General features: G+C 45.5%; 1 protein-coding gene and 1 non-coding gene across 2 annotated transcripts; both read right to left on the reverse strand.

Annotated features, from left to right (window-relative positions):
• Positions 1-13,964: 13,964 nt before the first annotated feature.
• Positions 13,965-57,399, reverse strand: arhgap36 (Rho GTPase activating protein 36). The gene is made up of 11 exons (XM_007894416.2): positions 57,246-57,399; positions 48,299-48,367; positions 41,398-41,654; positions 29,444-29,639; positions 28,127-28,182; positions 25,661-25,811; positions 25,078-25,226; positions 23,621-23,787; positions 15,515-15,612; positions 14,738-14,971; positions 13,965-14,029 (listed from the first exon to the last, which is right to left on the reverse strand). Exons 1-9 carry the CDS (start codon positions 57,379-57,381, stop codon positions 15,570-15,572), a joined length of 1,224 nt encoding a protein of 407 aa, XP_007892607.2. The 5' UTR covers positions 57,382-57,399; the 3' UTR covers positions 13,965-14,029; positions 14,738-14,971; positions 15,515-15,569.
• trnap-ggg lies at positions 51,180-51,251 on the reverse strand. Its single transcript has one exon. It is a non-coding gene; the product is annotated as a tRNA-Pro (tRNA).
• Positions 57,400-68,043: the final 10,644 nt, after the last annotated feature.

Genomic DNA, 68,043 nt, shown 5'->3' on the forward strand with positions numbered 1-68,043 from the left:
CCCCGCACCTCTCCTCCCACCCCTCTCACCCCAGCCCCGCCCCTCTCACCCCCAGCCCCACCCCGCTCCCCCAGTCCCACCTCAGGGAAAAGCAATGGGAGGAATCTTCTCTGCTGGGCGGGAAGAACTTTGCTTAACTTCGGACGCTGCTTAAGCCGGACAAAAACAGCCGTACCCCATGTGTCCGTCTTAAGCGGCTTCCACTTACCATATTTGTGTGAATGCAAAATTCAACTCTTCCCATGCATACACCCCCCCCCGCCCCTGCTCCCCCCCCCCCCCCCCGCCCCTGCTCCCCCCCCGCCCCTGCTCCCCCCCCGCCCCTGCTCCCCCCCCGCCCTGCTCCCCCCGCCCCTGCTCCCCCCCGCCCCTGCTCCCCCCCCCCCCCCTGCTCCCCCCCCCGCGCCCCCCCCGCGCCCCCCCCGCCCCTGCTCCCGCCCCCGCGCCCCCCCGCCCCTGCTCCCCCCCCGGCCCCCCGCCCCTGCTCCCCCCCGCCCCTGCTCCCGCCCCCCGCCCCCGCGCCCCCCCCGCCCCTGCTCCCCCCCCCTTCAGAGTTACACAGTCGATAGACTTGACAAAATGACCTTTCAGAAGCCCTTTACTAAGTTCACACTAAATAAGCTGTTCTTTACACGCTATGAAAATCAACAGTTAACCATTACCTGAATCACAGTAACATTTTTTGTGCAGATTTAATTTTGCAAAAAAAAATCCACCCGACTGCCGAAGGGAAAGCTGCACAATTCTCAGTCTGTCTGTGACTATCCCAGGCTGCAGGAAGGAATATCAGTTTTCCTTAATACAATGGCTTTTCTCCTCAACAATCCTGGCTACAACTTCCGAAGAAATGCATCCATCATCTTTAATAGATGTTCATCTTTCAGTGACGCTCTGGATGTTATAACTCTGTCTGGAGCATTGACAGTGTCTTTAACGTCCACCTGAACAGACAGGAGCTCAGTTTAAGGTCTCATCTGAAAGACGACAGCTCCAACGACAACAAGTTGTATTTACACAGCGCCCCTCACACAGGGTAGCGTCCCAGAGCACTTGACAGTGGTGGAGCACAACACCAAACCGGGGGGAGGGGGAGGTGACTGTAGGCACCGTTGAATCAGGCAAGAACTGAAAATTGGGATGGAGGGCATGAGAGACATGCAGGAGGCCGGGGCCAGTTGATCGGAGGTAGCGGTTGTGGATTGGGGGGTAAGCAAGTCGGAGAGGGAGGGAGATGTCAAGACATGAAGGGATTTGCAAACCAGTGATAGGGATAAGGAGCCGATCCGTTCAGTGCCAGTGGAGCCGTGGCTAGAACTGCTGTGAAGAGTGAACGGAGTTTAGTCCGGGTGAGTTTGCAGGCGGCGGGGTTTTGGATCTGCATGTTGTGCACGGTGGAGCTCGGGAGACCAGCAAAGAGGGCATTTGAGAAGTCGAAGACAATTTTTCTGGTTGGTCAACCAAATAAATTGTCTTGATTGAATATTTTTTCTTTTATAGGCATTGTGGGCATTGCCGCTTGATAGCTAATAATAATAATAATAATCCTTGCATTTGAGATTGCACTTGATCACTTCTTCAAGACTCCAAGTATTTTCTGGGTGAAACGCTATTGGAAATAAAGCATTGATTTGGAACGGACTGGGCTGGCTGGTGGGACACTTCTCGACGGCCTCTTGCACTATTTCCGGCCCTTGGGCCATGGGTTGGCCACCACTTGCCTGGCCTGTGAGCTAAAGTCCTGGATTGGGGCTTGAACCCACAACCTTCTGGCACTGAGCCAGGCTGGCACACAATAGGATAACAGAATGGACCAGGTGGAGCAGGAACACCAAGTGGAGTCCTGTAGCTCAGTAGTTAAAGCACTCGCATCGCAATCGAGAGGACTCGGGTTCGATTCCCGGCAGAGTGAAACGTTGGGCAAGTTTCCTTACTCCACACTCCTCTGTTTACCCAGCAGTAAGTAGGAACCCAGTTGTTAGTCAATTGGCGGGTGACTTGTATCTGGGTCTCTATCACAGCATCGCTACATTTAGTCGGCCTCCCCGTAGACTGTAAAATAAACCCAGATTCCAAATCAAGAATGAATTGAACTGGGGTAATAATCCCTTCAAAAAAATGATAATTTGGGCACTTAATCCACAATTGTTTGTGGGACGCTGCTGTGCGCAGTCACTGGCTGTCATGTTTCACCCACAAAATATACTGTCAATTAACTTTACAGTAAATCCTGTGAAGCGGTTTGAGACATCTCAAATAATAATCCTTCCATTTCATATTGCTCCTTATTACATATAAGGAGCCATATGAAATGGAAGGATTATTATTAAAATTATATTAATACCTACAATGGACTTGGGCTGAATGTGGGATGTTTAGTTTTGGCAACACAGTTTGACTATGAGTAAGTGCGTTGTCTCCAGGGTTTTGCTGGTTGAAGTATGTGGATGTGAAGAGCCTCGCTGAGCTGGGATGAATATTTCACTTGCGGAGTGCGAGATGTACAGAATGCTGATTCCTATCGCTAGCCTGACGGACTTACTGACTGACTGCCTTACAAGTGTCTTATCAATTTACCACAAACAATACACAGGAACACTTGACTTCATCAAACATCAGGATAGAGGGAAGAACTCCCTGGATAGGTCCCTGGAGAAGCCTCTTTATGGCAGTGATTTCACCTGGAATAATGGATGACTGGGAATGAGTGGGTAACTGGGAATGAGAGTGGTTCTGATCAGCTGGGAGTCTGTCACACGCAGGATTACATTAATGCTGGCATCAAAATAATAAAGGGAGTGGTTTAAAAGCCCAAATATGTCAGAGAGCTGAATAGACCAGGATACAGGATCTTTGGGATGGACACAGAGAAACAGAGAAAGGAAGAGCAATTACTAATACAATAACTAAATATTAATAACATTATTAATAAAAGACAGTCACATTGGGATATATTTGAACGGAATCAGTGTGCAATTGGCTGCCGTGCTTCGCCCATCAAATATACATTCAATTCACTTTACAGTATATTTTGTGAAGCGCTTTGAGACATCTAGAATATGTGCTAAGGCGCTATATCAATGCAAGGATTATTATTGTGGACAGGTAAATTACTGGTGGGGGAATTTTGAAATGACTGCTGGGGATTCCTCGGGACTGATGGGGGTTTTCCCCACAAATTTATATGTTAAAAAAAGCCCTGAGGTCAGGGGTCTCCTGGGGCGGATCTGGGAGCCCCACTGCCTGGGAACCAGTGTCAGAAGCTGGACCTTGATTTAACAGCTCAGCTGAAGGGCCCGAAACACTGACTGTCCAGCGTCTTGGGACATCCTCCCGACGTGAAAGGCGTTATACAAATGTAATTTTGTTGTTGTTGACAGCCCTCCCCCAGCACCGCACTGGATCGCCAACTGAGACTGCGAGCTCATGGGCTCATTGTGGAGCTCGAACCCACTACCTCAGAGGTGCGATCACTGTTGATAATTAAGGGTGTGTATAAATGAGGAGGTTACTGTCAGATGTTATTCTGTTTGACTGGCTGTGTTGGAGCCTAATCAGCTAAACACCACATCGAAAGCGCTGGCTGGCAAGCTTCTCCAGCTGCTTGTCCAGCTAGGACCACCCTACCAGTTAGGGCTTTGGCTGCAGGGTTAACAGGAGCTGAATGGGAGGATTCCCCGACCCCAGTGACTGCTCTGCCCTTCCAAGTCCTGCTGATGAGCCAGACTGGGCGGACACACCTGGCTCAGGAACCTAACTAAGGACACATCACTTTGGAGTTAGTTCAGCCCCGAGAGGACCGTGTTTACCTCCCCCCCCCCCCCCACCAGGCTTCCAGTGCTACACGTTCCTAATGAAGATAGAAAGACAGGTTTCTGTGACCGCTGTTTTAATGGGCTTGATGGTAGGCAGAGAGAGGGCGAGAGAGAAAGAGTAATGGAGGAGGGGGTGAAGAGAGGTGAAGGTTTTTGAAGAAGAGCAGCTTTTATGTCCTGAAGTAAAAGATCCTCTCATATGTCAGGGCTGCGGTGAGCCTCACTCAGGCTGATTAGCTGTCTGCCAGGGACGGACATCAAACAGCGCAAACCTCAACACCAGATCCTTGAGAGCAACAGCTCCAGGGATGGTCGAGCACTTAACACACTCTGCTACAACTCGTTCACGCTGAATAATACATGTGAGAACAGCGGCTTTAACACGTCCCACAGCAACTCGCTCGGGACAACCCGTGTTTGAGGAAAAAAAAGACTGGCTGATCAAAATTTAATTAAAGGCTACATCAAGGACCAAGAGAGAGAGAATGTGATGGCCGTGCATGCCCTGGGAGAGCTTCAAATACTCCGAGGCCATTCACTGTGCAGCGGGCACCAGCCAGGCCACAGTCTCAGCTCCGCAGTAATATTAACATACTAAAAATACAGCTTCACAGTAATAATAGTAATAATCTTTACTTTTCACATCGGCAAGGGCTCATAAAGAGCTTCCCGGGATTTATAATAATAATAATCATCCTTGCACTTGATACACATATCACATCATTGAGACGTCTCAAAGCACTTTACAGGGTATACTGTAAAATGGAGTGACTGTGTGTTTTGTAAGCGATACGTGGCAGCCATTGTCCCACAAACAGCTACAGAATTGTATTTGGGGGATTGTTGGTTAGGACACCGAGAGGGAGAGAAAAAGAGAGAGAGAGAGAGAAATTCCCCTTCTCATTTCGAAAGTGTCACGGGATCTTTAACGTCAACCTGAACAGGAAGAGGGGGCCTGAGTTTAATGTCTCATCTGAAAAATTCAGATCACCAGCAGTGAAAATTCAGATACAACACATCAAGTCCTCTTGTCTCTCAGAGCTCTGACTCACTGATTTAATGAGTGGGAAAAATCTCAGGCTCACCACGTTCCACTTAACCCTACAATATCGGGGACTACTGACCGTCTGAGTTCAACTTAGTGACTTGCTGAACATGAAGGGTAGAGGCCTTTAGAGCAGAACAGTGAGTGATTGGGGCTGCGATCAGCAGGAGACTGGCTTCAGACGTAACGTTTGAAAGCTTTAATAGATTCTGCCCCAACGCAGCGCTCAAACTAATGCGCCTCCCACACCAATGCAACACACCGTCCCCAAACACACAACTGTGCAGTAATGCAACCTCTTGTAATAATTGTGACAATCCTGACTCTCAAATGGAAATATTAGCCTGGTTGAACTTGACGGAGTTTAAGTGAGGCTTTTAGCCCAAGTTAGCTCTGGTCTGCTTGACAAACCATGTATAATTCATACATTATTGCACAGATTAATTCAGACAATAATCCAGCTGATTGCCAGTCCATTTCTATGGTGATTTCTCACCGCTGTGTGAACTCGTTTTACCATTCTTGTTCCCATTGTGCTTGTGAGAGCATCAAAAGACGACCAGAACTGGCTTTTTGATTGGGATAAGGTAGAGTAGGTGGGGTTGGAGAAGTGAGGAAGAGGAGGGTGTTGAGGAAGAGGCCAACAATAATAACTTGCATTTATGTAGTACCCTTCAGGTGGTGTAGCATCTTGGAGCTCGCCTGACTATGTTCGACATTAATGGAAAAGAGGAGTTCCATGTATCCCACCCACACATTGAAATCCCAGAGAGAGATTGTTGGAATGGAATGTGCTCTCTCTCTCTCTCTCTCGCTCTCTGGAGGGGCACATCCTATTTACCTAGTTCCGGAATTAGGCGCAGGTTGGCAAGGTTGGCTTGTTGTCCTGACCATCAATCCCCCAGAAAAATCACTTCATAGCGGTTTATGGGTTTATGGGATATTGTTGTGTGCAAATTGGCTGCCGCGTTCACCCACAAAATACACAGTCACTACACTTTGCAGTAAAATTCTGTGAAACGCTTTGAGACCTTTTGACAATGTAATAAAACACTCTATCAAATGCAAGGATTATTTTTGTTTAATCCCAATGCTTAGTCCTTTCACTGAGAACCGCTTTATACTTCTCTGTTTCTTGTTTAAACATCTCTTAGTGCCTCTCACTTCAAAAGGAGTCTCAAAGCGCTTACCACTGCTGACTGGCCCTCAAGCTGGGGGTGGGCACAAAGTGGTTGGGGAGGGAAAGTGTGATTAATGAGGTAGATCTTGAAAATATAGGTATAAATAGTAATAATAGTTCTTGCATTTGGATAGAGTGCCTTATCATATCATTGAGACGTCTCAAAGGAAAATGTAGTGACTTTGTAGGGAGTGACATGACGGGGGAGAGCAGGGAGTAGGATTAGAGTAGAGTGTGGAGGGATCTTTACTGAGTCTGTAACCCTGACCTCGGAGTGTGGACGGGTAGTGTAGAGAGAGCTCGAGTGGGGGAACGAGCACAAGCACCTCCCTGTGTGACATTGTGGCCACTGGATAAGAGTCCTGGAGAATTGGGGGACAGTCTGTCTTGCTCTCTCCCCACTTCTATGTTCGGTTTCTCCCTGTATGTCCCTCATTCTTTCTCTACTGGCCTGTTGACTGTGTCAGTGTTTTATCTCCCTTTATTGCCTATCACACTCTATATCTCTCTACACACAATATCATCTGTATTTACTGTACTCATCAAAACCTCCAGCCAAACCCCGTGAACTGTACTGCGCGACTCAACGGTATTCAGAAAAAACGGTCCCGGAATCGGTGATTAGAACTTGTGGATTGAAAACAAGTCATTGCCTAACTCTGAACATCTCCACTCTCACCCCACAACTCTTCCCCCCACTCCACTCCTTCCTCCTGTCCCCCTACACACACTCTCAGAAATTATCAGTGTGTGAGACTCGAGTAGAGAGCTCAGCAGCGCGAGGAACTGAGTGAAGTGGAATAGAGTGAGAATTCTGTTAAGGAATTTGGTGAGAGTGGGAATTCGGAGCAGAGGGGGAACAAGATGCATAATTATAAATTGTATAATATTTATATTAAAATAACACAAAACATGTCTGGGTCAATGGCAGGGCAGCTGAGACCGGTTGCATGGACAATGTGACCATTGTGGGATGCTTTGTGTGCCCTGGACAGACACGTGTGTAGGAAGTACCTTTGGCTTCTTGAGCTTGAGCTCAGGGTTTCTGAGCTTGAGGAGAGGCTGGTGTCACTTCATAGCATACAGGAGGCTGAAGAGTTCATAGATCAAATGTTTCATGAAGTGGTCACTCCACAACCACAGAGGATTCAGAAGGAGAGTGAGTGGGTGACCACCCGGCCTGGTAGGGAGAGGGGACGGGCAGTGCAGAAATCCCCTGAGATTGTGGTACTCACAAACCATCTGTCTGTACTGAATACCGGTCAGGGTGATGACACCTCTGGGGAGAGCAGTCAAAAGCCAATGGAAACGGGGGGGGGATGTGTGTGGGGGGGACAGGGAAGGATATCAATGCAATTGTCATTGGGGATACAATGGTGAAAGGAGTAGACAGACGTGATTCTTCCATGGTACGTGGCCTCCCCGTGTCAGGGTTAAAGTCATCATGGAACAGATGCAAAACGTTCCACAGGGGGAAGGGGAACATCCAGAAGTTGATGTCCATGTTGGGATCCATGGATTACTCCCAGTGCCTCATGCAAGTGAGTATCAAAACAACAGAATCCAACACATGAATGCATGCCTGGAGAAATGGTGCAAAAAGGAGGGCTTCAGGTTTCTGGATCATTGGGAACAGTTCTGGGGCAGGTGGGACCTGTACAAGGTGGATGGGTTACACCTGAACAGGGCTGGGACCAATGTCCTCACAGGGAGGTTATCTAGTGCTGTGGGGAAGGGTTTAAACTGATTTTGAGGGGGGGAAGGGAATCAGGATGTAGCATCAGAGAGGACAAACAAGTTACATAGAGGCCTGGGAGAGACGAATAGCAATGTAATAAGGATTAATCCAGAAAAAGGAGGGATTAGACAGGGGAGAAATGCAGAACAGACGAAGTCAGTCTTGGAGTGCATGTGTGTAAGTAAATGCATGGAGTGTGACAAATAAGATTGGTGTTGCCACATGGGGTTACGATGTAGTGGCAATAACAGAGACTTGGCTCAAACAAGGGCAGGAATGGGAGCTGAATATTCCTGGCTGCAGTGTATTCAGGAGGGATAGGGAAAGATAAAAAGGAGGTGGGGGGGCAATATTGATTAAAGACATGGTTACGACCTTGGAAACAGACGAAAACAGAATCTATTTTGTTAAAGTTAAGGAGCAGAAAGGGAGCTGTTACTATAGACCACCAAATAGTGAGAAGGAGATAGATGAGCAAATCTTTTAGCAGATTTCACAAAGATGCAAAACCAACAGAGTAGTGATAATGGGGGACTTCAATTATCCTCACATAGACTGGCAAAATAACAGTGTAAAGGGCAAGGAGGGGGAAGGATTCCTGAAATGTCTTCAGGATAACTTTCTGGATCAGTATGTTTCCAGCCCAACGAGGAAGGAAGCAGAGCTGGATCTAGTTCTGGGGAATGAAGTGGAGCAGGTTTCATTTGGAGAACATCAGGACAACAGTGATCACAACATCATTAGGTTTAGAGTACTTATGGAAAGGGACAAGGAGCAATCAACGGTGAAGATACTCAACTGGAAGAGGATTATTTTCAGTGAGTTAAAAAGGGACCCTAGTCAAGGTGGACTGGAAAGAAAGATTGGCAGGTAAAACAGCTAACAAGCAATGGGAAACCTTCAAGGAGGAGATAGGTCAGGGACAGAACAAAATACATTCCCACAAGGGGGAAATGTAGGGCATCCAAATCTCCCTGGATGTATAAGGAAATTGGGATTAAAATAAAACAGAAAAAAGGAGGCGTATGATAAATGTCAGGCCCAAAACACAGAAGATAATCAAATAGAATATAGAAAGTACAAAGGAGAACTGAAAAGGGAAATAAGAGGGGCAAAGAGATTGCATGAGATTAGCAGGTAATATAAAAGGTAACCTTAATATATTTTATAAGCATATAAAGAATAAAAGATTAGTCAGAGTTAGGGTGGGTCCAATTAGAGACCAAAGAGGAAATCTTCTTGTGGAGGCAGAGGGAGTGGCTGACGTACTGAATGAGCGCTTTGCATCTGTCTTCACAAAAGAAGAGGATGCAGCCAATGCCACAGTACCGTAGGAGAGGAGAGAAATTGGATAAGATAAGAATAAACCGAGAGGAGGTACTGAAAAGGTTGTCGGTACTCAAGGTAGATAAGTCACCCGGTCTGGACGGGATGCATCTGAGGTTACTGAGGGAAATAGCGGAGGCTCTGGCCGCAATCTTTCAATCCTTCTTGGACCCCGGGGCGGTGCGAGAGGACTGGAGGGTTGCAAATGTTAATCCCCTGTACAAAAAGGGGCAAAAGGATGAAGCCGGCAACTATAGGCCAGTCAGCCTAACGCCAGTAGTGGGGAAACTTCTAGAGACTATAATCCAGAATAAATTTTCACTAAGAAAAATATTGGTTAATAAAGGACAGCCAACACGGATTTGTTAAAAGCAAATCATGTTGAACAAACCTGACAATTTTTTGATGAAGTAACGGAGAGGGTGGATGAAGGTAATGAGGTTGATGTAGTTAAATGGATTTTCAAAAGGTCATATAACAGACTTGTAAGCAAAATAGAAGCCCACGGTATTAAAGTGACAGTGGCAGTGGATACAGAACTCGTTGGGAGACAGAAAGCAGAGAGTGGTGGTGAACGGTTGTTTTTTCTGACTGGAGGATAGTGTGCAATGTTGACCCCAGGAGTCAGTATTGGAACCACTGCTGTTTTTGATCTATATAAATGACCTGGACTTGGGTACAGAGAGGACAATTTCCAAATTTGCAGATGATACTAAGTTAGGAAAAGTAGTAAACAGTGAGGAGGATAGTAACAGACTGCAAATGGACATAGACAGACTGGTAACATGGGCAGACAGGCGGCAGATGAAGTTTAATGTGGAGAAATGTGAAATGATGCATTTAAGGATGAAGAATGAGGAGAGGCAATATACGCTGATGGTACAATCTTAAAGGGGGTAAAGGAACAGAGAGACCTGGGGGTCATATAAGGAAATCTTTGAAGGTGGTGGACAGGAAAATAAAGCTGTTAAAAAAGCATACGGGATACTGGGCTTTATAAATAGGGGCATAGAATACACAAGTCAGGAAGTTATGAATCTTTATAAAACACTGGTTAGGCCTCAGCGAGAGACTGTGTTCAGTTCTGGGCACCACATTTTAGGAAGGATGTCAAGACATTGGAGAGGGCGCAAAGGAGGTTTACCAGGATGGTACCAGGAATGAGGGAGTTAATAGAAGTTTTCAAAATTATGAGGGGATTTGTTAGGGTGAACAAGGAGAAACTATTTCCTCTGGTGGGTGGGTCGGTAACCCGAGGACACCGATTTAAAATAGTTGTTAAAAGAAACAGAGGGGAGGTGAGGAGAAATTTTGTCACAGAGCGAGTTGTTCAGATCTGGAAGGCATTGCCTGAAAGGCTGGTGGAAGCCGGTTCGATAACAACTTATAAGAGAGTAGATAATTATTTGGGGACAACAGGTTTGGGGAGAGAAAGGGAGTGGGGTTGATTTGGAAGCTCTTTTCAAAGAGCCGGCAACAGACATGATGGGCCGAATGGCCTCCTTCTGTGCTGTATAACTCTATGATGGTCTCTCTCGCTGACCTGGGTGTGGACGGACAGTATAGAGGGAGCTTTACTGTGTCTCTAACCTTGACCTGGGAGTGTGGACACAGAGACACAGTAAAGCTCCCTCTACAGTCTATCTCTGACCTGGGAGTATGGACAGACAGTGTAGAGGAAGCTTTACTGCGTCTCTAAGCCTGACCCTGGAGTGTGGACACACAGTGTGGAGCTTTACTGTGTCTCTAACTCTGACCTGGGAGTGTGGACGGACAGTGTAGAAGGATCTTTACTCTGTCACTAATGTTTGTTGGGCGATGAACACTGAATGCAGAAAGATATATATACATATACATTATTAAAAATGAAAACCCTTTTCTCCTGAGACAGCGGTGAACACAGGTTACATGTGGAATGTGAGTGCAATGCTGCCACTGTGTGGACAAACAGAGAAGTATTTGTGATGAGCTTTATACAATATACACGGTAATTTCAATACAATTTACATTTATACAGCACAGTTTATGTCAGGAGGACGTCTAAAAGAGCTTAATACAGTGCTTGACCCCTGAGCTGGGGGAGTGTAGCTGAAGGGAGGGAAAAGATGACCAAAAACACACAGGAGCTGAGAGTACAAAATTAAAGCCATAATGCTAAGTTACACAAAAACATAGAAAGAGGAGGCCATTCAGCCCCTCAAGTCTGTTCTACCATTTCATTAGATCATGGCTGATCTGTACTTCAACTCCATCCCATAACCATTCTATTTGATCCAGTGCGCATTGTATTCAACGTCTCAACACACAGCACAGAGCTGTTGTTGTTGTTGTGGTTCTGCGTATTTGTAGACAAATATGGCAGCTCATTTGATCTCAGGAATACAATACTGGAATATAGTAAAATAATTTACATGTATATTGCACCTCCCACACCGGTAAGATGTCTCGAGCCCCTTTTCCTATATCACATTTACATTTCTATATCAAATTCTCGTTACAGTATACCCTGTGAAGCACTTTGAGATGTCTCAATCACGCGATAAGGCACTATATCAAATACAAGGATTATTATTATTATCATTATGACCTTCTGATGGACTGATCGCAGTGTCCTAATGCCTTTTCACGGAGCCAGGTATCACACCTCCAGGATTTGCTCTTTACTTAATCCTTGTGCTAACCTCACAAACTGCTGGCGTTTCCAAGTTTAGGAAAGCAAAATAATAATAATATTCCTCGCATTTGATATAGCGCCTGATGATCACATCAGTGAGACGTCTCAAAGGGTTTCACAAAATATACTGTAAAGTGAATCGCCTGTATATTTTGTATGTGAAACACGACAGCCGACTGTGCACAGCAGCATTTCACAAAACAGTCGTGGATTGAGTGACCAAATTCTTTATTTTTTTGGAGGGATTATTATCCCCGGAAATCAATCCGCCAATTGACTAACAACCTATTACTGCTAAGGTATACAGAGGAGGCATGTGGAGTAGGAAACCTGCCTATGGCTTCCCCCTGCCCGGGAATCACCTCTCGCTTGTGAGGTGGGTGCTCTAACCACTGAGCTACAACTGGAAGCGGTGCAAACAGCAATGGCTCAGTGAGAGCCGGTGTGACTGACACACAGCACTGCTGCGAGGAGATTGCAGTCTGTCTGGACTGTCTGATCAAATGCCCTTCAACGGCAACAGATGGCGACGTTGATCAGCAAATGGGGATCTTGACCGAAACATCTCACAACATCACCCCCTGCGGTGGGAATCTTGTGAGGCAGATTTTTCCCAAATCATCACCGCCGATCACCAAATGTGGGTGGAATTAACCTATGTTGCTGTGAGCTCCCACTTCAGGTCAGCGCTGGGGGTGTGCTGCTCTGTCAGAGGTGCCGGCCTACGGATGAGACGTTAAACCGAGGGCTCGTCTCCCGATGGGAAAGGCTACGAATCAAAGAAAAGTTATTATTACAGCTCCGAGGGTTAGTCGATTGGTGGATCGCTTTTCCGGGGGGGTAATAATTCCTTAAAAAAAATGTAGTCACTCAATCCACGACTGCTGTGCGCATTTGGCTGCCCCATTTCGCCCACAAGATGCAGTCGATTCACTTTAAAGTATGTTCTGTGAAGCACTTTGAGACGTCTTGAAGATGTGATAAGGTGCTATATCAAATGCAAGGATTATTATTACTATTGCGTAATTAAAACAAATTAAAACAATTTTTTTTAAAAAAAGGAATTAAATCTAATCAATTGCCTACAAAATACAGGTGGTTTCTCTCTTCTGGTGTTAGCCACACGTCAAATCAGAACATAAGCCTCGAACACTGAAGCATCTCCCAGCTCTGCACGGGGAGTCACTTCAGGTGTCGAGGCTGTAGTGACTGAGTATTTTGTAGGCAAAACTCAGCAGCCATTTTGCGCACAGCAATATCCATCTCCAAAACAGTCATGAGGTCAGCGACCAATTTTATTATTAGGGGGATTGTTGGCCAGGACACCGGGGGTGGTGGGGGGGAGAGAGAGAAATTCCCTTCTTGGTTTAACGTCTCATCCAAAGGACGGCACCTCTGACCATGCAGCCCACCCCGCCCCCCCCCCCCCCAGCCCTGCACTGGAGCATCAGCTTAGACTGTGTGATTTCAAATCCTGTCGTGGGGCTTGAACCCACAACCTTCTGACTCAGAGGCAGGAGTCCTGGACATCACGACATCACAAGGAAGAGAGATATAGTGATGATATAAGCAGATCTCAGTGTAATTACAATAAAATAGTGCATATGATAACAGGATCTCCACATTACTACAACAACAACTTGCATTTATACAGCGCCCCCTCACGTGGGGTAGCGTCCCAAACTCTCAGAGATGCTGGGTCTGAGTGTTGGGGTTTTAACACCATTTACAACCCTCCCTGTGGCTCCGGACTCCGATGAGGAGGGGGTCGTTCAGTCTCTCGGTGAACAGTTGGGTGGTCCCTGATGCTGAGCTGTGGGGTGGGTGGGGGAGGTCTGTTGTCAGTAACATCCCGAAGGTGAGGCGTTGAAAGTCGGGCGAGTGAGTCACACTGGGGTCTCCCGCATCCTGTCGGCCTTCAGGCCAGCGCTCAGGCTGGGGAGACGAGGCTGCTGTCCGTGGGGGCCCAGGGGGCTGCTCTCCCAGTCCCTCCTCAGCCACACACCGGTCTCAGCGCCGTGGCCCCCGGCCCGGGGAGGGTCCACGCTGCGTGCGTGTGGCCACTCAGTCTGGGAGTGTGCGAGCGAGCTGGGGGCCGGGCAGTTGTCTGACCAGACTCTGCGGAGATGGCTGCCCCCGGTGTGGGCGAGGTTCAGCCCCCTGAGCTGGAGGTCCAGGATCGGGGCCGGGGGCCGTGTCCGTCTGCTGCTGCTCAGGTTTTCGTATGAACCCGATATCCTGCCCGTCTCCAGCCCTGAAATACCAACACAGCAAAGTCAGCAGCTAATATAATAATAATAATAATCCTTGTGTTTGACACAGCGCCTCATCACCTCGTTGAGACGTCTCAAAGCGCTTCACACAATAGACTGTGAAGCGCAGCGACTGTGTATTTTGTTCTTCAATTCCTATCAGGTTCCGTGGCTGATGTATGTCTGTCCGCCTGTGTTCAGTGCGGTCATCGTGCTGTGAGCTGGAGGGAGGAGAGTCCCCGTGAGACTTTGACTTTATCTTCTGGATTCAACTTGGGATGAGCGTTCTCTCTCTCTCTCTCTGTCGCTGCCTCTTTCTGCCTTTCTCTGTCTCTCACACACGGTCCCTCCCTTAGTCTTTCTTTCACATTCAGTGTCTCTCTCTCTCGCACACACACACACATACACAGTGTCTCTCGCTCATACACACACACAGTGTCTCGCTCACACACAGACACACACACAGTGCCTCTCTTTCTCACACATACACACACACAGTGTCTCTCGCTCATACACACACACACAGTGTCTCTCGCTCACACACATAAACAGTGTCTCTCTCACACACACATACACAGTGTCTCTCTCACACACACGCACACTCAGTGCCTCTCTCTCTCATGCACACAGTGTTTCTCTCTCTCACATACACACCCCCACAGTGAGGAGTTTCTATGTGCCGATAGTGTAATCGTGGCTAAGGTACTCACTGCTCAGTGTCTGTGGCTGTTGAGGGTGTGTCCGTCCGCAGTGGTGGGGGGCTGGCACAGCAAAGCACAGGCTGGGGTCCTCGAGCTTCTCTTCACTGTCCCTGGGGTGCGGAGAGCGGCACAGGCTCGGGTACAGGTCTGAGGGCTGAGACGTCCACACTCCCAGGATTGGACGCGGTCTTTGGGGAGTGGATTCCCATTATTCCTAAGCTTTCCGCTTCTTCATCCACGGCCCTGTGTGACAGGGGGGGGGAGGGGGGGTTAGTGAGGGTCAACCACAAACAACTAGAGTTGTTTTGCGCCTCTCACATGGAGAGGACATCCCCAGGAGCTGGGACACCCGCAGCCCAGCACTGCACATCTCAAATAATAATAATCCTTGCATTTGATATAGCGCTTTTCACGTCGGGAGGACGTCCCAAAGCGCTTCACAGAACACACTGTAAAGTGAATTGACTGTATATTTGTGGGCGAACGCGGCAGCCAATTGCGCACAGAAATGTCCCACAAACAGTCGTAGATTGAAAATGACCAATTTATTATTGTTTTTGGTTTTGGAGGGATTATTATTAGGCTCTGTGTGGAGTAAGGAAACTTGCCCAAGGTTTCGCCCTCTGCCTGGAATTGAACTCAGGTCTCTCACTTGCAAAGCTACAGGACTCAACTCAGTGTACATACTGTCCTGGTGTATTGCTGTCTCCCTGCGTGTCCCCCCCCACCTCCACCACCCCTGAGCTGTGTGCCCCCCCCACTCTCCCGGGCCTCCCCTTTACTCACGTCTGGCCCTGCCGTCTCCTGCGCAGCAAATAGTGGACCACGTCTGCATCCGTCTTCAGCAGCCTGGAGAGCACCTCATGCTGCAGCTCCTGAGACACCTATAGGACAACCAGACGCTCAGTCTGACCACATGGTCAACCCAGCACAACCCTGAATGCCCGCCCGCCCGCCCAACCACCCGCCCGCATACCAGGTCCACGACTGTGTCTGTGTCTGTATCCGTGTCTGTTCCCTCTCCGTGTTCTTGTCCGTGTCTGTGTTGGCACCGCTGTCTGTGGACCTGTCACCATTGTCTACTCACGTAGAGTTACTGTGTATTGTGTGGAATTGCGCTCAGCATTGTCTCACAAACAAGTCGTGAAGCCTTGTCGTTGGCTGTATACCTGTCGTGTGTGGTACGGTTTATTGGGGGTTTGTGTGATTATGTGTAAGATAATGATGCCGGAATATAATGGAATCAATCAATGGCCAAGAGGCCAGAACTATGTGGGGGGAGAGGGGGAGAAAATTAGAAAATAACTAGATATTAGATTTATATTTGTTAAGTCAGCGTATCAAGGATTATGGGGCGGGCGGGGGGGGTGGGTAACTGAACTTGAGTTACAGATCACTATCATCTTATAAAATGGTGGAACAGGCTTGAGGGGCTGAATGGCCTCCTCCTGTTTCTATGTTTCTGTATTTATAGTAAAAGCCCCCTTGGTGTCCAGTTCACTCCCTGTTGTCACCTCGTGTGTGATGCGAGTGCACTGGGAAGTGAGGTAAGGGAGGCTTTGCAACGTCTCAGAACGATCTCTTCTTCGCGACAGTGAATTTTTACGGCGAGAGATTTATGGAGAAATTCCACCCGGGTCCAGATTTACATAGATTTATACAGACTGAATAGCGTGAAGACAGACCATTCGACCCCCCCCAACCCCGCCAGGTGTTTATACTCCGCACCTCGCCTCCATCACTCCTCACTCACTCCCACACCCTTCTATTCCCTTCGCCCTCACGTGTCCGTCCAGCTTTTTTTGGATTTAATTTAGATTTAATTTTTCTCATCAATGCAGCATCTCAGACTATTCAGAATGAGGCAGAATTTTAAATGCAATTTTGATTTTGAAACCTTTTTTTCCCCAATGTTTCAAAAGTTTCTTTGAAGGACTCGAGAGAAACAACTTCAAAGTTAGGACAGAGTTCAACAGTTTGCCAAATTCTGTAGAGTTCACAAGACGCATAGATTAGAGTAAATCTAAACATGGGGGAATGTCTGCCACATAAATATCACATGCCTTTTCTCCCTCGCTTTCTTTCTGCCTTTTTTATTATTTTTCTTCTCTCTTCTTTTATTCTCATCTCTCTGTCATTCTCTCTCTCTCTCTCACACGCTCTGGGCCGCTACCCTTTGTGAGGGACGCGATATGAATGCAAGTTGTATTTGGTTAATATGAAAGGTGCTGTATAAGAGCAAGTTAAACTTTGCTGTCTGAGGAAAGCTGTCGCTGAACGGAACTCTCCCAATCCTAGCATCCAACCTCGAGACTGGGACTTCCTCTTCAAGCTGATGCCAACATTACCCCTTTAAGAGTACCTGGATTGGCCACAGTGGAAAACCATTCACTCTGTGAGCTCCGAGAGGGGTTGGTTACCAGTGGTCCCCACCCCCCGCCAGTTACTGGGCACATTGCTCCATTTCTATTTGACTTTTGTTTTGGTCAGCCGGGTGTCGTGCGGTCACCTTTCCCTCCCCCGGCTCAGAGTCAGGCTCCGCCACTGTTAAGCGCTCTGAGACGCTACCCTGTGTGGAGGGCGCAAATATAAGTGCAAGTTATTGTTGTCTGACACCTGTGGAAACCCATCACCTGCTCAAGAGTCTCTTTCTAGACCAAACTGAGAATTCCATGTATCCCACTTACACATAAAAATAATAATAATAATAATCCATCCCAGAGATAGATTGTTGAAATGGACTGTGCTCTCTCTCTCTCTCTCTGGAGGGACACATCCTGCTTAACTAATTCCAGATAGTATTAGGCACAGGTTGGCAAGAGCCAAGACTTGGGGACAACAGAGTGTTGGGGTAACTGATGGAGTCTAATCAGTTAAAACCACATAGTTTGCCATTGATAGCAAGCTTCCCTCTCCTCGATTACCTCCCCCAAGGAGGTTAGTCCATTTGACCATGTGCGGGAGAGAGGGAGATAGGAAGCAGCTGTCTCCAGAGCGGAGGAACCCGCTGTATAAGCACTGAACTTACAACGACAACAGCAACAAAATTACATTTGTATAATGCCTTTCATGTCAGGAGGACATCCCAAGGCGCTGAGGACTGGCAACACCTCTGATACCACATACCGAATGGAAGAAATGAAGTTAGGAAATCGAATTTCTATTTTAAAGAACAACTTTTTCCCCAGTTCCCAGATACAATTATGAGTTGTTTTGCAGGTCAAGAAAAGGACACAGTGCTGTGTCTCTTGAGGTTGAGTTTTGGAAAGTTTTCATATTTGTATTTTGTTTTTAAACATTTACTAATGACTTGATTTTCACACTCCCCATCCCCTGCGCTGCACGGGAGTGGGGTGGGGCAGAAAGATTTCAAAGACGTTGATGGAGCTATCACTTCCTGTGTGTGCACAAAGCAGGAAGAGTGATCTGGATGTCAGCCATTTTGGTTAAGACGGTAAAAGATAAAATAGGAGATAGAATCACAGAATTTTAGAGTTACATTGTGGACCTGCCATGATAACAACAACCACAACTTACATATGTACCATGCCCTCCACGTCGGGAGGACGTCCCAAGGTGCTGGACTGTCAAGGATTTGGACCTGAGCTGAGGGTTGGGATCAGGAGGGGTGGAGGGCAGGGACGGTGGGGGCAGGAGGGTGAATGAAGGCGCCGTTGAAGAGGAAGGTCTTGAAGGATTTCCAGAGGGTGGGAGCAGAGAGGCTGAAGGCCCGACCGCGATTGGTGACGCAAACCAGGCGGGGGGACGTGGAGCAGGCCGGAGCCCGCCGAGCGCAGGTCGATAACTTATTTCTCTACACTTTATTGTGGCTGTAAGTGTGGACCCCATTCACTGTAGATTTCCTGCTCGCTTCGCATACGCGGTTCTCACACTAAAATGGGCAAATTGCGAGCCATAAGGTTCCTGTTTACATCACCTCCAGCACACGGAGCACACAGAAATGGTGGTGATCATCCGTGGTGATCATCCGTGGCAATCTGATGGCCAGGAAATCAGGAGTTTTAACCAAACAAAATGGCTGAAGTCCACATCCCCAGGTCACTGCTGACATCTTTCCTGCTTTGCAGAAAAAGCACAGGAATTGACCTCGCCAAGGACATCACTGAAACCTACAAACGCAGGATTTTCCTGTAGAGTGCAGTGACTGTATTTGTAGCAAAAGTGACAGCCAACGTATACACTGCAATGTCCCACAAACAGCCACAGGGAGACAAAAAAAGCTGAAATGGATTGTTAGGAAGAATGGTTCAGACCGGATCACTGGACTGACATAATACAAGCTCAGTGCTGTATCGGGAATAGCGTGTAGATACTCTGAAAAAAATGATCAAAGAGAATGAAGGGCCTTCTTCATTCGAACCTGCCTTGCGTTCAATCATTGACCTCCACTGGCTGTTTGTCATGTTGACACCTCGCTCTAAAACGAGATGAAACATTGAGATTGCAGATCACAAGGATGATCAGCAGTTTCAGCTGTGTGTAAAGCTGTGTAGAGCTTTGCAAAGTGCCTCTTTGTAATATAATTGGTCTCATTACATGTAGAGTCAAACAGGAGGTGACAGCGATTGTGAACTTCACATGTCACCTTCAACATCAACGTGGAGTCCTGTAGCTCAGTGGTTAGAGCACTCGCTTTGCAAGTGAGAGACCTGAGTTCAATTCCAGGCAGAGGGCGAAACCTTGGGCAAGTTTCCTTACTCCACACAGAGCCTAATAATAATCCCTCCAAAACCAAAAACAATAATAAATTGGTCATTTTCAATCTACGACTGTTTGTGGGACATTGCTGTGCGCAATTGGCTGCCGCGTTCGCCCACAAATATACAGTCAATTCACTTTACAGTGTGTTCTGTGAAGCGCTTTGGGACGTCCTCTCGACGTGAAAAGCGCTATATCAAATGCAAGGATTATTATTATTATTATTATTATAACATCGCCGCTCAGGAAGATTCGATTTGATTTGTGATATAATACAAGCATGTAACCAAACTCTAGTGTACAACATTAGGCTGGCAAACCTCAGAAGTGTGAGCTAAGAGACATAGACGAGGTAGCATTGTGGATTCTTGTAGCTCAGTGGTTAGAGCACTCGCCTCGCAAGCGAGAGACCTGGGTTGGATTCCTGGCAGTGAGAAATGTTAGGCAAGTTTCCTTACTTATTGATCGTGCTTATTGCCACCTCCCACCTCCCTGTCCCCTTGTCTCGTTGTCAGACTGTGCCACTGTGAATCGCTCCGGGATGCTACCCAGCGTGAAGGGCGCTATACAGCAAGTTGTTGTTGTTGAATTGACTGTATATTTTGTGGGCGAAACACGGCAGCCAATTGCGCACAGCATTGTCCCACAAACAGTCGTGGATTGAGTGACCAAATTATTATTATTATTATAATTTCCATGTGTAGGTGCCAAACATGGATATTCTCAGTTTGGTTTGGATAAGCGTGTTGATGGGTTTCATGTGTGAGACACACGACTGACCAAAAAACATTGGAAAACATTTCGTTAATTATTAAAAGATCAAGGTTATCCATTGTGTTGAATTTCAATGGACCAAACCCTTTCCTGTTTTTGGTGGGATGCATGGAACTCTCAGTTTGGTTTGGATTTTTGCACCTATAAATAGATATGTATAAACTTTTCCACTTTTTTAGTTATTTGTATTTCTGTAAAACTTAACATATTCATTAAAGCAGAGGCTATTGGAGGTTGAGAAAATATTATTGTCTACACACAATCGCAACTTTTATATAATGTAAAATTTGTTTCCAATGCTTCTATTTCCTATACACAGTAAAACTTAAACATCTTGTTTGAAACAAAAAACCTTGCTTTTTTGGCAACATACCAACTATTATACATTATTCATTCCAAATATTCCTTCAGATACTCGTTTTTATCCTTCAGTAAATCTATGGGGATTTGGGGAAAGTGATATGGGGAACAGGTAGGTAAATGGGACTCAAGGATTGCTAATAAAAGCCAGCACCGACATGATGGGCCAAATGACCTTTTTTGTGCCATACATTTCTATGATTTTGTATCATTTGTCATATATGCAGTTTGCTTTGGCCTACTCTGATAAAGTTAACTTGAAAATAAATCCTTTAAGATGATTCCTTCCTGTATATTAGATGCTGTTTCTGAAACACTGATTGTGCAGTGCTTTGGGACGTCCTCCCACCATGAAAGGCGCTATACAAATGTAATTTTGTTGCTGTTATTCATACTGGAGACATACAACAAAGAGCAAAGCTTAGACCACAACATGGCTCCTTCCAATCACCATGCACAAGCTACGCTTTTTTTGGTCAGCCGAGTGTCTGACACACGTGGAAACCCATCACTATGCTTAATAGTATCCAAACCAAGCTGAGGATTCCATGTATCCCACCTACACATGGAAATCCCAGAGATAGATTGTTGGAATGGAATATGCTCTCTTTCTCTGCTTACCCAAATCCAGAAAGTATTAGGCGGAGGTTGGCAAGAGACAAGGTTTGGGGACCCAGAGTATGAGTTGCGGGAAACTGCTGGAGTCTAACCGGCTAAAACCACAAAGCATCTCATAGCTCGTGAGAAAACTAGTGAGCATAAAGTCAAAGGATTTTTTTTGCAGCGGAGTTGAGAATCTGCTTTGGATTACAGTATTAATAAAGTTCTCTCCAGTTATTTTGTTCCAGGAAGTGGTATTCTGTCCCCAGAGAAAAACAAACCTAAAATGTCTGTGTTCGCTCTGCGATGTTAGCAGTCTACTCATCCTGGTTGTTATTATCACTCAGTTGTGGGTTCAAGCCCCATGTTGGGACTATGAGCTCACAGTCTAGGCTCCAGTGCAGTGCTGGGGAAGTGCTGCATTTTTCGGAGGTGCCGTTATTCAGGAGAGACCTTAAACCAAGATCCTTTCATGTTCAGGTGGATATTAAAGATCCCGTGGCACTAGTTTCTCCTGATGTCCTGGCCAACAATCCTCTGGATAACATTGGTCACTCACTCCAAATTTGTGCACAAATTATTTGCCACTTTTGAGTACAAAATATATAGCCACAGTGAACTCCACAAAGCACTTAGAGATGACTCAATCACTTGGAAAAGGCGCTGTATCAAAAGCAAAGATTACTATTACAGAACACAGAGTTTAAAGATTATCACATGAAGGCAATAAAGACACATCAGATCATCCGGACACAATCTGCAAGTGAAACCAGTCACCTTGAGTAATCAAGCTCTGCGTCACCACAATCTTTCACCCTTCATCTCTTCTAGGACTGAACTTTGTTCCTTTGAAGTCAACTTGAAGTCAATAAACACACGAGGGAAAGTTGCGACCAGTGTAATGGAATTACTGGGATTTGTCCTTGTACCGTCAGGCACTGTGTATAAATGCCAAACAAAATTTTTATCCAAAAGAGAGAGAGTTCCAGGTTTGGGCTGGGAATTATCCCAAGTCCAATTGGGAACAGATTAAAGTGAGCAATTAGTTTCTACACTGGATAACTGGGAAATGCGTGCAAAATGTTTCTTCATGTTCCAAATTCTGTTTAAAAGAGGCGAAATCAGATGGGGATCCAGCCGAGTGCTGACAAGTGCCCAGAGTGTGTGAGGGATGGGAGCAGTTCCACAGGCTTGAGATCCTGAGAAAGAATGTGCTAAGTAGGAGTCTGGTAGCTTTTATTTCAACCGGGTGAAGATGCAAGAGGAGGAGAAACAAAGAAAGAGACTTTGTAGATTAGAGGATGTGTGGCTGAGGAAGGGAACTTTACTGAACAATTAAACCCCTTTGCCCAATTTGTGTGTGCGTGTGTGTGTGCATTTACACAGCACCGTTCACACAAAAGAGAAATTAATAATATTATTAAAAGAAAAATTAGTTTTCCCCTGGTGTTCTGGCCGAAATAAAAAACATTCGTCACTCACTTCATGGCTGTTTGTGGGACACTGCTGTACGCAAATCAGCTGCTGTGTTCACTTGCAAATACAGTCATACACTCTGAGTGAAAAACTCTGCAAAGTGCTTTGAGATGAGAAGGTGCTGCATCAAATGCAAGATTCATTATTATCTAAATACACATCTTCAAACTGGAAACATACAACAAAGAATAATGTTGAGACCACAAAGTATCTCCTTCAATCACCAGGCACAAGCTATGCTTTTTTGGTCAGCCGCGTTTCTGACGCATGTAGAAGCCCATCACAGTGCTCATGAGCAATCAAACTTTAGAGATCCATGTCTCTACACATGGAGATTTACCATGTTTTAATGGAACATGCACTCTCTCCCTACAGGGATGTTTTCCCAGTTCCAGTGAGTATTAGGCGCAGGTTGGCAAGTACTCTGTATAACGCACAAGCTTGCTATTTATTTACAGGTCACCATTTCTATTCTTTGATTCTAATTTCTTTCATTCATTTCCCTCTGTCTTGTGATTTGTGCAGGCGTGAAGCAAATCAGTGTCTCTCTGTCTCTCTGAATGAAGTGCGTACAGCAGTGTCCCAGAAACCGTCGTGCATCGAGTGACCACATTTTTTTTGGAGGGATTATCATCCCCGGAAAGCGATCCGCCAATCATCTAACAAAGGGGTTCCTACATACTAGTAAACAGAGGTGTGTGGAGTAAGAAAACTTGCCTAACGTTTCATCCTGACCAGGAATGGAACCCTCATCTTCTCACTTGCGAGATGAGTGATCTAACCACTGAGCTAGAGGACACCATTGCAAAATGCTTCGGGAGATATTGATGTGTGTGACGAAGGGTGAGGGCATTGGGATGATGCCAAGACCCTGGTGGAGGAGGCTCGATGGGCTGAATGGCTTCTACCTGTTCCTGTACCTGTGAGGTGGTTTAAGTGTGCCACATTTGTATTGTTACTCACAGTGAAGAGCTGTTGTGGTTTTCGATCAGTCTCTGCAGCACAGTGATAACGGCTGAGCTCTCCTCCGCCTCGGCACTATAGTCCCTCTCCAAGCTCTTCTCCCGCTGGAGAAGATTGGGGCCGAAGATGGTGGCCAGGTTGGAGATGGACATTTTGTTCCCGACGATCTGAATGGAAAGGGGTGGGAGTCTTTGAAGGATGAGGAAGAACCAACAATCCCTTCCTATTCAACACGTGACAACCCCACACGCCCAGACACCGGGACATCTCGACTGCTTGGTCCATCAATAATGCCAACAATTTACACTTGTACAGTGACATCACCTTTTGAGAGGATGTCTCAAAGCACTTCACACTGGGAGTCAAACTCTAATTTGGGTGCGGGGAGCTAGGTGAATGGGGAAGGAAGTGACCAAAAGCCTGGTCAGCAAAAGGTCTTAACGAGTACTTAAAGCAAGGCAGAAGGATGGAGTTAGGTAGATAAAGAGGGGCAGAATGGCTAAACGCTTGGCCACTGATGGTGGGTCGGGTTGGGGGATAAGAAGCAGTCTAGTGCTGCTGGGATTGAATGGTGTCTGTTCAATCTGTGTTGTGAAATCACCCCTTTTATATAAAAAAAAGTCTCCTCAACGTATTAATGCTCCTGATGGATTGTCCTTCCATTACTTAACCACAAAACATTGTCCCAGCAACACACACAATGTGCTGCCAAAAAGGAAATAGTTCATCTCTCGCTCTCCTCTATTATCCATAAACAAAAGCCTTTCTTTCCTAAAACATGTCAAGAAGAGACAAGAAGTCAAAGTTTGGGGAGCTATGAGTTAGCATTCCTCGAGACCCAGTCAGAAGCCGAGGGTTGACCGCACTTTATAGTTTAGCCTGAGGAACACTAGAGCAAGGCAAGTGATGCTCGATCCCCACCTGACGTTGCTAGGTCATTGCTGGGGACTTGTGTTCCATTTTGGGCCACGCATTTTACAAAGACAAACTGTGGAAGAGAGGGCAAAGCAGAGGTTCATCAGGAGGTCACCAGAGCATTCTCTTTGCGAAACTTGCACGTGATAATAATTATAATCGTTCCATTTGATAAGTGCTGCATTTCGTCATTCGGACGTATCGAGTCGCTTCACATGTTATATTGTAACGTGGATTGACTGCGTCTTTGTGGACGAAACATTGGCAACAAATTGCGCACAGCGGATCGAGTGACCAAATTATTTGGGGGGTGGGGAAGGAGATTATTATCCTAGGAAAGCGATCCGCCAATCGACTAACAACCAGGTTCTTAATTACTGCTAGGTAAACAGAGGCGTGCGTGTGGAGTAAGGAATCTTGTCTAGGGATTCACTCTGCCTGGGAATCAAACCTGTGTCCTCTCGTTTGCAACTTGAGCCCACTAACCACTCAGCTATCGGGCTTCACAAACACAATCCTAGTGTGGGATTTGACGTAGTTACCTCTTGGCCGTCTTGTCCCATGGTGTCATAGGCGTAGCTGGCCACCTTGGCCAGGAACTGCAGCAGTCTGAGCAGAGTGTCACAGTTACATGGCGGCAGCAGGTAGATGAGCAGCTTCAGGACTGAGAGCTGCTCACTGTATCCCAGGGCTGGGGAACAACAAACAGCAGAGACATCAGCCATCAGCGGCTCCAGTGGGAATCTATTCATCACAGCCAGCAGCGTTCACCTTGGACACACTCCCGCAACAAGTCCACTGGTTCGTGCTAATCTGCTGTCCGAATGTTTTGTCTCTCCCATAATGACAGTTCCAGCTGTTTCCATTACAGTGTGTGTGTGTGTGGGGTTGGGGATTGTGTTTATCACCACCTTGCTGCGAAACTGAACAATGTGGAGACACAGTAAAGCTCCCTCTACACTGTCCATTCACACTCCCAGGTCAGGGTTAGAGACAGAGTAAAGCTCCCTCTACACTGTTCGTCCACACTCCCAGGTCAGTAATAGCACGGGTTAGAACCAGAGTGAAGCTTCCTCTACACTGTAGGTGGGGGGTTGGTGAGGGGAGCAGGCGCTATGCACTTACCCACTGTATTGATGAAGGCGGTGTAGAGTTCCCGGGGGAGCAGAGGTTCCGGCAAATCCCTCAGGAACTCCTTCAGGAGAGCAGCCACATCGTGGACACTGAGCTCCTCATCCAGACTCACATCCAGCCCTTGGTCAAACTCCTCCCGCAGCTGAAAGAGCACGGAATCCGGAAAACATTACATAAAGGGTCTGTCCATCCCTAGTCGTAAGCAACCAGGATGTTTGTCAATTTGAGAAGAATGAGCTATGATGAATAATGGTTAGACAAGCTGGGGCTCTTCAACAACAACAACAACAACAAAATTCCATTTATAGAGCGGTTGGGGCGGGGGATGTGGAGCAGACCGGAGCCAGAGGAACGGAGGGTACGGGCAGGTAAGTAGGGGGATAGTAGGTCAGTCTGAGAAGACATCTTATAAAGGTGTGTAAACTTTTATATGGGATTGACAAAGTGAACCCAGACCAATACTTTAGGATGGACTGAGACTGCTGAACAAGAAGGACAAGGGTTTAGAGTCGCCGAAGGTAATTTCAGGACACACACCAGAACGCTTTTCTTTCTCCAGAGGGTAATTGACGACTGGAAAGGTGATTGAGGACAGGACACTGGGATTCATTTAAAAAGCAGCTTGATGCCATGATGGAGGGATGTTAGGATGGGTGTTCTGGAGGGATGGGATCAGATTGGCCAAAAAAGGTCTTCTTTCATGCAAAACAACCTTGTGAGGATCCTTGGCTCATTGACCGCTGACTCAACAACAACAACTTGTATTTGTATAGTGCCTTTCATGTCAGGACGACGTCCCAACACTAAGAGGATCTCAGCATCAGCCACAATCCCAGAGTTTCCAGGCTTGCTATGTGGTTTGGTTGGAGTCAGTCTGGGAACACAGAGGATGCTCAGATGAGCTTGCATCATGCGTGAAAGGGCCTGAGGTGACTGACTTGAAAGCCATGTTGCATCAGTAAAGCTCACACTGCTCAGCTGTCTGCTGGATGTAGCTTGGGGCATGGGCAGAACGGGTCATTTACAAGCTCAGAAACTCGTGTTTGTGTCTTGTTAACATTGTTTGTTGAATGTTTCTATTCACTGTACCACTCCACTCTTTGTCTCTCATGGAAGAAAGAGTGCGAGCGAGCAGGCAGGCGGGAGAGCGAACAAGACAATGAGAGAAAGAGAGAACAAGAGGAGGAAGGGAAAGTTAAAGTTGAGTAAATGATGGCTCAGAGGTTGATATTTGATATGCATAAGTGTCAAATGGCACAGTGACAATACACCCTCAATGATACAAATGAGAAAGAGTGCTCAGAACCCTTCAAGAACAGGTTTGGGGTTTAGGAGGTAGGGTGGGTGTTCTGGAAAGATGAGATCAAATGGGCTGAAGGGTCATCTTTATCCAAACCCATTTTGCGAATAGAAAATTCCAAACCACAAATAATAATTGTTCTGTTCTCTTTCTCCCCCCCCTCTCTCTCTCTCTTCCTCCCTCTCTCTCTCTGTCTTTCTCCATCCCATCCCACCCCGCTCTCTCTTTCTACTCCTCTCTTTCTCTCTCTTTCTCCCTCTCTCTTCCTCACTCCCCCCCTCTCTCTTTTTCCCTCTCTCTCTGGGGGAAAAGCAGGTCTTGCTATTTGCTTAGTTGCTATTAGAACTATTCAATAGCTGCCGGAGGCACAAAGTCCTCTTGACAGTTGTTCAAGAGGGGCACAAAGAGGCCATGGGGCCAGGAGTCTACCCTTTGCACTCTGTCCGTTCCCAATCCTGGCCTCGGTGGACCAGACCCAAGGTCCTTTGTGAAAGAACGAGTACTAAGAACCAGAGGAAATCGACCTCCCTGGTGATGCTTTAGTACTTGCCAATCACAATAGGGTTAATACCATTGGATGGTCTCACCAGAGTCACGGAAAGGGGGAAAAGATAACAAAACTGTTTTATTCTGTTGATGATCTGGAGGGACTGTCGGTGGCCTTGCCTCTTATCCTGGCCTGCAGCTCCTCCACTTCCTTCCACACTGTGGAATCTCGGAAATGAAGTCCCTGTGATCTCATCTGTAACTGATGAACAGTCGGCACTGAGCCTAGGAACTCGATACATACTTGAGGAAGAGTAAGTGACTGAGATTAATGATAATAATAATTATCTTCATATTTGACCTAGCGCCTTATCACATCACTGAGACATCCACTTAGGGCTTCACAGGATATAAAGTGAATTGACTGTATATTTTGTCGGTAGCCAATTGCGTCCAGCAGTGTCCCACAAACAGTTGTGGAGTGAGTAGCCACATTATTTTTTTTAAGGGATTATTAACCCAAAAAGCAATCAGCCAATTGACTTACAACCAGGATCCTACTTATTGTTAAGTAAGCAGAGGTGTGTGGAGTAAGGATATTTGCCTAAGGTTTTGCCTTGCCCGGGAACTCTGGTCATTCCAAAAAGATTTGAGGTTTGAGGTTTAATTACCTGCCGAACTCTTTTCTTGGAACTTCCAACTCTGAAGATACCGACTGTCTGCAGGCCTGGGAACGAACAATATCACCATCACCTCACAGCACAAACCATCAACATTAGCGAGAATGGGAAAACAGATTCGGGGTTTGTCTAACATGATAACTGTGGAAAGTTCTTCATTCTGTGGTCTTCATTCAGAAGCCAGTTTTCTCAACTGTGGAAAATTAATTTCCAAATTAGAATTGGAGTGAAGAATTTTCCACAATTCTCAGCAATCTTAGACGGTAAAACAGATACAGACTAAATGACGCTAGTTTTTTATCTACAGCACTGTTGGCTAGGGCATGAAATCTTTAAAGTCCACCTGAACAGACAGACAGGACCTCAGTTTAATCCAAAGGGTGTCACCTCTGATGATACAGTGCTCCCCCAGTATTTCACTGAAATGTCAGCCTAGAATTTGAGCTCAAAGTCCCCGACATGGGGCTTGAATACACAACCAGAGGCAAGAGTTCCATCCACTGAGCCAGGTGTCAGCCGGGGAACATGTGTGTGTTGTGAAAAGAGTGTGTCTCACACAGAGATCACAAAAAGTAGCGATCGCTTCAACAACAACAACAACAACGACAAGATTCCATTTATAGAGCGCCTTTCACGTCGGGAGGACATCCCAAGGCGCTTCACCACATGTGATAAGTGGATAGATCAAACACATCCACAGTCACACACACTCAATCAGCAAAGCCAATTTCAGGCTTGTTCACACCCTTAGGTCCTAACAGAGAACCCAAAGCTGGTTACCTGACGTGAGAGCATAAGAATTTGCTAAACGAAAGAAGGACCAAAGTGCATCCAGTTTGCCTTCCACCATCCTACAGTCTCATTCACATGTCATGTCCCAAACTATATACTGTAACCCCGAGAATTATTTCCTAACAGAAATCTATCTAATTTGTTCTAGAAAGGACCAACACTTTCTGCTTCCTGAGGGAGCCTGTTCCATAAGTTTACTACTCGCTACCATCGGTGGCTGGGCTTTCAGCCTCTCTGCCCCCACACTCTGGAACTCCATCCACGCTCCCTTCGCCTTGCTTTCTCCCCGGCATCGTTCAAGGCCGGTCTCAAGACCCTTCTCTTCGATTGTGCCTTTGGTCTCCCTCCCACCTCTCTGCCTTCCCTTAACCCTACACCCGCCCTAACCCATGTTCGGACCGCAACATCTGACTGTTCAATGCTTTGGGACGTCCTCCCGATGTTAAAGGCGCTCTACAAATGTAATTTTGTTGCTGTTGTTGTTCCTCTACGTTCTCTTCTCCATCCCTTGCTTACCGTATGTCTCAATGTGCTGGCAGCACTGCTGCACTATCCTGGGAACCTGCTGGTAGATGGGGTTCAGGCTGTGCTTCTCTTTGCTCTTGGCCATCCGCTTGCCCTCCAGCTCAGCCGGCAGAGACAGCTGCAGGGCTTCCAGCAAGCGAGACTGGTTATCGTCCAGATCCGTGATGCAATCCACAGACAGGGCACCCTGGGGAGCAAATACAACCACTGTGTTACTGCAGGAACCCAGAGTAGCAGGACAGAAAGCCACCATTTGGAAACACTGTGGAATGACGGGCCAATATTAAAGTCCAAAACACCTGTTAAATTGTCCCTTGATTGAGACGTTAAACTGAGGTTCCATCTGTTGTTCAGATGGATGTAAAAGATCCCATGGCACTATTTGAAAAGAAAAGGGAGTTTCTGTGCACGTCAACAATCCCCCAAATAATATTGGTCATTGACTTCATGGTTACCCCCAAATTGACTGCCGCATTTGCCCTCACAAATACAGTCAGTCAATATTACTGTGAAGTGCTTTGAGACATTCTCCTGATGTGAAAAGCACTGTATCAAATATAAGGATTATTATTGTTTTATTCCTTATTAAGTAAATGCATCATGTGATGTTGTACTGAGTCTACAAGACCAGCTAATGAGGCTCTGGGAATAACTTGCCATAAATGGTTGAGGATTTTATAATGTAGAGGTGGAATGAAAGAAATTTGGGAGCTTTTATTCATTTACTTTTAAGGGAACATCTGTGCAGAATGAGCTTTTGAGAAAAATCAGAAAACAAAGACTCGTCAGCTTTGAAAAAGAAGTCTCTGGATTTTTGCAAAGCCACTTATGACGCTAAATGGATTTTTATTTTCTAAATGAGAAAATAAATGCCGAACCATATATATGGGATGTTGCCAAGGTAGCAGGATAATGGGCCACAGCTTCGGGGTTGAAAAAGGCAATTTCAGGACAAAGACCAGGATTATCCTTGTCATCAACAACTGGAACAGGTTACCCAGAGGAGTGGTTGTGGCCAGGAGACTGGACTCATTTGAGAAAGAGCTTCAAGGTGTAATGGGAGGGTGTTCTGGAACAATGAGATCAAACAAGGGGCTTCTTCCAAACCTCGTGTGATTCAAGTGCTCTGAGACGCTAACCGAATGAAGAGTGCAATATAAATGTAATTTGTTGCTATTGTTGTGATCTTAGGAGTTGTGTAAAGTCATGGAATTGTTGAGTACTGTAGCGTAGTGGTTCAAGCACTCGCCTCGCAAGCGAGAGGACCCAGGTTTGATTCCAGGGCAGGGCAAAACCTTAGGCAAGTTTGTTTACTCCACATGCCTCAATTTATCTAGCAGTAAGTATGAACTCGTTTGTTAGTCAATTGGTAGATCATTTTTCATGGACACTAATCTCTTCAAAAAAACAAACAAACAAAAAAAAGTTGTCACTCAATCCACGCCTGTTTGTGCGACACTACTACGTGAAATTGCCTGCCACGTTTCACCCACAAAATATACAATCTATTCACTTTACAGTATATTCTTAAAGCACTTTGAGGCATCTCAATAACTTGATAATGCACTATAACAAATGCAAGGATTATTATTATTAATGTTTATGATGGAGAGGACTGTCCACGGTGTCTGGTCTGAATGAACAAGGTGGAGAAACACTGAACCATGAAATATCAATGACAGGAAAGTTACCAACGTTAGTAACTCTCGCAGCATTCCGTGTTCTTAAATATTCTTTCATGTCATAGAATCATAGAATTATACAGCACAGAAGAAGGCCATTCGGCCAATCGTGTCTGTGACAGCTTCCAAATTAATCCCACTCCCCCGCTCTCTCTCTCCCCATACTCTGCAAACTTGTCGTCCCCAAATAATTATCTACTTCTCTCTTAAACGTTGTTATCGAATCGGCTTCCACCAGCCTTTCAGGCAATGCATTCCAGATCCCAAAAACTTGTGGAAAAATTTCTCCTCACCTCCCCTCTGTTTCTTTCAATAACTATTTTAAATCAGTGCCCTCAGATTACTGATCCACACACCGGTGGAAATAGTTTTTCCTTGTTCACCCTATCGAATCCCCTCATAATTGAAAACGTCTATCAAGTCTCCTCTTAACCTTTTCTGCTCCAAGGAGAATAATCCTAACTTCTTTAGCCTCTCCTGATAACTGAAGTCCCTCATTCCTGGTACCATCCTGGATGTCAAGGCAACCACCCTCTCCAACGCCTTGACATCCTTCCTAAAGTGTGGTGCCCAGAACTGAAAACAATACTCTAGCTGAGGCCTCACCAGTGTTTTTGTTATTCGAGCAAAAGGCATCAATGTGTTTAAGAGAGGTACTGCTGTCCAAGTGAAGGAGAATGGCACAGAGGGGTACAGGAGAGAGGAATAAGAGGAGTAGGGGCTCGTGTGGAGTATTTGCGTGTTTCTGTGCTGAATCTCTGTGTGTAATTCAATAATTGTAGAGATCAGGAGCGCGGAATACTGGCCAAGTTTCTAAAGCGACTAGATAATGTAGACCGTGATGAGCTGTTTTATCTTGTAGTGAACAGTTTATGTTAGTTTGACTCAGTTGGTGGCGGTTTCTCAGTTGGTGGCGGTTTCACTTCTAATTCAGAAAGTTGTAGGTTCATCACATCGAGGCTTCATTACGCTAACACCCTGCTTGTTGGACTTCCCATCTCTTCCCTCCACAAGCTGCAATTATTCAGAATTATGCAGTCCTCCCATGCAACAGACTCCATGATCCCATCAGCCCCACCCTCGCCCGGCTCCATTGGCTCCCCATCCCCCAGAGGTAGAGTTGAAAATCCTCAACCTTGCTTTCAAAGTCACCTACAGCCTTACATCTCCCTACCTATGTTACCTGCTGACCCCATACCAACCTGACCGCTCCCTCCGCTCTGCCATTAAAGATCTCATGACACCATTGGAGAAGAGAGAGGAATTTCTCCCAATGTCAACAATACTCCACATAAAATTGATCATTTAAACCACTTCATGACTGCTTGTGTGCTCCTGTGGACATTGGCTGCCTTATTTGCTTACAAATACACAGTATCACATTTGATATCAATTATCTGTGAAACCCTTGAGGCGTTTTGTGTTTATAGGATCAGATTAAAATCAAGCATTATTATTCATAAGTGATGAAGATTTGAAAGCTCTATCTTGGCTGTGGAGCACAGAGAGTGTGGGTGGAAGAGATCATAAAAATAATAATAATAATTCGGTCATTCAATCCACGACTGTTTGTGGGAAATGCTGTGCGCAATTGGCTGCTGTGTTTTGCCCACCAAATATACAGCCAATTCACTTTACAGTATATTCTGTGAAGCACTTTGAGATGTCTCGAAGATGTGATCAGGCGCTATATCAAATGCAAGGATTATTATTACTTTTATTATCAGAGTAAGAAAACAAGTGGGAATTATATTAGATTGGCGAAGGCCTTATCAACGAAAGGCTCTCCTGTGTTGACAGAGCTATGATCCATAAATAGATATCGTCAGCTCCACTCAACTCATATTGTGTTTTTTAATCAGTTGAAAGCACACAGGGTGAATAAAAGGTCTAGCGTCCATCTGCCATCAAGTTCCTGAGCTGAAGGCAAAGCTTATAGTATATTATAGCTGTGATCAAGATGGCTTGATAACCAGATGGTGGTAGTTTTCAGTTCCAAGGTTTCCAGAGGCCATAATTCACCATTTGTTCATTTCTAGGCCAGGCTGTGATCATAAAGAAAGAACTCAACAAAAACACTTGTAACAATAACACTTGCCATCCAATTGGTGCTCAACAATGTCCCACAAACAGCCATGATATGAATGATCAATTTAGGGGATTGTTAGCCCGGACCCTAGGAGAGAGAAACTCTTCTATTTTCCAATAGTTTAAGGATCAGCACACTTGACTACATTTGGTAATAACTGAGATATTTCAACATATGAGGTGCAGTAATCTCAGCCTGGCTCAGATGGTAGCTCTCCCGACTCCGAGTTAGAGGGGCAGAAGTTCAAGCCTGACACTGGGCCGTTGAGTTCCTAGTCTGGACTTACACTCTAGCGCAGTGCTGAGGAAGCTCAGCATTGTCAGGGTTGCTGTCATTATGCTGAAATGTTTGAATTATTGCGAAGCACGACAGCCAGGAAGGTCGCACAGTTTCAAGATGGACAACCAATTCACCTGGAAACTAGGACCAGAATATGGGGAGAGACCCATTGGGGAGCAAGCGCAGCACAGATATAATGGGGAGAGAGCAGGGTTAGAAGAGAGCGCCAGTGGGGGAGCAGCACCAGCACAGACACAATGAGGTTTCACCCATTCCCACCCACTCACCACCCCTCCCCAGGGTGTGGAACGCCCCTCAGGAGATTGAGGTATGACTCTCTTTTTGAGGGGAGTGGCTCTAATGAGTTATCAATCACTACAATAACAACAACAAATTTAACGTCGGGAGAATGTCCCAAGGTGCTGTACAATCAAGTATTTGTACCCGAGCTGAGCTGGGGGTTGGGATCGGGAGGGCTGCAGGACAGGGAGGGTGGGGATAGGAGGATGATTGATGGCGCGGTCGAAGAGGAAGGTCTTGAGACGGGCCTTGAAGGAGGCAAGGGAATTCCAAAGGGTGGTAGCAGAAAGGCTAAAGTCCCGATCTCCTGATGGTGGGCTGATGGAGACATTTTCTACCATTCCTCCGTTTAATAATAATCCTTGCATTTGATATAGCGCTTTTCACGTCGGGAGGACGTCCCAAAGCGCTTCACAGAACACACTGTAAAGTGAATTGACTGTATATTTGTGGGCGAACGCGGCAGCCAATTGCGCACAGCAATGTCCTACAAACAGTCGTAGATTGAAAATGACCAATTTGTTATTGTTTTTGGTTTTGGAGGGATTATTATTAGGCTCTGTGTGGAGTAAGGAAACTTGCCCAAGGTTTCGCCCTCTGCCTGGAATCGAACTCAGGTCTCTCGCTTGCAAAGCGAGTGCTCTAACCACTGAGCTACAGGACTCCACAAGTTTGCTGATTCCCAATTGAAATGGGGATAAAACTCTCGTCTTCCAATCACATATCCAAACACCTCAAATGCTACCTGTTTGAATGTGCCAACGGCCTCCTTCCCCAAACCCCTGAGATGTTTCCTCACGTGAAGAGCGCATGTCGTCACCTTTGAAGCCTTCCACAGTCTTGCTCTTTCCTACCTCTGCAACCTATTGAAACTTCGGAGCGCTCCCTCCGCTCTGCAGACACTGGACTGCTCCATGTCCCCCGCCTACCCATTCCACTATCGGCAGTTGGGCCTTCACTCTTTCTGCCATCACCCTCTAGGACTCCACCGCGGAGCCCCTCTACCTCGTCCTCTCCCCCGGCTCCTTTAAGGCCCATCTCAAGACGTTCCTATTCAACTATGTCTTCGGTCATCTTCCCTCCTCCCCCCCTTGCCCTCCACCCATCCCTGATCCCAACCCGCAGCTTGGGCGCAATTGTCCAGGCCTTGGGACATCTTCCTGACATGAAGGCGCTGTATAAATGCAACGTGTTGCTGTTGTTGCTTAACACAGCATTCAGCATCAACAAATTACCTACAATCTACAACATTTTCCATTTTCCCTCGGGATTTGCTTCCCTTCTTTTTTTAAAAAGATGACCTCATATTTAATAGTTTATCTAACTGCAGAGAGCCAATCCTCTGAAAGCTTTCACATGCCATGTTTTGTCTGGAACCGTGCTTAATCACCTCCTGGGCGAAGATGTTGGCAGCTACATAGGAACATATTTATTCAAACGTTCAAATTCATTCAGTCAAATCTGCAGCACACAGCATAAATCCAAACAAGTCACAAACAATACTAACCCCTAAAGTGCTGGCAGTTCCAGGAATATTTCCTGTGGTGACTCAGGGAGGGAGGGGTTAAGCAGGGTTTCCTTGGAGCTTGTTTGGCAATGGAATGTCAGATTCGAGTCAACCCTCTGTGGCATTCTCTAGTCCAGTTCCTGAGCCAGGCAGGTTTCTCCATGGCACTGCTGATGACAGATCAGTCAATCTGAAGGGGCATACTAACCACAGGGTCCACTCAGCTCCTGTTAACCCTGCAAGCCAAAGCCCTAATGGGTAGGGTGGTCCTAGATGGACAAGCAGTGGGTAAGCATAACAGACAGTGCTCTCAATGGCAAGATACGCAGTTTCAACTGGCTAAACTCCAGCAATTACCCAATACACACTCTGGATTCCCCAAGCTTTGGCTCTTTCCAACCTGCACCTAAATTCTCCAGAATTAAGCAGGTAAACAGGGTGGATCCTTCCAGCGAGAGAGAGAATGTGCATTCCATTCCAGGAAAAGTAATAATAATTAAATAAGTAAGTGATTAAGTAATTAAGTAAGTCCATAGTAATAATAATCATTGCATAGCGAGAGAGAGAATGCGCATTCCATTCCAGGAAAAGTAATAATTAAATAAGTGATTAAGTAATTAAGTAAGTCCATAGTAATAATAATCATTGCATTTGATATAGCGCCTTATCATATCATTGAGACGTCTCAAAGAGCTTCACAGAATATACTGCAAAGAGCATTGACTGCATATTTTGTGGTCGAAATGTATAGGTGGCCTATGTAGGGTTTGAAGATCTCTGAACTAGACTGAGAGTTCTGAAGCACATGGGAAATTTCCATTTGTCTGGTATGGAGCCTGTACTTTTTCACATAAACCCAGAGAGTTTTGATGTTAAATAGCAGGAGATTAGTTAGGTTAAACTAGATGCCTTGGGCCCCAGCCACTATTCTGGGTTCTTCCTGTGTTCTGTTCTTGATTTAATATTGCACTTATTCTAACTATCCTCGCAGGAGGAGAGAGCTGACGGAAGCCTTGCAGAGTCCACTTAAATTTTAAAAAACACACGAGTTGGACATAAACAAGCTCATACCAAAATAAACCTAAAGTGCATCTCCAATTGACGGGAAGATAAATCGTTCATTCAAAAATCCAATCTGAAACAACAAGAAGCCCTGAATCAAACATTAAGTGTTTTTTGATGTATTACAGTCTCGTGGTCAGCTTCGGAAGTGAACAGATTGTGTTTTACTTGCTCAGCATTGCGACTGCACCTAAATGATGGAGTCCATTCTGCGTGAGAGAGGCTTGAAGGGTTATGGGAATAGGGCAGGGCAGTGGGATTGAATGACCACCTTTCTCTGAGAATCGGTGTAGACATGATGGGCCGAATGGTCTCCTTCTGTTGCGTAAACTTCCATTTTTCTATGATTTCCTCTGACTAATAATAATCTTTGCCTTTGACACAAGTATTGTCTAAAGACTTAAAGCGCTTCACAGGAAATTGCTGTCAAGTGTAGTGACTGTATTTGTAGGTAAATGTAGCAAGCAAATGTTGCACACAAGAAGTGAATGACCATTGTATCTGGGGGATTGTTGGCCAGGACACCGGGAGAGAGAAATTCTCTTCTCTTTTCCAATAGTGCCATGGGATCTTTAACATCCACCTGAACAGATGCAAGCTATCTCAGTTTAATATCTCATCTGAAAGACGACATCTCCAACACCTCAGCCTAGATCTCAAGTACCAATATAGGACTTGAACGTGCAACCTTCTGACCCAGTAGTGAGGGTCTGCTGACTGAGCCAAGTTGGATAAGAAGGGAGTTCAATTCTTTGCCTTCCACACAAGTACAGGGGAACCCATTCTAACATGGTCACTGGGTGCAATAGCTCAAGGCTGCATTGTAAGTGAAACGTGAAAAAAAAATAGAAGTGCCTCTAATCTTATATTGTGGGAGAAATATGTCTTTCTGTGGTTGGTAAAACTCCAGCATCTATTCCCCCAAGCAAACTCTGGGGTTCCCCTCGAGCTAACCTGCGCCTAATACTCTCTGGAATTAAGTGAACGGGGGAGAGAATACGTCTTCCATTCCAGATAAATGGAAATTTTTATATATACGTGGAACCCTCAGGGTTTCTGGGTGTCAAGACAACTAAGATGGGACCTCACAGAGGTGGATGACATTTTAAATTGGATTAAAAAAGTAAATTTACATGAAGACATTAGGGTGCAACAAGACAGTATAACAAGGGCAGACAGGTTTATAGTTGGGTCAGGGCAGACACCAGGAAGTTTTTCTTTACTTAGAGGAATTCATAACTGGAACAGGGTTGCCATGAAGGGTGGTTGAGGCCAGGACACTGGGACTCTTTTTAAAACAGCAGCTTGATGCTGTTCTGGAGGGATGAGAGCAGATGGGCTGAAGGGCCTCCTTCATCCAAACTGATCTTGTGAAAGCTTGGCTAACCAAACACAATAATAATAATAATCCTTGCATTTGATATGGAGCTTTTCACGTCTTCTCGACGTCCCAAAGCGCTTCACAGAATATACTGTAAAGTGAATTGACTGTATATTTGTGGGCGAACGCAGCAGCCAATTGCGCACAGCAATGTCCCACAAACAGTCATGGATTGAAAATGACCAATTTATTATTGTTTTGTTTTGGAGGGATTATTATTAGGCTCTGTGTGGATTAAGGAAACTTGCCCATGGTTTCGCCCTGTCTGGTATTGAACTCAGGTCTCTCACATGCAAAGCGAGTGCTTTAACCACTGAGCTACAGGACTCCGTGATAATAAATAATAATAACCACAAATAATAATAACAATTTTTGCATCTGCCTTTTCACATCATCATGACCTCTCAAAGCGCTTCACATATACTGTAAAGTGGATTGACTGTGTATTTTGTGGGCAAATTTTTTTCCAATTTTTTTAAAAAATTACACATTTTCAAAAATTTTGAAAAATTTCCAGCTGACTGATGGTCCAAATTCTGTTTTTATTTAAAAGGGAAAGTAAAACCTTGGGATTGAAAGCGCACTGAGAGTTGGCATCCACAGCGTTGGGAGAGAAGCAGACAAAGGCAGACTCAATGGCATTTATAAAATATTAATAATATTTTCATCTGAACAATTGAAAGGAAACAAAAGAAATTCATTCCACATGTTTCCGCCTAATACTCTCTGGAATTAAGTGAACAGGGGAGAGAATACGTCTTCCATTCCAGATAAATGGAAATTTTCATATATACGTGGAACCCTCAGGGTTTCTGGGTGTCAAGACAACTAAGATGGGACCTCACAGAGGTGGATGACATTTTAAATTGGATTAAAAAAGTAAATTCACATGAAGACATTAGGGTGCAACAAGACAGTATAACAAGGGCAGACAGGTTTATAGTTGGGTCAGGACAGACACCAGGAAGTTCTGAGAGTTAGTGATCACAGCCAGGGCAAGTGGCCAGGACTACAGCTGCCTAAGGAGATCAAAATTGAAATAAGAAGATATGAATTTGCTTGGCAAAGGAAGACCAGTTCACCTTCTACCATCTTCGCAGTCGAATGCACATGCCATTGCCCAAACTATATACCGTTATTTCCTAACAGAACTCTACCTAATTTGTTCTTGAAAGAACCAACACTTTCTGCTTCCACTATCTCCCGAGGGAGCCTGTTCCATATGTTTACTACTCGCTCACTGAAGTAGTGTTTCTGCAGATTTGTTTCTGAATTTACCCACCTTTGATGGCTGGCTGTGTCCTCTGGTTCTACTTTTCAGTACAAGATATCATGGTCTACATTAGCTCGTCGCTTTAGAAACTTGGCCAGTATTCCGCGCTCCTGATCTCTACAATTTATTGAGTTACACACAGAGATACAGCACATTATGAGGGGGTTGATAGAGTGAACAAGGAGAAACTATTTCCACTGGCGGGTGGGTCGGTAATCTGAGGACACTGATTTAAAATAGTTGTTGAAACAGAGGGGAGGTGAGGAGAAATTTTTTCACACAGTGAGTTGTTTGGATCCGGAATGCATTGCCTGAAAGGGTGGTGGAAGCCAATTTGATAACAACTTTTAAGAGAGAAGCAGATCATTATTTGGGGAGGATTAGTTTTCAGGGAAATGGGGAGAGAGCGGGGGAGTGGGATTGATTTGGAAGCTCTTTTAAAAGTGTTGGCACGATGGATCCTTCTGCGCTGTATAATTCTATGATTCGATGATAACTTCTAGCAGTGAGTTCCACTTTCTCACAATCCTCTGTGTGAAGAGGTTTCTCCTAAATTCCTTGTTAGATCTATTGTATACTTATGTTCTGTAAAGTTTGCAGGGATTACTGCCCCCCGAAAAGCAATCTGCAAATCGATTAACAACCAGGTTCCTACTCTAAGTGGAGTTCTGTAGCTCAGTGGTTAGAGCACTCGCTTTGCAAGCGAGAGACCTGAGTTCAATTCCAGGCAGAAGGCGAAACCTTGGGCAAGTTTCCTTACTCCACACACTTAATAATAATCCCTCCAAAACCAAAAACAATAATAAAATTAGTCATTTTCAATCTACGACTGTTTGTGGGACATTGCTGTGCGCAATTGGCTGCCGCGTTCGCCCACAAATATACAGTCAATTTGCTTTACAGTATATTCTGTAAAGCGCTTTGGGATGTTGAGAAGACGTGAAAAGCGCTACATCAAATGCAAGGATTATTATTATTATTATTTACTGCCAGGTGACCAGAGGTGTGTGGAGCAAGGAAAATTGCCTAATGTTTTGCCCTGCCCAAGAATCGAACCCAGCTTCCTTGCTTGCGAGGCAAGTGCTCTAACTAATACAGGACTTCACATAAATATGCTACAAGACACCAACAAAGAATAATAATAATATTCCTTGCATTTTATATCGTGCCTTTCACGTCTGAGGACCATCTCAGATTCACTGTAAAGTGCAGTTACTGTGTGTTTTTCCGCCAAACGCAGCAGGCAATATGCGCACAGCAATGTCCCACAAACAACAACGTTACATTTGTAAAGCACCTTTCACATTGGGACGACATCCCAAGGCACCGAGCCATGAGTGAATGACCAATTTAATCTGGACCAGCAGAAACTGCCTTCTCTTTTTTCCAATAGTGTCACACAATCTTTAACAGACAGATGGGACCATGTTTGATGTCTCATCTGAAGGATGGTATGTCCAACAATGTGGCACAATAGAATGTCAGCCTAGACTATCTGAGTCTAGAATGAAGGCCAAATACCTCCTAAGAAAAAGGAAGGAGCACAGGGAGACGTCTGACACCAGACTGTGTTCACTGTGTTTGTGGAGTCCTGTAGCTCAGTGGTTAGAGCACTCGCTTTGCAAGCGCGAGACCTGAGTTCAATTCCAGGCAGAGGGCGAAACCTTGGGCAAGTTTCCTTACTCCACACAGAGCCTAATAATAATCCCTCCAAAACCAAAAACAATAATAAATTGGTTATTTTCAATCTACGACTGTTTGTGGGACATTGCTGTGCGCAATTGGCTGCCGCGTTCGCCCACAAATATACAGTCAATTCACTTTACAGTGCATTCTGTGAAGCGCTTTGGGACGTCCTCCTGACGTGAAAAACGCTATATCAAATGCAAGGATTATTATACTCACAGCTAAGGGAGGTGTCAGCAGACCTCAGTCACGGGAGTGGGAGAAACCACTTGTAAACAACAACTTCACATTTGGAGAAGAATTGTGAGGAGGGGTTGTGGACACCTACTGGTCCTGTCTTCCTACCTTCACCATCACCCCACCCCCCTCCACACACACAACATCAGCCAACTCCAATTTCATTCGAAACCCACATCTCACAACAAGAACAAAAACCCATAGAACATAACAGAATACAACACAATGGTTCTTATCTGGCTAATATTAACAATAATAATCCTTTCATTTGATATAGCGCCCAATCATGTCATCAAGACATCTCAAAGCACTTTGCAGGATATACTGCAAATGATGGTCAACGATAACTGCAGATCAGTGATGAACACAAAGTCACACCACCAGCACTTGTGCCCATGAGTGTTGTCTGCTCAGTACCGATTGTTACTTTGACCATTGACCTGACCTACCCTTCTGTGACCTCTGGACACTCTGTCCAGGAAGATGGGAGAGATGGGCTCATTTCTAAAGTCTGTTTCCGAGTTCAGGTACATGTTGCTCTTCGACAGATGTTTGTGCTGTCTCTTGGCGCGGAATGTCATCACTGTGGTCTCCAGAGCCAGGCAGTCCCTCCGGCCCTCCTTCGCTGCACCCTTCTTCTTCTTGCGAACACGGTCATTGACGATGACTTGAGACAGAGGGATCCCAAATCCCAGTGGATTCAGCTCTGTAGTGGGAAAGCAATGGGGCTCGGTTAAGGCTCAACACTGACATGAAATATTTACTTACTGCTTATACCAGTGGTTGATCATTTTGCAGAGGTGAGAACCTATTTTTGGTTCTTCCTTACACCCAACAACAAAAACTTGCATTTTTATAGCGCTCCTCACGTGAGGTAGGGTCTTGGAGCCATTAACAGTGACAGAGCCTAGATACCGAGCTGGTGGGGGAGTGGGGAGGTAACTGTAGGTACGGTCAAAGAAGAATGTCACCAGGCGTGATCTGAAAATGAGGAAGGAAGAGGCAGGGGGATTGAGGGAGAGAGTTCTAAAGTTTCGGGGCGTAGTGGCTGAAAGCACCATTGATAATTGGACCATGGTGAACTTCACACCTTCCACTCATGTTTTCTCAACCACTGCCCCATTCACCATGTGAGAGGGTAGTCAGGCAATCAGACTTCTGATGTTGCAATCCTCCCATTGAGTCTGCACACCAAAGTACTTTGGAGAGATTTAGGACACATATTTCATGGAATGCGAGCATATCTATGTAATTGGATGGGAGGGAGGGAGGGAAGAAGGGAAGTGGAGGAGAAAGGGAGGGAGGGTGAGAGGAGGGAGAGATAATAAAGATGTAAGGACAGATGGTATTGGGAATCCCTGAGTTCCAGAATGTCTATAAAGGGCTTGTCCCCAAGACCAGGTGGAGTGAAGGCAAGGGTTGGGTAACTACTGTAGGGGGCACGGGGCTGCTTCTTTGGGGTGAATGGACTTTTTGAGTTGATACAATTTACACAGAGGAGCTCATTCTCAACTCTCTCTTATTCTAATGTAACTCTAGCAACACCCTGTGCAACTCAGTACCTCTGAGTATCTTTACAAGATTATCCCTCAGTGATCTTTCCAATACTCTTCATGTAACTGACTTTACCTTTTGTGTGACTCTCGCTGTTTTGTATTGTCTGAGACACATTGGCCAGTCTCAAGACCCTTCTCAAGACCAGGCTCCCAGTTTAAAAAGGGAAGGGAGTTTCTCTCTCCCGGTGCGCCGGCTGACAATCCATTCAAAATTGGTCATTCACTTCACGGCTGTTTGTGGGATGTCGCTGTGCACAAATTGGCTGCCACGTTTGCCAACAACAACAACAACAACAACAAGATTCCATTTATAGAGCGCCTTTCACGTCAGGAGGACGTCCCAAGGCGCTGCACAGTTGGGTCATGACCCGAGCAGGGGGGAAATGGTCAGGGTGAGGGGAGGGAAGGGAGGGAGAGAGGAGGGGGGAAATGGTCAGGGTGAGGGGAGGGAAGGGAGGGAGCGAGGAGGAGGAGGAAGAGAGTCGAGAGGGGAGCTGAAGGCACGGTCAAAGAGAAAATAAATCACTACACACACTGTCCAGAAATTCTGCAAAAAGGTTTTGAGATGTTTTAAGCACTGTGGTGATAATTAGTCCCCAGAGTACAGTACCTTGGTCATGCTTCATATCATCCCAGCACAAACAAAATAAATAATAGTAATAATTTGTTCACTCAATTCACGACTGTTTGTGGAACACTGCTGTAGGCAATTGGCTGCTGCATTTCGCCCACAAAATAAACAGCCAATCCACTTTACAGTGCATCTCAAAGACGTGATAAAGTGCTATATCAAATGCACGGATTATTATTATCATTATTATATAACTAGGAAACTCAGCCAAGGGATATGATAATCTCACCATTGAAATTAGCTGAAAAAACAGCATCTGAAACTGATCCTGTAGCTCAGTGGTTAGAGCATTCGCCTCGCAAGCGAGAGACCTGGGTTTGATTCCCGGCAGGGCGAAACCTTGGGCAAGTTTCTTTACTCTACATGTCTGATAATAATCCCTCAAAAAAAATTAATAAATTGGTCAATTCAATCAATGACTGTTTGTGGGACATTGCTGTGCGCAATTGGCTGCCGCGTTTCACCCACAAATATACAGTCAATTCACTTTACAGTATATTCTGTGAAGCGCTTTGAGACGTCTAGAAGATACGAAAGGCGCTATATCAAATGCAATGATTATATTATTATTATCCCCATTAAATTTTGTGCTTGACTAACAATTTGGGCTGTGAGCATTTCAGCATTCTATGCCTCGGATTTAAGTTGACGCAATTCAACAGGAATTATCCCACAGATATAAATACACCACACAAAGTCTATTAACTGTGATATCACTGATAAGATAACAGAAGCAGCTCTGTGTGGTTCACAGGTTCAAGTCAGTGTCACTTGCGTTGGCTGGGTGATGGATGGATATCAACAAAATCTCTAGCACTAATTAATCATTACGTAGAGCCATAAAGCATACAGCACAGAAGTAGGCTTTGTCTCACTATGCCTCTTATCTCTCCGTTTAGTCCATTTCTCACACTAAATGTAATTTTATTGTTGTCGTTGTGGTCCCTAAAATGCTTTTAAAATTCTCATTTTTTGGATATGTATCCAATACCCTCTTAAAAGCTAATGTGGAAGTTTCAAATATGGGAAGGGAGCTTCTCCTGGTGACCTGGCCTACAATCCCCCAGTGTGTCAGCCTGGCGCAGTGGTAGCGCTCTCACCTCTGAGTCAGAAGGTTGTGGGTTCAAACCCTACATCAGGACTTGGAACCACATAGTCTAAGCTGACTCTCCAATGCAGCGCTGGGGGGAATGTTGGATTGCCCGAGGTGCCGTCCTTCCGATAAGACGTTAAAACAAGGCCCTGTGCGCCTGTTTAGGTGGACGATAAAGAGCCCGTTGAAATATTTGAAAAGAGAAGGGTGTTTCTCTCATTGTCCTGACCAACAAGCTCCCAAATAAAATGGGCCACTCACTTCATGACTGTTTGTGGGTCATTGCTGGCATAACTGTCTGGTGCGTTTCGCCCACAAACCCACTTTACAGTATATCATCTGATGTTCTTTGAGACATCTCAATGATATGATAAGGCGCTATATCAACAACAACAACAACAACAAAATTATATTTATAGAGCACCTTTCACGTCGGGAGGACGTCACAAAGCGCTGAACAGTCAGGTGTCGGGGCCCAAACATGGGGAAGAGGTGGTGTAGGGGTGAGGGAAGGCAGAGAAGTGGGAGGGAGACCAAAGGCACGATCGAAGAGAAGGGTCTTGAGACCGGCCTTGAAGGAGGAAAGGGAGGAAGAGACCATGGGATGGAGTTCCAGAGTGTGGGGGCAAAAAAGAAAGGATTATAAAAAAATTGGCCATTCACTTCATGGTTGTTTGTGGGACACTGCTGTGTGCAAATTAACTGCCACCTTGGGCTGCAAATACACAGTCACTACACTTCACAGTAAAAACCTGTGAAGCACTTTGAGACATCTCGATGAAGTGATAAGATGCAAAATCAGATCCCAAGATTTTTACAATATGGATTGTGGCTCAGGCACTCTTCACAGCAGGGTATTCCATGTCCTGACAACTGTCAGTGAAAATAAACAGGTTTGCATTTCTCCCTTGTCTTCTAAAGTTAATTACATCACCAACAACTAACATTGATGTAGCGCCTTTCATGCCAAAGAACATCTGTAAGGGTCATGATGAGAAAAGCACCTGAGCAGGTGGACTCATGGGCTGAGTTTGTAAAACAAAATTCTATATTGTTGTATCTGCGAGTGCAATGCTTTGGAGATTGGGTGAACTCATTTATCTCTGATTAAAGATACATGTTGTAGGGAGGAACTTTTATCAATCATCATAGGGTTTGCAATTAACCTAAAAGGGTTTAGTGGTTCCTGCATCTGCTAATCTATTGTTCAGAGAGAGGGAAGAGAGAAAGAGAGACGGCCAAAACGATAACCGAGCCATGAGGAAGGAATGTATAGATGACATATGATGAAATTAATCTGAATAGAAACAACCTCAATCGTTTTGTGAACTTTATCTGAACCCTGAGATACACTACTCCTTTCAAAGATGCTCTTAAGTTCTATTCTTTATAATACAGACCAACGCCCTCTCAATGACTGGTGCAAGACTGATAACCTTAGGGCTAGTCCAACAAGAACAACAACAAATTGCAGTTATACAATAGAGCGCCTTTCATGATGGGAAGACATCCCAAGGTACTCGACAGTCAAGGGTCCAATGCCAAGATCATTTTAGACTGAGTGCCATGTTGTGCTGACTAACCCATGGCCTACCACATTTTAAGGAGAAAATTGGCATCAACAACGTGACACAATCTCTCAGCTGATGGATACAGTTACATAGAACATTACAGTACAGAAACAGCCTGCTTAGCCCAACTAATCTGTGCCAGTCCTTACAAATCTGCATCTGCACTATTCCCTTCTTCCTATTCCCTTCTCCCTCGTGTCCACATCAAGTTTCTTCTTAAATACACTGGTGTTTTTGGCTTAAACCACCTGCTCTGTGATATGAGCAATTAGTAATGATTGGGTGAACATTGGAAATCAGGAGCAGAAGCTCTGACCTCTTCAATCCCTCACCTAGCCCAGGGATACCAAATATCTAGAGTGTTCTCCACCCATCCCATCCGAGTGACTGAAAGTAGAGCAGGGATCAACCTGAGACCACCCTGGTCCACGCAGCTCAGACCCACCCATGAGAGAGCTCGCAAGAGAGGGATTGTCAGGCAGCATTATCTTATGTCGCTGATGGTGACAGCACAGCTTGTATCCTTATTGTATCAGAGAAGAAATGGAAAGGGCAGCCACATCAATTTAAGATAATTGGCATGGCAAGCTCTCAAGAGGGAATTAGATACACTGAAGATGGATGAGAAAAGAGAACAACAACAACAGATTACATTCACACAGCGCCTTTCATGCAGGAAGGACATTCCAAGGTACTGGACTGTCAAGGATTTGGATCCGAGCAGGGGTTTGGGATCAGGGGGGTGGAGGGCTGTGAGTATAGGGGTAGGAGGATGACCGAAGGCACGTTCAAAGAGGAGGCGAAGAGGAGGGTCTTGAAGGGACCAGAATGTGAAGTGAAGTCATTTGCAGGGGGATAGGTGTATGTGTGTGTGTGGGGTGGGGGGAAATAATCAGATAAATTGGAGTGCAAGTATTGCTCTTAAAAGAGCCGGTACAGACACAATGGGCCAAATGGCCTTCTTCCATGCTGTAAATTTCTATGGTTTCAAGCCCATGTTCAGGGCAATGCTGTTAGCTTCAGGCAGCTCACTCGTGGATTGCACAGTCTCCATCCCTCAGGAGTTCCAGCAATAAAGCAGCTGCTCTTTCACCTCCGGTGTGGTGTGACCTTGATCATCCTCTCAGGTCATGGGTTCCCTTTGCTCAGGGTTGAATCAGCCTCGTGTCAACTTTCACTGAGTCCCTGCTGGGTTGGAGCTGTGCAGATGATCAATCATGGAGAGGTCAGGTAGGAAGGGAATTGATGTTCACACCACAGGGAAGCTAAGTTGTGGAGACTCTCAACCACAATGTGTCCTCTCACTTCCCCTTCCCCACACCTAAGGGCCCAGAAACTCATTGCACATAAGACAATGACTAAAAGCAATATTAGGCCAAATAGCAGAAAGTTTCCACATTTCCTCACACTATGTAAATGCTCACTTTTTTCTTTACATTCATCCTTACTGACAGTAGCTACAGAACTTGTGGATGATACAGGGAAGTGGGATCTGGGAAGGGCTGCACTACTTTCTCAAAGAAGATACTAGGGAAGGTTATTTGGCCCATCAGGTCTATTCCAGCACAGACCATTCTGTGACAGAGCAGACTTGTTGGGCCAAATGACCTCTTGTTCTTAAATTCCTATGTAATCCTCAACATTAATAATAATAATAATAATAATAATCCTTGCATTTGATATAGCGCTTTTCACGTCGGGAGGACGTCCCAAAGCGCTTCACAGAATATACTGTAAAGTGAGTTGACTGTATATTTGTGGGCGAACGCGGCAGCCAATTGCGCACAGCAATGTCCCACAAACAGTCATAGATTGAAAATGACCAATTTAATTATTGTTTTTGGTTTTGGAGGGATTATTATTAGGCTCTGTGTGGAGTAAGGAAACTTGCCCAAGGTTTCGCCCTCTGCCTGGAATTGAACTCAGGTCTCTCGCTTGCAAAGCGAGTGCTCTAACCACTGAGCTACAGGACTCCTTTATATGTGTTAGCCTGACAATTGGTAACACTCTCATGTCTGAGGTAGAAGGTTGCGGGTTCAAACACCTTTCTGATACTCCACAAACTCAGAGGTGCTGTCCTTTTGCAGAAACGTTAAACTGGGGTTCCACCTGCCCGTTCAGGTGGACATTAAAGATCGCAAGGCACCATTTGAAATGAGAAGGGATGGTCACTTTATGGATGTTTGTGGGACATTGCTGTGTGCAAACTGTCTGCCACGTTTGCCTACGAAATACACAATATATTCCATGAAGCATTTTGAGACGTCTTGATGACATGATAAGACGCTATATCAAATGTAAAGATTATTATTATATATCAATAAGCATGTACTTAAATGTTGCTGTATTTAATTATTGTGGCATAATGTATTGAGGTATTATGTATTGAGGTATTAATGTTTTGAGGTAAAATTATTGAAGTATTAATTATTTAGGTATTAATTATTGCAGTATTAATTATTCAGTTCAAATTATTGAGATATTAATGTATTGAGGTACCTTTGTCCTTTTTTTCCTTGGCGAGTGAATCCAGCTTTAGTCTGAAGGATTTCCTCCTCTTCGGCCCATCTGTCAAACAGGAAAGTTATGGATGTTATTATCTCAAGTCAGCACACACCTGGACCTGACACAGACCTGGAGACATGTACCTGCCCAATGGACTCCCAGGTAAAGCAGCTGATGCAGTGTTGTGGAACACTGGAAGTTTACAGCACAGGAGGCCATTCAGCCTATCAGGTCTATGCTGGTGCTTGTTCCCCCACTAATAAATTGGTCACTCAATCCACAATTGTTCGAGGGACGCTGCTGTGCGCAATTGGCTGAAGCTTTCGCACACAAAATACCCAGTCAACTTGACGTCTCGAAAATGATCTGAACTTCTTCAATGTTTCCACATGACCCGTAGCCCCCTGGTATCATCCTGGTCAATCTCTGTTGAGCCCTCTCAGCACTGTGAATCCTTTCATTAATGCAATGTTGATCACTGGACCTAATATTTCAGCTAAATAATAATAATAACCCTTGCATTTGATATAGTGCCTTGTCACAGTGTTGAGACATCTCAAAGCGCATCACAGGATATATTGTAAAGTGAATTGATTGTGTATTTTGTGGGTGAAACCACAAAAAATTGTGCACAGCAGCATCCCACAAACAGTCGTGGATTGGGTGACCAATTTCTTTCAGGGATTATTACCAAAGAAAACGATCTACCAATCGACTAACAACCGGGTTCCAACTACTGCTAGGTAAACAGGTATGTGGAGTAAGGAAACTTGCCTAAGGAATTGTGCGGGTATTGAAGTTGGATCCTCTTGCCTGTGAGGAGTGCGCTCTATGGGACCACTATACTATGGGACTCCACAACTGAGGAAATTACCTTAATAATAATAATAATCCTTGCATATGATGTAGCGATTTTACGTCTTCTGGACTTCTCAAAGTGTTTCACAGAATATACTGTAAAAAGAATTGACTATGTATATTTGTGGGCGAAATGTGGCAGCCAATTGTGCACAGCAGCGTCCCACAAACAGTCATGGATTGAAGTGACCAAGTTTCTTTTTTTTCGTGAGTGGTTATTAGCAGGCGTGTGCAGTAAGGAAACTTGCCCAAGGTTTGGAATGGGAATCGAACCCAGGTCTCTCGATTGCAAGGCGAGTGCTCTAACCACTGAGCTACAGGACTTTTGTTTTTAAGCACCTCAAACATCAAACTTCTCAAAAATACCCAACAGCTGTTGCTACCAAGCCTAGAGATTGCCTCTACGCAAACACAGCAACCACATTACATATAGCAACAGGCCCACAAACAGCCATGTTTGTGGACAACTGTATGCTGAAGGATTGTTGGCCAGGAGATTATTGTCTTCTCTTGTCAAGTAATGTCACAGGATGGTTAATGCTCACCTGAAGCAGAGAGGGTCTTGGTTTAACATCTCCAATGAAGGCCGGTGTCTCCGACAGTGCAGAGCCAGCCTGGACTGTGAGCTCCAGGCCTGAAATAGGGACTGTCTGGCACATTGAGCAAGTCACTGTGAAAGCCAACTGCACGGATCAGCAAGTCTCTCTACAAATCCCCTTTAAGCAGCTTGATATTAAAAAAATACCTCCAAACATTTTCCATCCCCGTCTCCCACACTGTGCCCCGGCAAAGATGGTTACTGCCGGGAAGTGTTACCACTGATCTCCACTGATTACTGAACAAACAGGGATCAGTAGGAATGTTTTCGTTCTCTGTAACATTAAGCTCTGGACCTCAGGGCTCACTCCTGGCATTGGAGCTTGGGAACAGTGACACATTGACCCGGTCTGGGTCTTTGCTTGCGATTCATTACAGATGTTTGAGTTCTGCTGCTCACAGTGGTTCCACCGTGGGATGGGGATGGGGTGGTGAGAGGGTTAAGATGAATTTATCTCTCCCCCCTCCCTCCCACTGAGCACGTTTCATTCGCAAATAGCTAAAATGGTTGCTGGAGCCACCTCCTCTCTGGAGTTTCACTGGCTGATGTTCAAACCTCGTACATCAGAATAGCCCTTGTCCCACTCCGTGTGAGACCACCACCCACACCCACTTACCAGCCTTCCCTCCCACCCCCCTTTTTTGTCTCTGGCTCAGAAGGTAATGGAAGGGCTTTGAACTCCATACCCCCATCACACCAGTCCTTGCCAGGCTCCACTGACTCCCAGTTACCAAACGGATCAATTTCAAGATCCTCTCCCTCGTTTTCAAGTGTATTCATGCTCTGGCGACCTATCTGACCTGTTTACCCCCCCACTCTACCACCCAGTGCCTCAGCCTGGCTGGCCCAGGCCTCTTATTTGTCCCTTGTCCTCTCCGCTCCACTATCGGTGGCCATACCTTCAGCCACTACCCCCCGAAACTCTGGAGCTCACTCCCTCAATCTCCCCGCCTTTTTCCCTCCCTCCCCACATTCAAATCCCGCCTTGCTTTTTGATCATGCTTATGGTCACCTCCCCACTCCCTCTCCCCCTGGCTCGGGGTTGGGGGTCAGATTCCATTACTGTGAAGCGCTGCATGTCGCTTCCCCTCGTGAACAGCGCTTTACAAATACAAGTTGTTGTTGTTGTTGAACTTACAGTCGAAGCTCATACTCCAGTGCATTGCTGAGGATGTAATAATAATAATGATAATAATCCTCGCATTTGATATAGCGCCTTATCGCATCTTCTAGACGTCTCAAAGCGCTTCACAGAATATAGTGTAAAGTGAATTGACTGTATATTTTGTGGGTGAAACGCGGCAGCCCTATTGCGCACATCAACATCCCCACAAACGAAGTGACCAATTTATTTTTATTTGTTTTTCTTGAGGGATTATTATTATCGGGCTTATGGAGTAAGGAAACTTGCCCAAGGTTTCGCCCTGCTGGGAATCGAACCCAGGTCTCTCGCTTCCCAGGCGAGTGTTCCAGCCACTGAGCTACAGGACTCCTATATTGATGTGCTATATTGTTGGAAGAAGACGTTAAAAAACCCATGACACCATAAGAAAAGAATAAGGAGCATCTCTGTATTAGTGTCCTAGCCAACAATCCCTCAGATAGAATCAGTCACGCACTTCATGGCTGTTTGTTGGACATTGCAAATTGACTGCCTACAAAAATACACAGCTCCTCCAACTGACAGTAAATCCTGCAAAGTGCTTTGAGAGGTCATCTAAACCAATCTTGTGATCTTGTGAAACATCAACCCAACATGAGGCATATTAAATACAAGGATTATTATTGTTATTATTCTCTGTATGTGAGTCTCTGTCTCCGTTTTTACTCCCATGTCTCTGCCTGGCTTCTCATCATCTAAACCCTGTCTCCGTCCGCCCGCCTGTTCATCCCTAGCCTGTGTCTCTGTGTGACTCACTGTATCTTTGTGCTTGTCACTCTCAGTAATCTTTCTCTATGTGATTTTTCCTCTCTTACACTCCCTTGATCTTTCCCATCTCTGTCTTCTCTCACACTCCACTCTATTCTCACACACTTACTGACACTTACTATCACTGACACTCTATCTATTCCCTGTATTCCCAATGTGTGTGATCCCCTCTCACCTGTGTCTTACTCCCATTATCGTCACCTTGCCCCACTCTTGCCTATTGTCCATGTGGATGTTTGTGTGACTTTCATTCTTTTATCAATGGTCCCAATGCAAATATCTAATGGTTATCAGCAAATCATGGAGGCCTGTAGCGTATGGTTAGAGATCGCCTCGCAAACGAGAGGACCCGGGTTTGATTCCCGGGCAGGGCAGCACCTTAGGAAGTTTCCTTACTCCACACACCTGTGTTTACCTAGCAATAAGTAGGAAGCTGGTTGTTAGTCGATGGGGGATCACTTTCTGGGGGTAATAATCCCTTCTTTGAAAACAAGTAAATAATAACAATTTGATCACTCAATCCATGACTGTTTGTGGGACACTGCTGTGCGCATTTGGCTGCCCCATTTCGCCCACAAGATGCAGTCAATTCACTTTAAAGGATGTTCTGTGAAGTGCTTTGAGACGTCTCAACGATGTGATAAGGTGCGATATCAAATGCAAGGATTATTATTATCATTATAAACCAGCCAATGTATAGGATTGGATAGGAGGCTTTAACATGACATTTTTGATTGACAGGAGACATTTGGGGGTTTCTCTGGAAACTTTTCAAATATCCAAGTCCTTACAAAATCGGCTACAATTGTGTGAATTGGAAGTTATGTTCTTATCTTTTGGACTTCCTGTCCAGAAGATGGAGAACTCCGCAAGTTGGGTGGGGCCTAAACTAAAAATATACCCTTGTGAAGGCCGCTATATAAATGCAAGTTGTTGTTGCATATACACAGATAGAAGGATATTCTCCTGACTGGATATATCAGCAATAAAATGTCATTACTCTGCACAAATAAAATGGGTCATTCATTTTGTCGCTGTTTGTAGGACATCGCTGTGTGCAAATTGCTTGTCCTGTTTGCCCACAGTCACTAGTTTACAACAAATGCTGTGAAGCACTTTAGGACTCCTCCTGATGTGAAGGGGATAATACCAAATGTAAGGATTATTATTGATGAACGGGCTTTCTTTCTAAGTCATTCCTGCATGGGCAGCACATTAGGGGACCTGGATTAGACCCTTGAGATGATTCTCTGATCCCTCTCTCCACTTTCAGCAGCCACAAAGTTTAAGAATAACAGTATTAAGTGATGAGAGAGTTTGATCCCCTGGAGAGCAAAGCAGAGAGACATTTGTGCAGTTGTCCTTTCATCTCTATCCCAATGAGCAAAACAAACAGGCAGCTCATCTCTTTGGAAGAAAGACGATCAAGCTGACTGGAGATGACAGAAACACATTCCTGATCTCTTCCCTAGACACTGCTGACAAGTTAGGGTCACATTGGGCCAAGCACTGTAATGGGAACGCCTGAGCCTGCATGGTTCGATTCCCAGTTTTAACCTTCTTGTTCATGTGGAATATGGGACGGACGATTAAAGACCCCGTTATACTCTGCTCTTCCCATCTCCTACCCTTTCTCCTAGATTATTTCTTTATGATTATTATTATTTCTTGAAGACCTTGTGTTTTTGCAGCCATCAAGTCACTTTACAGTGTAAAGGGTGACCACAGCCCTGGTCTTTTCTGGACAAAGCTTCTGATATCCACTGGATGGATGAGAACCCAGTTATGTGACGGAGTGACTGTCAGGGAGTGTGGTGTAGTTACTGTGACTGGCACTGACTGAGCCTGAGTCGCCGCTGAAATACTGCTCTCAGTGAGCCAGGCTCTGCAGACTAATCCTCACTACATCTCCTCCTCTAACACAATGACAGTCACAGTAACAGTAAATCCCACCACAATATTAATGAGATCGTTGAACGTTCTGCCAATGCACTGACCCAGTGCCCTGCGCTTCTGGGGCTGAGACAGTGATAATTTTCCCCCCAACCCCTCACTCATACACACACAAACACACACTCAGCCAGTGTGATCAACCCCTCCCTCCACAAACAGTAATGTGATGGACGTGGAAATCTCTGCCACAAACCATGAGTGAAAAATTCCCTTTGAAAGGAAATGGGTTTGTTACTTGAACCAGAGGATATTACAGGTGAGCGAGCAGGAAAATAGGACTAGACTTGGGTATCAGATTCGGGTCTCACCTTAGGTAGATCTTGTCTCCGAGTTCGTAGGCTGTGGGTTCAAGCCCCACATCAGGGCTTTGAACTCACAGTCTAGGCTGACGCTCCAGTGCAGTGCTAAGTGAGAGCTGCATTGTTTGATGAGTCCCATTAGATGTTAAAATTAAAGGTCCCATCTGTCAGTTCAGGTGCATGTTAAAGATCCCAGGGTATTATTTTCTCCTGATGTCCTGGCCAACAATCCCACCAAATAAAACTGGTCACTTCATGGCAAACTTGTGGGGAGGACATTGCTGTGGGCAAATTGGCTGATGTGATTGCCTAAAAATCACTATATTTCACAGTAAATCTTAATAATAATTATCCTTGCATTTGATATAGCGCTTTTCAGGTTTTCTTAGACGTCTCAAAGAACTTCACAGAATAAACTGTAAAATGAATTGATTGTATATTTTGTGGGCGAAACGCACACAGCAGCGTCCCACAAACAGTCGTGGATTGAAGTGACCAATTTATTATTGTTTGTTTTTTTCTTGAGGGATTATTATAAGACGTGTGGAGTAAGGAAACCTGCCCAAGGTTTTTCCCTGCTTGTCATGCACTTTAAGACATTCACATTATATATAGCAAATGTAAGGATTATTATCATTAATTATTATTATGGACAAGGTGGATCATGTGGAGAAAGCTACCAGGTCAGACTGGATGTGCTCTTTGTCTCCTGTAACCATCTAGTATTCAATTCGGCGGTGCCTTTCACAGCTTGAGAGCTTTACTGTTAGGTCACGGTATCAAGGGACATATCCCCATAGGGAAAGGGTGGGTAATTGGACTTGAGATAAGCCATGATCTTCTAAAATGGCAGAACAGACTCAAGGGTCTGAATCGCCTACTCCTGTTTCCATGCTTCTATGTTTACACCACAATATGAAATCATCTTCAAGTCCTAAAATGTCCAATTGTTTTGGTTGCCTGGGAGAAACTATTTCCTCTGGTGGGGGAATCCAGAACAAGGGGGCATAATCTGAAAATTAGAGCCAGGCCATTTAGGAGTTAAAGCAAGAGGCATCGTTTCACACAAAGGTTAGTGGAAATCTGAAACTGTCCTGTTCCTATGTTCCTCTGGAGAAACCCAACACCATGCTTGGAAACTATAGACCAGTCAGTCTGACATCGGTGGTAGGGAAAATTCTAGAAACCTTAGTTAGGGATGTCATCGTGGGGTACTTAGAAAATCATAACATGATTAGGCTGAGTCAACATGGCTTTACGAAAGGGAAACCATGTTTAACACATCTTTTAGAGTTTTTTGAGGATGTAACTAACAGGTTAGATATAATAATAATAATAATCCTTGCATTTGATATAGCGCTTTTCACATTGGGAGGACGTCCCAAAGCGCTTCACAGAACACACTGTAAAGTGAATTGACTATATTTGTGGGCAAACGCGGCAGCCAATTGCGCACAGCAATGTCCCACAAACAGTCGTAGATTGAAAATGACCAATTTATTCTTGTTTTTGGTTTTGGAGGGATTATTATTAGATAGGGGGGAACCAGTAGATGTGGTGTATTTGGATTTCCAGAAGGCATTCGACAAGGTGCCACATAAAAGACTGTTGCACAAGATTAGAGCCCATGGAATTAAAGACAATATATTAGGATGGATTGGAGAGTGGCCAACAGGAAGAAATCCGAGAGTAGGGATAAACGGGTCCTTCTCAGATTGGCAGGATGTGACTAGTGGAGGGCCACAAGGGTCAGTGCTTGGGCCTCAATTATTTACAGTCTATATCAATGATTTAGATGAGGAAATAAAACTTAACATATCTAACTTCGCGGACAATACTAATCTAGGTGGGAGAGTAAGCCGTGAGAATGACACAAGAAGAATGCAAGGGGAAATAGACAGGCTAGGTGAGTGGGCAAGAAGGTGGCAGATGGAGAATAACGTGGGGAAGTGTGAAGTTATTCACCTAGGTAGTAAAAATAGAAAAGCAAATTATTTTCTAGAGGGGGAGAGACTAGGTAGTGTTAGTGTTCTGAGGGATTTGGTGTCCTTATACACCAGTCACAAAAAGTTAGTATGCAGGTACAGCAAGCAACTAGGAAGGCTAATGCAATGTAGTTGTTCGTTGCAAGAGGGTTAGAGTACAAGAGTAGGGAAGTCTTGCTGCACTTGTATAAGGCCTTGGTGAGACCACACCTAGAATATTGTGTGCAGTTTTGCCTTAGATGGGGTGCACCGCAGATTCACTAGATTAGTTTCTGGGATAAGGGGGTTGACCCTGAGGACAGGTTGAGTTAACTAGGCCTATATTCTCTAGAATATAGAAGAATTAGAGGTGATCTTACAGAAACCTATAAGATTCTTAAGGGTTTTGACAAGGTAGATACCTTGAGATTGTTTCCCCTGGTTGGAGAATCTAAAACTAGGGGTCATAGTCTCAAGATTAAGGTCAAAGCATCTAGCCTTTTCAAACTGAGAATGGAATTAGGCTAGAAGACCAGCCATGATCTTATTAAATAAACTTGAGGGGCTGAATGGCCTACTCATGCTCCTATGTCTTATGGTCTTATGTTTAAGAGTATCCAAACCAAACTGAGAATTCTGTGCATCCCACCGCCACATGGAAAGTTCTCGTGTGCTGAAAAATATCTGATTCGAATGTGCACAATTGAAGTAATTAGTTGAATTATCCTGGCATGAAATCCTTATTAGGTTTCCGAGAACACAAAACATTCCAGCAAAACTGCCAGAAAAATATTTTGTTTGGAATCAACATTTTCCAGATCCCCAATGATTTGTTTGTAGTATCGGATCAGTGGCTCGTCCACAAACTGCCATGTAGTCTCTCTGACAGTGAACACTGGAACATGGCCGGGTCAGAGGCAAGATCGCAGGAGATTCCATTTCCACCTCCGCAACCAGGAGCTCATGCAAGTGAGGCCACACTCCCAGGTCAGTGACAGCACGGATTAGAGACAGAGTAAAGCTCCCTCTACACTGTCCATCCACACTCCCAGATCAGGGTTAGAGACAGAGTAAAACTCCCTCTACACTGTCTGTCCACACTCCCAGGTCAGGGCAGATTAGATACAGAGTAAAGTTCCTTCTCCACTGTCAGTGACAGCACGGGTTCGAGACACAGTTAATCAGAATACATTAAGCAGGTGCTTATCCATTCCAGACAAATGGAAACCATACACATGTAGAACGGGCAGAGATCTGCAGATTGAAACATGATCATGGGCTTGACCTTGTGTCAGTGTGGAAGCGGAAGAAGAAAGGCTGGCGATTAAGGAAGCGCTACCTTTGGGTATGGTGATCTGGCAGCCCAGGTCTTTCCTCTGCAGGTGTACGAAGGCCACTTCTTGTAAGCTCGCTCGCTCCAGTTCAGAGAGGCTCTGGATCGGGACCGGCTGCAGGGAGATGCTCTGACCAAACATTGTGCTCCAGATATAGTCACCCTGTGTCAGGAAAGAGAATGGAAAAGTCACTGAAACGCAGGGAGAAACAATAACAGAGCAATGGTCTGTCTGTCCCGTGTGATGGTGGCACTCTGTCCTTCAGTGCCCTGGACCTGACTGGCCACATCCCTCTTTATGAACACCTGCGGGTCACTACCAGAGTAAACCAGGCCCATACTGCAGCCATTGTCCACACTCCCAGGTCAGCACGGGTTAGATGCACAGTAAAGTTCCCTCTTCACTGTCTGCCCACACTCCCAGTTTAGAGGCACAATAAAGCTCACTCTACACTGTCTATCCACATTCCCAGGTCAGCGACAGCTTAAGTTAGATGGATTCCATTTCAAACTCCCCAAACAGGAGTCAGTCTGAGACTCCTGCATAAGAACATCAAACTAACCTGTTGAACACACTTTGCTTACTAACCTAAGAGTGCAATGCCTTAGGCACCGGTTGCAAGACTCCAGAGTGTGTGTAGGAGCACTGCTGAAGTCTAACCACACAGATTGTCATTACAGAGTGAGCTTTTATCCAACAAGGACCACTCTACCAGCGAGGGCAGTAGTGGCCAACCATTTTGGTGGCCAACAAAATAATCATAGAAATCACAAAATAGCATAATTTTATGCCATGAATCAAGAAATATTCAATCGAGAGACATTTATTTTGAATGAGCTGGGGATTTGGCTTGCTGGGTTAGTGGAACCCAATTGGGAAGAATCCCTGCCCCCAGTGGCTTTCTCCTCGTCCCATCGCTGAGCCAGGCTGATTGGTCTGCCATGGGTCGTGCCCTGGAGTGCTGTGGATCTGCCTGGCTCAGGAACTAGACTATCAGAGAGGTATGTTGGCTCAATTCCAACATTCCACTGCCAAGCACGTCACCTTTACACATACACACACTGTAACATTCCTCCGCAAGCATCTATCCATTTTCCTCTTCAAAGGACTCTAAAAGGACTTTAAAAGACAGACCAGATTCTGGCTTATGTGTGGTTGGTGGTAGAGAAGCACGCATTCCAAACTCTTTCTGCACACAGAACTATTTTGCTAACCTCCTCTTTAATTCAAAGTTTGTGATTCTCGTAAACTTGTGCCCGTTCTTTCCTGACACCATCCCATAGAAAGGTCACAGAGAGAGCGAGAGAGAAAAAAGCAAGAGAGACAGAGAGAGAGAGAGAGAGAGAGAGAGAGAGCGAGAAAGAAAGAGAGAAGTATGAGGAGCCACAGAATACCCTGTGGTTGCATCCATTCCCAAAAGGCGAGCAAGGCGATGGAAGAGCCTCCCCAGATATGGGGACAGAGGATGGATTTATGGAGAGTTACTGAGGGGAAAGAATGGATTTGACGCACAAGTGGCGGCTGCATCTCAGAGACAGCTTCAGCTGTGGAGAGAGTGAGCTCAGAGGTCCCAATGCAGCCAAGAGTGTCGAAAGATGAAGAAGGATTCACACAGGGGCCCCTTGGAGTAAAAGATGGGAACCTTAGCTTAGACATCAGATAATGTTACAGAAACAGCTTGCTCAGCGCAGCAGTCTGGACGGCTGTTTCTCTTCTAATCCCACTCTCCACCGCTTGCTCCACCATCTAACCCCCCATCCCCCTTTAATATTCCTCCTCTTTATGGAATCCTGTAGTGTAGTGGTTAGCGCGCTCACCTCGCAAGCAGGTGGGGCAAAACCTTAGGCAAATTTCCTTACTCCACACGCCTCTGTTTACATTGCAGTTTACCAGTTGTTAGTCAATTGGCGGATTGCTTTCTGAGGGTAATAATCGCTTAAAAAAATAATAAATTGGTCACTCAATCCACAACTGTTTTTGGGACGCTGCTGTGCACAATTGGCTGCTACACGCGTTTCACCCACAAAATACAGTCACTGCACTTTGCAATATATGCTGTGAAGCGCTTTGAGTCTCAACGACGTGATAAGGCATTATATCAAATGCAAGGATTATTATTATATACTGTATTATTATTCAGGCAGCTGTTTAATTTCCTTTCAAAAGAATTGATGGATTTGCAGTCTAGACTGAGTGCAATGCCGGTGGGGGAGGGAGATGACGGGAGATGATACGTTTAAACCCAGGTTCCATCCGCCTCGTTCGAGAGCTGATACTATTGGAGAAGGGAGTACCCCACTGTATCCTGGCCAACAATCCTCCAGATAAATTGATCCTTCTCGTCATGTCTGTTTGGGGGGAACCCAGGCAGGAAGCTGGTCTGATGTTTATAGATCAAACCAGGATGTTGACGTTCACGAAGAACTTGAGAGCTACCAGGAAGCAGTTTCTGAACACGCTACTTTATCACAGTATCGGTTGCACACATTGGGGACATTGTAAAAGCCCCACCGAGATATTTGTTTCTTGGAATTTCCACAAGTAATTTTGTAATGCAGTGAATCACAAGACCATTAGTGACAGCTAACTTCACTCCAATGCCAGTCATATGTTCCACATTTGGCCTGTTTCACATTGATCCCCGATCGATTGATTGTGGTCAGACTGAGTCATGTTCCTGTCTCGGTGAAGCTGCAACTCACTTGGTCTCAGAGACAACCAAGACCTTAGAGAGTGAGAGACTGGGTAGGGTAGGGGTGGGAGAACATCTGGCCGATTTCCTTGTTGCCTCAAAGTCTCGAAGATCGTTATCTGTGGAGTCCTGTAGTTCAGTGGTTAGAGCACTCGCCTCGCCAACAAGAAGGCCTGGGTTTGATTGCTGGGCATGGCGAAACTTTATGTAAGTTTCCTTACTCCACACCCCTCTGTTTACTCATCACTTTCCGGGGGTGATAATCCCTCAAAAAAAATTGATCACTCAATCCACGACTGTTTGTGGGTCACTGCTGTGCATAATTGGCTGCTGCGTTTCACCCACAAAATACACAGTCAATCCACTTTACAATCTATTCTGTGAAGTGCTTTGAGAAATCTCAAAGACATGATAAGGCGCTATATTAAATGCAAGGTTTATTATGATTAACCTTCCGCAAAAGCAAAGCTTTTAGAGGGATGTTGATCCATGTTGCCTCTTCCCTTGTTCCGGCCATTAATTACCCTCTAAATAAAGAAAAGCTTCTTGATGTTTCCCTTTGAAACTCTAAACCTGTGTCCTCTTGTGTTCTCTTGGTGCATCCAAAAGTAATGTTCTGGGCTTACTTTTTCAATCCCATATAAAACCCAGAATGTATTTCATTAAAATCCAATAACAGTAATAATCCTTGGATTTATATATATAGTTCTTATATTCATGTACGTTATAGTTGGAATGTTAGAAGGATGTCTCAAAGCACTTCACAGTAAAATTGATTGACTGTGTATTTTGTAGGCAAGTGCGGCAGCATAATTGCGCAGAGCAGTGTCCCACAAACAGCCATGGGGTGAGGGATTAATTTTATTTTGGCGACTGTTGGCCAGGACCCTGGAAGAGAGAAACTCCCTTCTCTTTTCAAAAAGTGCCATGGGATCTTTAACATCCACCAGAACAAGCAGACGGGACCTCGGTTTAATGTCTCACCCGAAGGATGGCTTCTCTGACAATGCAACACCCACCCCAGACTGCATTGGAGAGTCAGCTTAGACTATCTGATTCTATGTTCCGACGTGGAGCTTGAACCTTCTGATTCAGAGGCGGGAGTAAGCGCTACCCACTGTACCTGGCTGACACACAATCTTTCTGTTAAATCACGGCCAACACCACCCACTTAATTCAACTCGTAAAATTAATCATTGCTTTGTTTGAGTTTGAAGAAACATTGACGAAGAGCAGATGAGTTATCCAGCATTTGTTTACACTAGTCAGTGATGTGATCATTAACACTGGTGAGAATTGATCATCCCAATCTTGTGCATTAATCTTAACACACTGCTCACACCCAGGGCTATACACACATGCATATTGCTCACACCCAGGGCTACACACACACCCACATTGCTCACACCCAGGGCTATACCCACACACCCATACTGCTCACACCCAGTCTATACACACACACACCCACACTGCTCACACCCAGGGCTTTACACACATACATACTGCTCACACCCAAGTCTATACACACACTCACACTGCTCACACCCAGGGCTACACACACACCCACACTGCTCATACCCAGGGCTACAAACACTGCTCACACCCAGACACACACACACACCCACACTGCTCATACCCAGGGCTACACACACACACTGCTCACACCTAGAGAGGCTGACACGACAGTGACAGATCAGGGCCCGGATTGGTTACACCACAGACTGCCGCAGAGACTGCCGGGAAGGCTCGCTATCATTTTATAACACAAACGGGGAAGGGGCTAAAAGCCCCTCAGTATGGGCGGAGTTCCCTCTTAATTGAACATCATGTTCTGAATAGACTGGACCAACACCAGACGATTCTCATCAGTAAATTCAGCCTGTGGTCTCGCCACACAACTTACATTACTATAGATAAGTATTGTCTACTCCACCGAGAGCTCAGAGTAGGTACACTGACAACCGTATAGTCTGTGTGCTCTATAGTGGAGTCCTGTAGCTCAGTGGTTAGAGCGCTCGCCTCGCAAGCGAGAGGACCCGGGTTCAATTCCCGGGCAGAGTGAAACCTTAGAAAAGTTTCCTTACTCCACAGGCCTCTGTTTACCTAGCGGTAAATGGGAACACAGTTGTTAGTCGATTGGCGGATCGCTTTTCCAGGGGTAATAATCCCTCACTCAATCCACGACTGTTTGGGTGGGACGCTGCTGTGCGCAACTGGCTGCCACGTTTCACCCACAAACATACAGTCAGTTCACTTGACAGCATATTCTGTGAAGGGCTTAGAGACGTCTCGAAGACATGGTAAGGTGCTGTATCAAATGCAAGGATTATTATTATTACACTAGCACCTGCTGTACACACGGGCTGCCAATCACACTTCTGTACACCCAGTCTGCGTGCTCTGAAGTACACTCGGAGGAATTAATGCATTCCATTAGTGAGAGAGGGAGAGCATGCACATTCTATCCCAAACAGAGGAATATTTCCACATGTAGAGACACTGGGTTAACCAAACAAAATGTCCATCTCAGCTGTCAAGCTCATTCTCTCCTCATGACCAACGCCCCGTGTCACTGACTGTATGACGTTATTGCAGCTCCTTCACACTGTCATCTTCACTCACTCCTCCCAGCTAGTGCAGCAATCACTATAATAATAATAACCCTTGATTTGATGTAACGCCATATCACATCTTCGAGATACAGCGAAAAGCTTTACAGAATATGCTGTCAAGTAAATTCGCTGTATATTTTGTGGGTGTAACGCGGCAGCAAATTGCACACAGAAGAGTCCTCACAAACAGTTGTGAAATAAGTGAAAAAATAATTATTATTATTATTTATTTTTCTTTAAGGGATTATTACCCCCGGAAAAGTGATCCGTTAATCGACTAACAACCAGGTTCCTACTTACTGCTGGGTAAACAGAGGCGTGCACAGTAATCTCTGAACAATAATAATCCTTGCCTTTGATATAGCACCTTATCACGTCGTTGAGACGTCTCAAAGCACTTCACAGGATACACCGTAAAGTGAAGTGACTGTGTATTTTATGGGCGAAACGTGGCAGCCAATTGCGCAAAGCAGCGTCCCCGCCAGCAGCCGTGGTTTGAATGACCAAATTATTTTTTGCAACAGTAGCAACGACAGCCTCACCGCCCGCGATCACCTCACCTGCCTACTGCCGCGGAAGATGGCTTTCCGCACCTCTCCCACGATGATCGAGCCACACCTGCTCCCCCGCTGCAGGCAACAGAAGCCGTGATCCATCCTCCAGTGATTTCCGATTTACTACCTTGGCCCTGGCTGATCATTCCCTCTGTGACTCTCCCTGGTCTGGGCTCCCTGCCTGCAAGCTTCCTGCTCGTAACTCTTGCTCGACTGGGAATCTGCACAGCCAGCCAGTGCCTTTCATCACAATTTCTCTGTACAAGATTTGTAACTGTATATTCAGAGAGGGTGGGGCATCAAGACTACTAACAGATGTCGGAGATGAAAGTGGAGACAGCTTGACGATTGGCTCTCCTCAGATGTCCCTCTTTCTCTCTCACAAAATAATATTAGTAATAAGTAATCCTTGCAGTTGATATAACGTTTTACCACGTGGTCGGAACATCTTAAAGTGCTTCACAGGATATACTGTAAAGTGCAGTGACTGTGCATTTTGTGGGCAAAATGCGGCAGATTGTCAACATTGTCGACAGTAACTGTTTGTACTGACCGAGGGTCTCTCGCACAGAGCGACGTCACACAGCGACACCGAGCAGAGGAGAAGCTGGGCAAATTGGTGCAAAACAGCTGCTGCGTTTAACTTCAAACCGGTCCTCAGCTTGAGGGTAATTGTTGGAAGGAGCTTTGAGAGGAAACCAAACCGGGAACATTCTGTGCGTCTGACTTATGTCATTTACACACTCATTTACCAGGGAATGCAGTAATATACACACTCACTGACCAGGGAGTGCAGTAATACACACACTCACTGACTAAGGAGCGCAGTAATATACACACTCACTGACCAGGGAGTGCAGTAATACACACACTCACTGACCAGGGAGTGCAGTAATACACACACTCACTGACCAGGGAGTGCAGTAATATACACACTCACTGACTAAGGAGTGCAGTAATATACACACTCACTGACCAGGGAGTGCAGTAATACACACACTCACTGACCAGGGAGTGCAGTAATACACACACTCACTGACCAGGGAGTGCAGTAATATACACACTCACTGACTAAGGAGCGCAGTAATATACACACTCACTGACCAGGGAGTGCAGTAATACACACACTCACTGACTAAGGAGTGCAGTAATATACACACTCACTGACCAGGGGGTGCAGTAATATACACACTCACTGACCAGGGAGTACAGTAATACACACACTCACTGACCAGGGAGTGCAGTAATATACACACTCACTGACTAAGGAGTGCAGTAATATACACACTCACTGACCAGGGAGTACAGTAATACACACACTCAGTGACCAGGGAGTGCAGTAATATACACACTCACTGACTAAGGAGTGCAGTAATATACACACTCACTGACTAAGGAGTGCAGTAATATACACACTCACTGACCAGGGAGTGCAGTAATATCCACACTCACTGACCAGGGAGTGCAGTAATATCCACACTCACTGACCAGGGAGTGCAGTAATATCCACACTTACTGACCAGGGAGCGCAGTAATATACACACTCACTGACCAGGGAGCGCAGTAATATACACATTGAGTGATTGGGGAATGCACAAATTTACACACTCAGCAATCGGGGACTGCCAAAATTTATACACTTAGTGACCGAGTAGTGCAGAACTATACACACTCACTGATCAGGGAGTGCAGTCATTTACACACTCACTGATCAGGAGGCAGATTCTCCAGTAACTTACACACTGAGTGTGTAACAGAATCTCTCACACATTGCACAAGATCTCGTTGCCGTTTTACTCCTCCCTCAGAAGGAAAGAGTGTATAGAGACGCAATATAAATGTTATTGTTGTTGTCGTGGAGGGCAACAGATACAATACAAATTTACATTTGCACGGCACCTTTCACAACAACAACCTACATAGAGCCCTTCACACAGGGTAATGTCCCAGAGCGCTTCCCATCGGGAGGATGTACCAAGGCACTTTAGTCTAGACCGGGAACCCGAGCTGGGGATGAGAGCCGGGTGGGTTGGGAGGAGGGTGGGGGAGAAGATGAGTGAAAGAACGAGAAAAGAGGCAGATTTTGAGACAGACCTTGAATAATAATAATACTAATCGTTTGGTGTAGCGCCTTATCCCATCGGAAGGATGTCTCGAAGCCCTTCACAGGATTTACTGTAAAGTAGAGTGACTGTTTATTTTGTGGGCAAACAAGGCAGCAGAATTGCACACAGCAACATCCCATAAACAGCCAAGAAAGAGAAGAACCAATTTTATGTGGGGGATTGTTGGCCAGGACAACGGGAGAGAGAAACTCCCTCCTGTTTTTGAAGAGTGCCGTGGGAGCTTTAATGTCCCTTAACCCCCACCGCCACCCAACCCCCACAATCTTACAGTAATCATATCCTGCCTGTGATCAGCCAGACTTCAGCAATAAAAGTTCCTAAATCCGGGGCTGATTATTCTCCTCAAACGGCTATCCACAGTTGCTATAGCCAATGAGCTGTGACAAGATAGGTTTGACCTGTTGTGCTCTCTGCAATAATAATCCTCACATTTGATACAGGGCTTTTAGCATAAAGTCATAAAGTGTTTTACACAGCTGGCTGCGCTCCTGAGCTCGGGGGGGGGGGGGGGGAGGAGGGAAGATGGCTGAAAACGCAGTCAAACAGGCAAGTCAGACTTTGAAAGTACTCAAGTTGGAGGGAGTTCCAGACAATGCATCTCTGACAATACAGCACTCCACCCCCCAACACTGTTCTGTAGCATCAGCCTAGACCGTGAGCTCAAAGCCCCAACGTGGGGTTCGAACCCACAATCTCACTGACTCAGGGTTCTCCTCACTAACAACAACAACAACAAGATTCCATTTATAGAGCACCTTTCACGTCGGGAGGCCTTGTAGGTGAGGATGAGGATCTTGAATTCGATCCTCTGGGGGATGGGGAGCCAGTGGAGGCGAGCGAGGGCGAGGGTGGGAGTAATGTGGTGCGGGACAGCACACGAGCTGCAGAGTTCTGAATGACCTGCAGTGTGGAGGGAAGATGCCGGGAAGGCCGGCGAGGAGAGAGTTCCCATAGTCCATCCTTGAGGTGATAAAGCCAGGCTGGGGCATTCCACAATCCTGCCTCAAGGCTAAGACTAGGTGGAATTTGAAGCTGTGTCCTGTAGCCAGGGAAGATAAGAGAGTTAGCTTTGTTGTTCAGTGTGGAAACACGGCTCATGAAGCGCTGGGAATGTAAGCGGAGGCCAGGCTGATGGGTCACAGATGCTGGTTGGCTACAGTTTCTGGATTCACATCTGCACCAGCTGTTGGAAAATTCCAGCAAATTTAAACATTCCGGATTTGTTACCAGAGAGTGTGAGGGAGCAGCTTCCTGATAGCGGAAGGAGGGAGAGCGCGGGAGGGAGGGAGAGTGAGGGAGGGAGAGAAAGAAAACGAGGGAGGGAGGAAGAGAGGGAGGGAGAGGGATGGAGAGAGGGAAGGAGGGAGAGCAAGGAAGAGAGGGAGAAGGAGAGCAAGGCAGGGAGAACGAGGGAGAGAAGGAGGGAAGGGGAGGGAGGAGGGAGGGAGAGAGAGAGAGAGTGAGAGAAGGGGAGGGGGGAGGAAGAGAAGGAGAAGGGGAGGGGGGGAATGGAGGGAGGGAGGTGGGGAGGGAGAGAGGGAGGGAGAAATTAGGGCCTGATATTTACTATGTTAACGTAAACTACAGAGAAGCTGATATCACTCACTGCAAACACTGAACTTTCACCCAATCCCCAACTCCAACCGCTTCCAAGGATAGTGGTAGTGCACGTGTGAGTGTGAGTGTCAGCCTGGCTCAGTCGGTAGCACTCTCACCTCGGAGGGAGAAAGCTGTGGATTCAAGACCCACGTCAAGACCTTGAACTCAGTGTTTAGGCTAATGCTCCAGTGCAGTGCTGGGAGGTGTTGTCCTTTGGATGAAATGTTAAACCGAGGTCCCGTCTGCCTGTTCAGATGGATGTTAAAGATTTCACAGCGCTATTCAAAAAGAGAAGGGAGTTTCTCTCTTCCGGTGTCCTGGCCAACAATCCTAAGGTAAAATTAATCGCTCACTTCATGGCTGTTTGGGTGTTGTTGCTGCATGTAAATTGGCTGCAGGGTTTCACCCACAAAATACAATCACTCTATTTTACAGTAAATCATGTGAAGTATTGAGACATCCTCCTTTTGTGAAATGCAAGGATGGTTATAATAATCCTTTGATTTGATGTAATAATAATAATAATCCTTGCATTTGATACGGCGCCTTATCACGTCTTCGAGACATCTCAGAGCGCTTCACATACTTTAAGATGAATTGACTGTAAATTTTGTGGGCGAAACGCAGCTGCCAATTGCGCACAGCAGCGTCACACAAACAGTCGTGGGTTGAAGTGGCAAATTTAATACCCCCGGAAAGCAATCCACCAATCAATTAACAACCGGGTTCCTACTGACTGCTGGGCGAACAGAGGCGTGGACTAAGGAAAACTTGCCTAAGGTTTTGCCCTGCCCAGGAATTGAACCCAGGTCCTCTCACTGAGCTACAGGATTCTACACACTCTGCGTTCAAGGTTCGGAAAGATTAAGATGAGATGCTAAAGAAGCTTTTCAAATTCTAAAAGATGTTTGTGAACATGGTGCATCAGAAACAAGAGGCCATCATCTGGGGATATTACAAAAGGGATTAAGGGATATGGGGATGAGGCAGGGTCAGGTTATTAGCCGGAGTTAGATTAGAAGATCAGCCATGATTGAATGGCGGGACAGGCTCGAAGTTGCCGAATGGCCATCTCCTGCTTCTACATGTTCTGTTATGTTATGAAGGGGGTGGGGCAAAATAAAACACTGTCGTGCAGGGGGTTTATTAGAGTACGCAATGGTTTGCCACAAGTGGCTGTTCAAGCTACGAACATAACAGCAGTGAAATTGGACACCTCT

This window comes from Callorhinchus milii, unplaced genomic scaffold, assembly GCF_018977255.1.
Source record: "Callorhinchus milii isolate IMCB2004 unplaced genomic scaffold, IMCB_Cmil_1.0 Scaffold15, whole genome shotgun sequence".
NCBI classification, from domain to species: Eukaryota; Metazoa; Chordata; class Chondrichthyes; order Chimaeriformes; family Callorhinchidae; genus Callorhinchus; species Callorhinchus milii.

Bases quoted from the DNA above. Each gene is read 5' to 3' on its own strand.
- arhgap36 (XM_007894416.2), bottom strand. From the start codon at position 57,381: ATGTTTGGTCAGAGCATCTCCCTGCAGCCGGTCCCGATCCAGAGCCTC. The intron at 48,368-57,245 runs GTAGCGCTTCCT...CCTGTTTGACAG, and splicing joins CCAGATCACCATACCCAAAG to ATGGGCCGAAGAGGAGGAAA. The intron at 28,183-29,443 runs GTAAGCAAGGGA...GTTCGTTCCCAG, and splicing joins CCAGCACATTGAGACATACG to GCCTGCAGACAGTCGGTATC.